Source organism: Pinus tabuliformis, chromosome 3_1 (genome assembly GCF_031772625.1).
Source record: "Pinus tabuliformis cultivar Carrire ecotype Pingquan chromosome 3_1, CPIR1, whole genome shotgun sequence".
In the NCBI taxonomy this organism is placed as follows: domain Eukaryota; kingdom Viridiplantae; phylum Streptophyta; class Pinopsida; order Pinales; family Pinaceae; genus Pinus; species Pinus tabuliformis.
This window is the reverse complement of record NC_142301.1, coordinates 35,386,325-35,458,413: the sequence shown is the minus strand read 5'-3', so window position 1 is coordinate 35,458,413 and position 72,089 is coordinate 35,386,325.

Sequence of the window (72,089 nt, the reverse complement as noted above, 5' to 3'; positions counted from 1 at the left end):
CAAGGCATGAACCTACTCGATACAAGAGCGTAGGTGTCAGGGCAAGAGACCAGCGGCTGGTGAGTCGAATCATTCACCTGCAATGGCCACCAAACAAGTCGACTTTTTGGTTCATCATGCTATTGCTCTAGGTTTGCATACAACTACATTGATCCTAGTTAAAGGTGCTTTGGATGCGCGTGGTTCCAGGTTAATGCCAGATAAAAAAGATTTTGGTTATAGTTTTCCTTGCGATGGTCCGGGACGGGGTGGTACTTGCGATATCTCAGCCTGGAATGCTTTTTATTTAGCAGTTTTCTGGATGTTGAATACTATTGGATGGGTTACTTTCTATTGGCATTGGAAGCATATAACATTATGGCAGGGTAATGTAGCACAATTTAATGAGTCTTCCACTTATTTAATGGGATGGTCAAGAGATTATCTATGGTTAAATTCTTCACAACTTATTAATGGATACAATCCTTTTGGTATGAACAATTTATCTGTTTGGGCATGGATGTTCTTATTCGGGCATCTTGTTTGGGCTACTGGATTTATGTTCCTTATTTCCTGGCGTGGATATTGGCAGGAACTGATCGAAACATAATAATCCAAGAAATAGAACCATAAAAAGAAATTGAAAACAAGGATGAGGGTTTAAGGAGAGCTCACTTACCAAAGGAGCCGAGCCCTTGCAAACAGACGAAGGAAGCCATGGACCAAGGTCACAGTTGCCAGAGCACCCACTGCTCACAAGGAGCGAGAAGAATTAGTAACAGTGGCAAACGAAGTAGAACCATAAAGCATGGAAGGAGAGATTACCTCAGTTCGAATGCCGTATGAGAGCTGAGAGTCGAACCACCCCATGACAATGGCCTGCAACAAGACGTCAAGCTTATAGTCAAACAACGAGGCGAAAGCCCTGAAGAAAAAAGTATAACCGAAACCCTCGTGGAGCAGCAACCAGAATCCAATAGTAGAGACCTCACCTTGATGGAGCAGTAGAGCACTGGAACAACAACAGAATGATAGAGGTTAGGGTTTCTTTGGCATTGTAAAGATGTGGGAGAAGCAAAGTCCGTGGACAAGACAATTGTTCTCACAACATTAACTCACCAGTACCGTGCAATAAAACCAATCAAACATAAAAATCATCCACGTAATCGCACATTAATTATATGCTGTAAGTTATCAGGGCTGGTCCCATAAATTTTGGTATCAGAGCAGGTCAGGGTTTTTATTTTTATTTTTTATTTTTACAAAATGGAAGTCGGAAGAAGAGGTCGTGGTATAGCTATTCGAAGAGTAGAAGATGAAGGATTGAGAGAAGAGATTAGGATCCTGAGTGCCCGTTTGGTAGCAGTAGAAACAGGAAGGAGAAGGGATCAAGAAGGAGGGGATGACAGTGAGGAAGAAGCTGCAGTTATGGCAGATGGATCAGATGAGGAAGGACTTGAAATCAAATTGTTAAGGTTGGTTTTATTGGCTAGCAGTAAGCCAAAGCCTGAGATTTCAAACTATGATGGTAGTTTGTCCACAGAAGTGTTGTTCGACTGGATCAATGAGTTAGACAAATACTTTGAATGTGAGGAGATCAGTGAAGATAGAAAAGTTAAATTCGTTGCCACAAAGTTGAAAGGACATGCGGCCTTATGGCGGGATAGTGTCCAAGCAGAGAGGATAAGATCAAATAAGCCACCCATTAAAAAGTGGACCAGAATGGTCGCAAAAATGAAGGGTAAGTTTTTGCCCAAAGATTATTAGATTGCTCTGTATTAGTAGGTGCAGAATTTGAAACAGAGAGGAATGACTGTGAAAGAATATACCGAAGAATTTTATTGGGTGAATCTGAGAGTAGGTTACGTTGAAGACACCCTAGAAGAAAAAACAAGGTTTGTAAATGGCCAAAGGTTGGAGATATTGGACGAGATAAGTATTATTTCTCCAAAAACCATAGAGGAAGCATACCAGAGTGCCTTGAAGGCAGAATAAAAGATAACTAGGAAGAAGAACGCCAGAAGAGGACATGGATTTGGCAGAGGGAAAGGACAATCCTTTGGCAGAGGTAGGACTGCCAAGAACAGTGAAGAAGGCAGCAGTCCAAAGACCTCAGGGACAACAGAAAAGGAAGGTAGCACTAGGGGAGGAAGGCCATACCAGCGAGGAAGGGGTAATGGCAGAGGCAAAGGAGTTGCTTAATAGTGTTACAAGTTCCACAAGTGGGAGCACAGGTCCTTTGAGTGTCCTGAAGGTGAACAGGGTGGAAAAAGAGGAGCATATGTTGCTCAAACAGAGGAAGCAGAGGCACCACCCCAAGAGGTAGAGAATGTACCGGAGACAGGGGAGGCATTAGTCTTAAATAAGGTACTCCAAAAATTGGCAAAGGAGATAGCTGACCAAACCCAGAGAAAGGTATTATTCTGGATTATGTGTAAGTCACATGGAAAATGCTGCAGACTGATTACAGATAGTGGAAGCACTGATAATCTGGTTGCTACAGAGATGGTGGAGATATTGGGTTTGAAAAGGTTAAAGCACCCAACTCCCTATAAGGTGTCTTGGTTACAGAAAGGACATCAACTGCGAGTTGACGAGTAGTGTGAGGTGGAATTCCATATTGGCAAGTATAGGGACAACATGACTTGTGATATCATGCCTATGGACGTGTGTCATATTCTGCTAGGTAGACCATGGCAGTATGACCGAAAAGTTTTTCATGATCGAAAGAGAAACTGCTACAAGTTTGTCAAGGATTGGATTAAGCATACACTAGTACCCATCAAGGAAGAAGAAACAACAGAGACTAGTGGGACAAAAGCGGTGCTGACGGGGGGAAAAGAGCTTTTAAAATAGATTGAAGATAATGAGATAAAGTATGCCGTTGTAAGGAGACAAAAAGCAATGCTGTTGCATATTGAAATTTGTGACTTACCTGAAGAAATCCAGGATCTGTTACAGGAATTCAGCTACATTGTGGTGGATGATTTACCGGATAAGTTACTACCAAAGCGAAGTATCAGTCATCACATAGATTTCATCCTCGGAGCTAGTTTACCAAAAAAAGCTGCTTACCGGATGAGTCCTAAGGACAACGAAGAGATCATGAAGTAGGTATAGGAATTGTTGGACAAAGGATTGATATGGGAAAATTTAAGTCCCTGTGCAGTTCCGAAAATTTTAGCTCCCAAGAAAGGAGGCGAGTGGCGGATGTGTACTGATTCAAGAGCAATAAATAAAACTACTATCAAGTACATGTTTCCATTGCCATGAATGGATGACATGATGGGCTGCTTGAGTGGAGCAGCGTATTTTTTGAAAATAGATCTAAAGAGCGGATACCACTAGATTAGAATAAGAGAAGGGGACGAATGGAAAACAACTTTCAAAACCAATGAAGGTCTGTATGAATAGCTGGTGATGCCATTTGGGTTGAGTAACGCCCCTAGCACTTTCATGCACCTAATGAATATAATGTTGAACGAGTTCATTGGAAAATTCATGATTGTATATCTTGACGATATACTGATTTTCAATAAGACCAAGGAAGAACATTTTCGACATGTTAGATATTTTTTGGAGAAGTTACAACAAAATAAGTTGCTGATAAATTAAAAAAATGTTCTTTCTTTCAGAAGGAATTAGTCTATTTGGGTTTTGTGATTTTAAAAAATGAGCTGAAAATAGACCCAAAAAAAGTTGCAGCTATAATCAGCTGGCCATCCCCTAAGAGTCTGTTCGAAGTTCGGAGTTTTCATGGGTTGGCAAGTTTCTATCACAAGTTTATAAAGAATTTTAGTGGAATCTGCGCACCCATGTTGGATACCATCAAAAAGGCAAGTCAACCTTTCCATTGGACTGAAGCTGCAGAGAAAAGTTTCTAGATATTGAAGAAGAAGATTACTGAAAGGCCAATTTTGAGATTGCCTGATTTTAACAAACTTTTCCAAGTTCGTTGTGATGCCAGTGGTACAGCGATTGGAGCCATACTCAGCCAGGAAGACAAACCAGTAGCTTACTTTAGTGAAAAATTAAATGAAAGCAGGCAAAAATACACGTCTTACGACAAGGAGTTTTATGCCATTGTCCAAGCATTGAAGCATTGGAGACATTATTTGTTGGGTAATGAGTTTGTCTTGTTTTATGATAATTTTTCATTACAGTATGTTATGCATCGGCATAAGCTGAATCATAAACACGTAAAATGGGTTGAGTACTTGTAGAGTTTTACATTCGTATTGAAGCATATCAGTGGTCAAGCCAACAAGGTAGCAGATACACTAAGCAGAAGAGTTTTACTCTTACAAGAGAGCACGGTACAAATGTTGGGTTTTGAACACCTGAAGAACTTGTATCAAACCAATGTAGATTTCAAGGAGGCTTATGAAGCCTGCCAAAATCCCTTGTTGAGGAATAATATTCCATGGCTGGACTATAACTTACAGGAGGAGCTGCTATTCAAAGGAGGACAACTGTGTATTCCAGAATGTTTGATGAGGGAGAACATTATTCGGGAAAAACATAGTGGAGGTCTAGCTGGACATTTCGGCATTGATAAAACCTTGGATCAGCTCAGTCATTTTTACTACTGGTTGAAGATGCGAAGATACGTGCAACGATATGTAACCAGGTGTAAAGTGTGTCAGTAGGTGAAAGGGCACAGTCAGAGCATGGGGTTGTATACACCCTTGCCTATTCCAAATAGACCGTGGGACTCAGTCAGTCTGGACTTTGTCTTGGGTCTGCCAAAAACACAGCGGGGTTTTGACTCCATCATCTCCAAGATGGCACACTTCATCCCTTGCAGGAAAACCAGTGACGCCACCCATGTAACACACTTGTTTTTCACTGAAATTGTCAGATTGCACGGCTTACCCAAGTCCATTGTTTCTGACAAGGATGTGAAATTCACAGGACATTTCTGGCGCACCTTGTGGAAAAAGCTGGACACAAGATTAAACTTCAACTCCGCTTATCACCTACAGACCGACGGGCAGACAAAGGTGGTGAACAAGAGTTTATGAAACCTGCTATGAAGTCTATTTGGGGAAAATTCATGGATGTGGGATCGTGTACTTGCCCAAGTGGAATTTGCTTACAACGATTCACCAAATCGAAGTACGGGAAGTAGTCCTTTCCGGATATTGTATGGAATGCATCCTCGAGGAGTGCATGAGTTACGAGATTTGGGACAGTTAGAAAGAAGGAGTGCTGACGGGGAAGATTTCGCAAGAGCAATTAACGACCTACATGAGTAGGTGAAGTCAAAATTACAGGACAATAGTCAAAGGTACAAACAAAAAGTAGACTTGAAAAGATGGGAGGTACAATTTAACATAGGGGATCAAGTTCTAGCGTATCTGCGCAAAGATTTGCTAAGGGCGAATACAATAAGTTAAAGTTTAAGAAAATTGGACCTTGCAAAATTTTGCGTAAGTTTTCTACAAATGCCTATGTACTGAAATTGCCTCCAGGTATAGGAATATAACCCATCTTTAATGTGGTAGATTTATTCCCATACACTTCCAGTCCTAAAGGGGACAATTCGGCGCATCAAAATCGGGATACCCAGGAAGAAAGTAGTTTGTGGATGAGACAAATGCCTTTAGCTCAGCCACTTGAGATCATAAGAATCCTTGATACACAGGTGGCCAGGCAGACTCAAACAAAGGAGTACCTACAATACCTCATCAAGTGGAAGAACCGTCCCATTGAGGACAGTTCGTGGCTTGACGCAGGTCAGATACAACGTGTAGCGTATTCTATCGAGGAGCTCATGGACCGGAGCCATGAATTTTCATCTACCCCAGAAGCCTGATGTAGGAGCATCCAACTAAGGGAGGTCATGGCTGGAGTATTTGTGTTTGCAGACCACAAGGAGTTTCAATTAGTTTTTTTAAGTTACATTTAAATTTCTAGCTAACAACGTTTAGGACTTTACACTAAGTTTAAGGTTGTCCCAGTCCACTGTTAAGTTTTATTTACTGTTCTTTTTATCTTTAATTTATTGTTTCAAATTAGCTTTAGAATACAGACAAAGATGAACAATTATCAATGAACAACTAAAATGTAACTATTGACAGTTAAATAATTCTACAGTGATCTTTAAGAACGAAGGAAAAAGCCTCTGTAATGATCCATCATAGTATTGAATAAAAAGAAGCACGCGATCATTTTGAGAAGCACGAAGATCTGAGTCCATATATTGAATCCTAAAGTTATTTTTTTCCCTCCAAACTTAATTAATTAAGTTCATCTACCCATTTCATAGCAGTGACAGAGAGTGAGAAATTATCACAGAGGCAAGAAGCAAACATGGTCAAGTTCCTTAACTCAACAGAGAGGGTTTGCAGAAGAGACGAGTACAATTACCAACAAAGAAAGAAACAAGCATCTACAGGTACCAACAAACTTGTATCATTGACATTTACTATTTTCTTTTCAAAATCTTTGTGTATATATAGATATCAATTTTTTTTTACATTCCAAGATACAAATATAAAGTCACAGACAAGTTACAGTACCGAACAATGAAACAGAGGTAATCCATAACAGTGCCGAATATAACTACGAGTTCATAAGTTAACCACAGAGCCGAGATAATTACAATTTCATAAGTTAACAGCCCGGAGGCATAAATACATAGAACCATGAAACAGTGAGGCCAAAGCCACAACCCTCAACAACAGACCAAGTAAAGACTACAAACAACAAACGCTTCTACACAGAGAGACAGAGAAACGACGAGGCACGAACCTACCCGATACAAGAGCGTAGGTGTCAGGGCAAGAGACCAACGGCTGGTGAGGCCAGTCATTCACCTGTAGTGGCCACCAAACAAGGCCATAAGAATCCAAGAAATAGAACTATAAAAAGAAATTGAAAACATGGATGAGGGTTTAAGGAGAGCTCACTTACCAAAGGAGCCGAGCCCTTGCAAACGGAGGAAGGAAGCCGCGGACCAAGGTGACAGTCACCAAAGCACCCACTACTCACAAGGAGTGAGAAGAATTAGTAACAGTAGAAAATGAAGCAAAACCATAAAGCATGGAAGGATAGCTTACCTCTGTTCGAATGCCGAGTGAGAGCTGAGAGTCGAGCCACCCCACGACCATGACTTGTAAACAAAACTTCAAGCTTACAGTCAAACAGTGAGGCGAAAGCCTTGAAGACAAAAGTATAACCGAAACCCTCGTGGAGAAGTAGCCAGAACCCAGTAGCAGAGACCTCACCTCGACAGAGCAGTAGAGCACCGAAAAAACAACAGAATGACAAAGGTTTGGCATAATAAAGAGGCAGGAGAAGCAAAGCCCATGGACAGGACAATTGTTCTCACAACATTAACTCACCAGTACCGCGCCATAAAACCAATCAACCTTAAAATAATCCACACAATCACACATTAATTATATGCCATAAGTGATCAGCGCTGGTCCCATCAATTTTGGTATCAGAGCAGGTTAAGGTTAGTTTTTTTTTATTTACAAAATGGAAGTCAGAAGAATAGGTCATGGTAGAGCTCTTAGAAGAGTAGCAGATGAAGGATTGAGAGAAGATATTAGGATCCTAAGTGCCCGTTTGGTAGTAGTAGAAACAGGAAGGAGAAGGGATCCAGAAGGAGGGGATGACAGTGAGGAAGAAGCTGCAGTTACGATAGATGGATCAGATGAAGAAGGACTTGAAATCAAATTGTTAAGGTCGGTTTTATTGGCTAGCAGTAAGCCAAAGCCTGAGATTTCAAACTATGATGGTAGTTTGTCCATAGAAGTTTTGTTGGATTGGATCAGTGAGTTAGACAAATACTTTGAATGTGAGGAGATCAGCGAAGATAGAAAAGTTAAATTCGCTGCCACCAAGTTGAAAGGACATGCGGCCTTATGGTGGGATAGTGTCCAAGCAGAGAGGATAAGATCAAATAAGCCACCCATTAAAAAGTGGACTAGAATGGTCGCCAAAATGAAGGGTAGGTTTTTGCCCAAAAATTACCAGATTGCTCTGTATCGGTAGGTGAAAAATTTGAAACACAGAGGAATGAATGTGAAAAAATATACCGAAGAATTTTATTGGGTGAATTTGAGAGCAGGTTACGTTGAAGACACCTCAAAAAAAATAGTGGGTTTGTAAATGGCCTAAGGCTGGATATATTGGACGAGATAAGTATTCTTTCTCCAAAAACCATAGAGGAAGCATACTAGAGTGCCTTGAAGGTAGAAGAAAATATCACTAGGAAGAAGAACGCCAGAAGAGGACATGGATCTGGCAGAGGGAAAGGACAATCCTTTGGCAGAGGTAGGACTACCAATAACAGTGAAGAAGGCGACAGTTCAAAACCTCAGGGACAACAGAAAAGGAAGGTAGCTCTAGGGGAGGAAGGCCATACCAGCGAGGAAGGGGTAATTGCAGATGCAGAGGAGCTACCTACCAGTTTTACAGGTTCCACAAGTGGGGGAACAGGTCCTTTAAGTGTCCTGAAGGTGAATAGGCTAGACAAAGAGGAGCATATGTTGCTCAAATAGAGGAAGCAGAGGCACCACCCCAAGAGGTAGAGAATGTACCAGAGATAGGGGAGGCTTTAGTCTTAAATAAGGTATTGCTAAAACCGGCAAAGGAGACAACGTACCAAACCCAGAGAAAGGTATTATTTTGAACTGTGTGTAAGTCACATGGAAAATGCTGCAAACTGATTATAGTGGAAGCACTGATAATCTGGTTGCTATAGAGATGGTGGAGAAATTGGGTTTGAAAAGGTTAAAGCACCCAACTCCCTATAAGGTGTCTTGGTTATAGAAAGGACATCAACTGTGAGTTGACGAGTAGTGTGAGGTGGATTTCCATATTGGCAAATATAGGGACAAGGTGACTTGTGATATCATGCCTATGGACGTGTGCCATATTCTGCTAGGTAGACCATGGCAGTATGACCAAAAATTTGTTCATGACGGAAAGAGAAACTGCTACAAGTTTGTCAAGGATGGGATTAAGCATACACTAGTACCCATCAAGGAAGAAGAAACAATAGAGACTAGTGGGACAAAAGCGGTGCTGATGGGGGGAAAATAATTTTTAAAACAGATTGAAGATAATGAGATAAAATATGCTGTTGTAAGGAGACCAAGAGTAGTGCTGTTGCATACTGAAATTTTTGACTTACCTGAAGAAATACAGGATTTGTTACAAGAATTCAATGACATTGTGGTGGATGATTTATCGGATAAGTTACCACCAAAGCGAAGTATCAGTCATCACATAAATTTCATCCCCAAAGCTAGTTTACCAAAAAAAGCTGTTTACCGGATGATTCCTAAGGACAATGAAGAGATCAAGAAGCAGGTATAGGAATTGTTGGACAAAGGATTGATACGGGAAAGTTTAAGTCCCTGTGCAGTTATGACAGTTTTAGCTCCCAAGAAAGGAGGCGAGTGGCGTATGTGTACTGATTCAAGAGCAATAAATAAAATTACTATTAGGTACATGTTTCTGTTGCCACGAATGGATGACATGATGGGCTGCTTGAGTGGAGCAACATATTTTTTGAAAATAGATCTAAAGAGCAGATACCACCAGATTAGAATAAGAGAAGGGGACGAAAGGAAAACAACTTTCAAAATCAATGAAGGTCTGTATGAATGGCTGGTGATGCCATTTGGGTTGAGTAACGCCCCTAGCACTCTCATGCGCCTAATGAACAAGATGTTGAACGAGTTCATTGGAAAATTCGTGATTGTATATCTTGACAATATATTGATTTTCAGTAAGACCAAGGAAGAACGTTTTCGACATGTTAGATGTTTTTTGGAGAAGTTACAACAAAATAAGTTGCTGATAAATTTAAAAAAATGTTCTTTCTTTCAGAAGGAATTAGTCTATTTGGGTTTTGTGATTTTAGAAAATGAGCTGAAAATGGACCAAGAAAAAGTTGCAGCTATAATCAGCTGGCCATCCCCTAAGAGTCTGTTCGAAGTTCGGAGTTTTCACGGGTTGGAAAGTTTCTATCACAAGTTTATAAATAATTTTAGTGGAATTTACACACCCATGTTGGAGACCATCAAAAAGGTAAGTCAACCTTTCCATTGGATTGAAGCTGCAGAGAAAAGTTTCCAGATATTGAAGAAGAAGATTACTGAAAGGCCAATTTTGAGATTTCCTGATTTTAACAAAATTTTCCAAGTTCGTTGTGATGCCAGTGGTACAGCCATTGGAGCCGTACTCAGCCAAGAATACAAACTAGTAGCTTACTTCAGTGAAAAATTAAATGAAAGTAGGCAAAAATACACGTTTTACGACAAGGAGTTTTATGCCATCGTCCAAGCATTGAAGCATTGGAGATATTATTTGTTGGGTAATGAGTTTGTCTTGTTTTATGATAATTCTGAATTACAATATGTTATGCATCATCATAAGCTGAATCATAAACATGAAAAATGGGTAGAGTACTTGTAGAGTTTTACATTTGTATTGAAGCATATCAGTGGTCAAGCCAACAAGGTAGCAGATACACTAAGCAGAAGAGTTTTACTCTTACAAGGAGAGCACGATACAAGTGTTGGGTTTTGAACACCTAAAGGACTTGTATCAAACTGATACAGATTTCAAGGAGGCTAATAAAGCCTACCAAAATCCCTTGTTGAGGAGTAATAGTCCATGGCTGGACTATAACTTACAGGAGGAGCTGCTATTCAATGGAGGACAACTCTGTATTCCAGAATGTTCAATGAGGGAGAACATCATCCGGGAAAACATAGCAGAGGTCTAGCTGGACATTTTGGCATTGATAAAACCTTGGATTAGCTCAGTCATTTTTACTACTGGCTGAAGATGCAAAGAGACGTGCAACGATATGTAACCAGGTGTAAAGTGTGTCAGTTGGCGAAAGGGTATAGTTAGAGCACGGGTTGTATACGCCCTTGCCTATTCCAAATAGACTGTGGGACTCAGTCAGTCTGGACTTTGTCTTGGGTCTACCAAAAACACAACGGGGTTTTGACTCCATTATGGTGGTGGTGGACCGTTTCTCCAAGATGGCACACTTCATCCCTTGCAGGAAAACCAATGAGGCCACCCATGTAGCACACTTGTTTTTCACTGAAATTATCAGATTGTACGGCTTACCCAAGTCCATTGTTTCCTACAGGGATGTGAAATTCACAAGAAATTTCTGGCGCACCTTGTGGAAAAAGTTGGACACAAAATTAAACTTCAACCCTGCTTATCACCCACAGATCGACGTGCAGACGAAGGTGGTGAACAAGAGTTTAGGAAACCTGCTACAAAGTCTATTTGGGGAAAATTCACGGATGTGGGGTCGTGTACTTTCCCAAGCTGAATTTGCTTACAACGATTCACCAAATTGAAGCACGGGAAGTACTCCTTTCCGGATCTTGTATGGAATGCATCCTCGAGGAGTGCATGAGTTACGAGATTTGGGAGAGTTAGAAAGGAGTGCTGACGGGGAAGATATCGCAAGAGCAATTAACGACCTACATGAGTAGGTGAAGTCAAAATTACAGGACAACAGTCAAAGGTTCAAACAAAAAACAGATTTGAAAAGACGGGAGGTACAATTTAATGTAGGGGATTAAGTTCTAGCGCATCTATGCAGAGAAAGATTCGCTAAGGGCGAGTACAATAAGTTAATGTTTAAGAAAATTGGACCTTGCAAAATTCTGCGTAAGTTTTCTGCAAATGCCTATGCGCTGCAATTGCCTCCAGGTATAGGAATATCACCCATTTTTAATGTGGCAAATTTATTCCCATACACTTCCAGTCCTGAAGGGGACAATTTGGCGCATCAAAATCGAGATACCCAGGAAGAAAGTAGTTCGTGGATGAGACAAATGCCTTTAGCTCAGCCACTTGAGATCAAAGGAATCCTTGATACACAGTTGGACAGGTGGACTCGAAGAAAGGAGTACCTACAATACCTGATCAAGTGGAAGTACCATCCCATTGAGGACAGTTCGTGGCTTGACGCAGGTTAGATACAACGCGCAAGGTATTCTATCGAGGAGCTCATGGATCAGAGCCATGAATTTTCATCTACCCCAGAAGCCTGATGCAGGAGCATCCAGCTAAGGGAGGTCATGGCTGGAGTATTTGTCTTTACAGACCAGAAGGAGTTTCAGTTAGTTCTTTTTAAGTTCCATTTAAATTTCTAGCAAACAGCATTTAGGACTTTAGACTAAGTTTAAGGTTGTCCCAACCCACTGTTTATTTTTATTTATTTTTCTTTTTATTTTTAATTTATTGTTTCAAATTAACTTTAGAATACAGACAAAGATGAACAGTTATCAATGAACAACTAAAATGTAACTACTGACAATTTAAATAACTGTATAGTGACCTTTAAGAACGAAGGAAAAAACCACTGTAATGATCCATGATATTATTGAATAAAAGAAGCATGCAATCATTTTGAGAAGCAAGAAAATATGAGTCCATATATTGCATCCTAAAGTTATTTTTTTTTTCCCTCCAAACTTAATTAATTAAGTTCCTATACCCATTTCACAGTAGTGACAGAGAGCGAGAAATTATCACAGAGGCAAGAAGAAAACGCGGTCGAGTTCCATAAATCAACAGAGATGGTTTGCAAAAGAGTTGAGTACAATTACCAACAAAGAAAGAAACAAGCATCTACAGGTACCAAAAAACTTGCATCATTGACATTTACTATTTTATTTTCAAAATGTATATGTATATATAGATATAAAAAAAATTTACATTTCAAGGTACAAATATAAAGTCACAGACAAGCTACAGTACCGAACAATGAAACAGAGGTCATCCATAACAGTGTCGAATATAACAACGAGTTCATAAGTTAACCACAGAGTCGACATAATTACAATTTCATAAGTTAACAGCCTAGAGGCATAAATACACAGAACCATGAAACAGTGAGGCCGAAGCCACATCCCTCGACAAAAAACCAAGTAAAGAATACAAACAACAAACACTTCGAAACATACAGATATAGAAATGACGAGGCACGACCCTACTCGATACAAGAGCGTAGGTGTTAGGGCAAGAGACCAATGGTTGGTGAGCCCAGTCATTCACTTGCAGTGGCCACCAAAGAAGGCCATAAGAATCCAAGAAATAGAACCATAAAAAGAAATTGAAAACAGGGATGAGGGTTTAAGGAGAGCTCACTTACCAAAGGAGCCGAGCCCTTGAAAACGGAGGAAGGAAGCCGCGGACCAAGGTCACAGTCGCGAGAGCGCCCACTGCCCACAATGAGCGAGAAGAATTAGTAACAGTAGCAAACGAAGCAGAACCATAAAGCATGGAAGGAGATCTTACCTCTGTTCGAATGCCAGATGAGAGCTGAGAGTCGAGCCACCCCACGACCATGACCTGCAACAAAACGTAAACTTACAGTCAAACAACAAGGTGAAAGCCTTGAAGACAAAAGTATAACCAAAACCCTCGTAGAGTAGCAGCTAGAACTCAGTAGCAGAGACCTCACCTCGACGGAGCAACAGAGCACCGTAACAACAACATAATGATAAAGGTTAGGTTTCTTTGGCATAGTGAAGAGGCGGGAGAAGCGAAGCCCATGGACAGGACAGTTGTTCTCACAACATTAACTCACCAGTACCACGCCATAAAACCAATCAACCATAAAAATCATCCATGCAATCACACATTAATTATATGTCGTAAGTGATCAGGGCTGGTCCCATCATTTATCGAATACGCTTAATCATACTTATTCAAGTTGAAATTTTTTCCATTTTCCTCAATATACGTGCCTTGCATGCTTGCCAAGTGTCACTCTAGAGGGGCGTTCTCGTTTGGTTGTTTCTTGAAGCTCTCTTGTCTTGCTTCATTTGCTAGATGCTCATCACATGTCACATAGTGAGAGAATTTTCCAATCACTTAAATCTTATTATTATTGATATATTAATAAACCTTTTGCTCCAAGTGATTATAAATATTATTTATTATTTAAATCACCATTAATAAATTAAATTTATTAAATATTTTCTCTATACATTAAATATTATTAAATATTTTTAGTGATTAGTGGAATTTACAATTAAAGTGGTTTGATATCTATGTGAAATGGGTTCAATTCCATTGATCATCATTATATTTATTAAGTGCACGCGACCTACCTTCAACATGAACATATTTTAATTAGAGAATTGAACTAAGAACTTTATCCATATATATATATATATATATATATATATTTTTTTTACCTAATATATTTACATTTTTTTTGAAGTGAACTATTTTCAAGATTTATGTATTATATGTTATTATACTAGCATAGATTTATCTTAGTCCCGCATCTATCCAAATTGGGAAGGAATCAAATCTCCAAAAATAAATATATGTTGCTTTTGAGTAACACAATATTAAAATGTTATATATATATATATAATTTTTTTTCTTAAAGAAAGATGTAATTTACATTGAAATAGTTTTTATGATTCACATTCTCCACATTAAAATGTTAATACATAACTCTTAGTATTGGAAAATATAAAACACACACCCACATATATATATTATTAATATTTTTTAAATTTTTATATATTATCTATTTTTTTTGTCTCTCTTTAATGAAAGAATTAGAAATCTTCGTCATACATTGAATTAGAAAGCACCTATAATGGAATACAATTTTCGATCCTTTTTTCACTCTACATATGTTTGATGTTAAAATCTTTACTCGATAGGCATTTTGAAAATTTGATTTATTCTAACTCCATATTAAAAATGAAATAAATTACACATTTCTCTCAGAATAGAAAGTGAATATTATAATAATAATAATAATGATAATAATTAAAATTACTTTATTTTTCTCTAAATAAAGTTTAAAGTTGATATACATTATGTTATTTAATATTGACATTAAAATGTTTTACTTGGGGGTAACATTATTTTTTTGTTATTAATATATTTTTTTCATGTAAATTAAGCATATAATGAATTACACATCATCCCATATCAATAATATTATTTCTATCAACTCCATATTAAGTAAGGAAGAAATTACATATCTCCCCCATACTAGGAAGTAATTTACTTTTTCAATTATTTTATCTCTATATAAAGTCGATGTAAAATGATGATAGAACTTGTAGTATTTTATTTAGAGACATTAATTCTTTTTTGTTATTACTTTTTTTTTTTGTAAGTAAGGTTAATCTATTAATATGATACAAAAAAGGGGAATTACAGTGAGGCTTGGCTGCAAAGTAACCAAGCCTCAATCATCACACAGTCATAATAATTGTCTTTGATTTCCCAAACAGAGGGGAAACCAGTCCAAAAAATAGGTCCAAAAAATAACCCACACAAGGGTAACGAGTTTAAACAAAGCATTACTGAGACAATGTAACCAGATCATAATTTTAACCTGAAGACACATAAAAACTAAACATAAACTGAACCAACAACATGACCAAACGTCCACCTGGCTAGCACGACACATGGCCCTTAGTCTTCCGGAGCTGGCTCCTCCACAATCGGACACGCGTACTTGTCTGGGTTGTCTTCCTCGTCCGACTCGCCACGTCCCTGCGCTTGTTGGCCTGACGTGTCACCTTGGCGACTACCAGAAGCCTGCATGTAACTGAGTTTGCCCGTCTCAACATGCTGACTGCCAACAACAACTTTGCCATGCATTCTGGTTCGACCTTCATCAGCTTCCCGTTCACCAGTGATGTTCCGGCTCCTGCTGCTCGGGCCTGCTCTGTTCGCCTCCTCAGGAGGATCATCCAGAGGAACATGGGGTTCGGTTTCTTCCGTGATGGTAATTGAGACGGTGGCTACGATAACAGGGCGGTTTAGTGAGCTACAGAAGCGGAACTGCGTGGTGTGAGGAGCAGGATGCGGAGGCAGGGGAAAGGTTGCAGTGCGAACTACTGCATCTCCATGACCTGAGCTATGGAGCCAGGCTCTGCCTCTGCCACTTCGCGTGTCTGGGTACCGGCCCGCGAAACTGTGCGGGTTGGGATTATCGACAGAGGAGGTAGGGGAGGCTGAATCAGAGCTTGGCAGAGCAGGGGAACGAGAGTTGCCGCCTCGCGTGCCCCCTCTTCGACTGCGCATACGATGGCAGACCATGGTGGGGATGGGAACAGGGAGAGTATCAGCAGGGACAGTGGAGGAATTGACAGAGGAGCTATGCAAGGAGGTTACAGAGGGATTGAGGTCATGAGCAAGATTGCAGAGGTTGGTGTGGGAATGGTGGAAGCCATTACCCAAATCAATACAGCTCAACAGCCAACATCTGCGGCCAGTGATGGTGTGCACATTCAGCTCTCCTGCCTGCGGAGGATAGACACAGTGAATCAAGGGGGGCAGAATAACAGAGAAATTCTTTGGCTCCATTGTTATGTGGGCAATGGTGCTGCCTCGGCCTGTGCAGGCATTAAATGGCTCTTGCGAGGTGCCATGAATGCCATTTAGGGTGGCATGGGGGAAGTTGTAGGGGGCCATGTGGCCACCCTATCCGCCGCCGCTCTGTCTTATCATATTAACTCATGGGATTAACACCCGCATCCGGGTTATTTTTATTATTATTATTAATGTAAGTATTATTTTATTATTTTTAATGTAAAGTTATGTGACAACATCTCCCCCATTGTGGGAGCAGTGACTCTCCATGCAATTACACATCTCCCTCAAAGTGAAAATATAAGAATTTTTTTATTTAAATTACTTTATTTTTTGTTGTATAAATTTGATATGAAATTATTTTCTTTAATATGGGCATTAAAATATTTTATTTATGATTGACATTAATTTTTTGCTATTAATATATTTTTATTTTAAATATTACACATCAACTGAACATAGAATGAATTACACATCATATAATATGAATAATATTGTTTTGACATGTATCTGTAAGTAATGAAAGAATTACATTTCAATAATTTTATCTATCTATATAAACTTGCAATTACATTTCTTCAAGACTTGCAATATGCGACGGATACGATATTTCAATAAACAGTTGTTAATAAATCCGCATACATATCGCAATATGAGGATTTCAGTGTAACAACAAGGCTTCAAGACTCGTGATGCGGTGGATGCGATATTTCAATAAACAGTTGTTAATAAATCCGTCGAGTCCACACCCTTATAGCAATCGACGGTTTGCGGGACTTCGACTGGCACATGGATTAAAAACATCCTTAACCCCCACAGTTGACCATGATCTAAGGGTTGACTATGAGATTGACGGCTAGGATTGAGTGCGAGACTTTAGCCATGATCAAGGAAGTTCATACTTTCCTACCCCCGCGCTTCCAATAGCTGTTGCTCCTGTGACTTGTTCCTTTGATGGCTTTCGATAAACTCTTCATCTTACTCTTTGGCTTCTTTCTCCTGTTGCTTTACTGGATCTACTGTGTCATTTGTTGTTCAATTGACCTCCTATGTCATTTGCTGTTCAGTTGACGCGTCATTTGCTGTTCAATTGACATTTCATTTGTTAGAAAATTATATATTACGGAGCAATGGAACACATAAAATATTGCAGAAATATAAACACAGAAAACGCACAAAACAAGAGAGACACAGATATACGTGGTTCACCCAGTTTGGGCTACGTCCACCCCGAACAGCCAGTCCTTCCTTTTTATTATCCAACAAAATGAAGAGACACAACCTACAGCAAATCCGCTGTAATATCCTCTGTTTTCTCTCACAGTCTCACCTCTCTGTTTCTCGCTCACAGAATACACATCTATCACACACCTTAAATACAATACCCTCATACAAAGAGAGGGGTTGCCTTCTAGGGAAAAAAACCCTAAACTAAACATAAGTTCTACCGTCAGATCATCCCCTGGACCCCCCTTGCAGCGAATATTTTACGGGCGGCGTTGCCTCCCCCATTTCGAACTGGGGTCCTATGTGGTGATACCTTTGAATATAGAAGATAATTAGGCTCCACACCCAACATCATTTGCTGTTCAATTGACCTCCTACTGTTCAATCCACTTGGGTTCTCCATCTCATCATATCATCATATATCAAAATTTGAGCATTATGATCATTGGGCATCCATGGGCAATCATGTATCAAAGAATTTTCCATCACAAACAATGCTATATTGACATCACTGACAACCTAGATTAACATCTTCATAGTAAAATTTGTGACTATGTCGCTAGTCTTTAGTTATAAACCCATGAACACCCTTAAAACACCTAAAAAAAATACAGTGTGTGCATAGTGCATAAGCCATGAGTTGAGATCACATATTCTTTACACTTGTTGATGCTAATACTCATTGTACCAGACCTATAACAACTCTTCAACATTGAGACAAATGATTGAAATTATGATATTGTAGCAGTCCTCTTGTAACATCCACATTTGTTGGAATATAATAGTAAGACTCTCTCCAATGTAGTTCACAAGTACCTTATGACTATGGCAAGGATATGTACTCCATTGTGGAGGCTTGTCGACAATAGAAGCATTTCATTCTAGGGAAGGTGACGATCATCCACATTGATCACAAGCCCTTGTAGTTCATGCAAATGTAAGGAAAGTTACATAATCACTGTCATCAAATATGGTTCATGCATCTATAACAATTCCATTTGAACATATTGTACAAGGAATGTAGCACAACTCATGTTGCAAATTGTCTTACCTATCCTCTGGTTGTTTTATGCACCAAAACATTAAAATATCGTAAGAAACTAGAATACACTTCATGTACACCAATTATCACTTGTGGAACATAACTCTAAGATAGATAAGAAAGATGCATTGTACAATAACCCCTTAAAGATAAGATAACCTTGTCAAAATACTCCAATATATTCATATATCCAAATCACATCTTCCCCTCAATAATGACTACATAATCTCTATATATACTTATTCACTCATTGTGTTATCACCAAAATAGGACCCTGATAGGCTGCTGATCAGACTATCTAAGTGTAACTATTTCAAACCAACGTTTGGCTGAGGCTTAGCCTCCTCAACCTGAGAGGGCTCTCTCAAAGGTTAATGATTTTGATAAAGATTAGATGGCTAACTCTATGAAACAAGTATGAAAAATATGAATGGTTGAACATGATCAGTAAAAATCCATTGGGCTTATGGAGTCAACAACACCTCAATATAACAATGAACTCAACCTTAGATGGAAGTCAGGGCATTCAACGTTTAAATATTCATAACATAAACTCATATGGGACACACAGTTTATGCATGTATACAGGAAGTCAGAGCACATTCAGTGAATTCTGAGTGATTATACATCCATACCACTGTAAGAATTAAGAAAAAGGACAACATCACATATTCTGAACATGAAAAACCCTTCATGAATCCTGAGAAGCAAAGTCAAGCATCTATTATTGAAAATGAGTCATACATATGCCAAATACAAGCTTTTCCATAAAGTTTCCAACCCTTTGTACATCAGATGTTCTTCTATATATAGAGCTCTTTACATGCTTGGATTCCTTCCTCCATCATGAGGGGAATTCGGATTTACCATCAGTGACACCTATTCTAACCATAAAACAAGACTTTAAATGCATTTGACACCTAACTAGCAATCCTAGAGACCTAATACAACTAGGAGTGTAACTCCTTATTATGATTACAACAAACTTATCTAAACATTTAAAACATTATTTGACACCTAACACTCCATGAAGTCAAATTTGATGAAGCCTCCCACGTGGTCACCCAACTGCTGATGACAAACCCTAGAAATTAGGGAACATGTTTCCCTGTTTTTAGGATTAGATACTTGAAAACTGGCACGTGGGACAGAGCCTTTATCTCTTCATCCATGACACATTTTACGAAACTGAAGGAGGTTTTTGTAGCCCATGTTGTCCAGAACAAAAACCTCTCCTGGTTTTTTAAAAAATTTCTCCAGCTGTCCAGAAACTGTCCTTGAAAAACACGTGTCAAACAGGAAACTGTCCCTTGCTCTGTTCTGGCTAAAAAATAGGTATTGGGACAGAGGTCATAACTTCTCGTAAAAAATGTATTTGGAAAAACTGAAGGAGGTTTTTGTGAACCAATCCGTGCTTAACAAAACCTCTCTTGGTTTTTTGAAACATATTTTCTACCGCCCAGAATGAGTCTTTGAAAAACAGGTGTAAAACAGGAGATGAAAAACTGCACCTACAGCAGTTTCGTAGCGCAACGTTGGTCCTTCATTTCTCCCAGATCATAATGGATTTGAATAAAGTGGAAGAGGTTTTTGTACTTTAGTATCTTAGGAGTAAAAACCTCTTTCTATTTTCAGAGATGAGTTTTCAACTGCTCAGAAAAGCTTCTGGAAGTTAACTAGTAAAACAGTTTTTTCTGCTGAAACAGGCTGCTACAGGGGTTTCGTAGCGCTATGAAAACACTGATTTCGTAGCGCAAAATAGGATTTTTACACTGTCTGCGCTACGAAAACGTGGATTCGTAGCTAGTTTCAAAATTTCTCCGAAATTATGTGAGATATGTCTTCTAAACACATGGTGAGGCTTCTAGGACATGGAATGAGGCTATCAAACTTTATTTGAAGATGGACATGAGACTCTAACCCTATGACTTAGACTCTAAAACATAAAAATGACTTCACCATGACTTGACCATGACTGATACAAGAATTGAGAAACCATGTAAGTTGTCCAAATTTTTTAAGGAAGTTTTACAGTGATAACAGTGGCTCCACTAGGGATAGTGTGCCCTTGTGGTACATTAAGAACCTGTAGCTCCAGTGCCGCTATCCATCTTCTAGAAGAAAACTTTGAACTTCAGCCCAATTTGCTCCTCAAGCCTTGAATGATTTTTTGTAAGAAGAATTCAAACTGTACCTACTGAAATAGATGCTCAGTCAACCTACCCTAAGCTTATTTGCACATTCCTACCTACCCTATCAACTGCAAGCTCCACTTGTAGCTCAAGCAACATGATATTTCCAATAAAGCCAATCAATTGTCCTTTCTGATATGGGAGGCTCTTGACTGCATTCAACCTCAAAATAACCATGATAGTGAGATGACCAAATCAACTTATAATGTACCTGATCTTCATAATGCAAATGAAAATGAAATACTGGTGTGCAAAGCTTTGCCATGTATTCACTTATAGGGTCAAAGAAGACATGGTTATTTTGATGATCATAAGAACACTCTACATCTTTAGACAACTGATTCTCAACCACACAAAATTCCTTTGATGTGCTATCCAACTGCCTTTCTACATGATTCTCATAAACAACGTAATTTTCCTCACTATTGTTATCATTCTTTGAAGTAAGCTGCTGCAAGGAATTACAAAATTGAACAACCTTTTCTTCTGCCTGAGGATTATAAGAAATTTCTTCCAGTATTTCTTCTTGGTGTTTGCAATCAATTTCATATTCTTTATGATCAAAAGACTGACAAATCTGCTGCATCTTTTCATTCATATCAAAGGATGAAACATGGTTTTCACAAATAAACCCCTGTTGATCTTCATGCTGCGTTTCATGAGATGTTATACTTTCTTCTTGGTGCTGAAATGCATTGTTTTGAAGAGCCTCTAAAATTTCTTCATCCATAAATTCATCATCATCATAACAATCCTCCAAGTACTGAATAAGACTTAAAGAATGTCTACAACAATCTTTGAGCAGCAATAAGGAAGGATAACATTCTTTATACATCTCATAGAATTCATCATGAAAACTAGCAAGCGAATATATTGAACCATTTTCCAAATTTTTATACCAAGACCATGCTTTTCCTTCTAAAGTGGTCATAAACATCTTCATGAGACAATCTTCAGGGAAATGAACCTTAAGACTGCATACATGCATATGAAACCTAACCAAATGAAGAGCAGCATTGTCCTTCTTTTCATCTTTGAATATTGGAAGATCATCTAACCAATCAACCTTTGGCATAGGATTTGGAAAACCAGGGATATGAGACCGATTCATAGGAGCATACCTGGCATTCATTCTTGCAGTGGAACTCATCTTGAAACTTCATCAAGCTACTGATCTTCTAGCAGTGGAGTCACCTTCCAATTTCTTATTCGATGTGTGGAGTCGCCAAGGTAGTTTTGCAGCCTCAAAAAGATGTCTGAGCTCCTGCTACCTTCAGAAGTTCAACCATTGATTTCGGGAATGAATAATCTTCAGACTCCCGGCAGACGCACCAAAATGTTATCTCAAAATCAAGCCCTGGAAGGCTGCAACCCAGGAAGACTTCAAGTAACTATTTCACACCAATCTTTGGCTGAGGCTTAGCCTCCTCAACCTGAGAGGGCTCTCTCAAAGGTTAATGATTTTGATAAAGATTAGATGGCTAACTCTATGAAACAAGTATGAAAAATATGAATGGTTGAACATGATCAGTAAAAATCCATTGGGCTTATGGAGTCAACAACACCTCAATATAACAATGAACTCAACCTTACATGGAAGTCAGGGCATTCAGCGTTTAAATATTCATAACATAAACTCATATGGGACACACAGTTTATGCATGTATACAGGAAGTCAGAGCACATTCAGTGAATTCTGAGTGATTATACATCCATACCACTGTAAGAATTAAGAAAAAGGACAACATCACATATTCTGAACATGAAAAACCCTTCATGAATCCTGAGAAGCAAAGTCAAGCATCTATTATTGAAAATGAGTCATACATATGCCAAATACAAGCTTTTCCATAAAGATTTCCAACCCTTTGTACATCAGATGTTCTTCTATATATAGAGCTCTTTACATGCTTGGATTCCTTCCTCCATCATGAGGGGAATTCGAATTTACCATCAGTGACACCTATTCTAACCATAAAACAAGACTTTAAATGCATTTGACACCTAACTAGCAGTCCTAGAGACCTAATACAACTAGGAGTGTAACTCCTTATTATGATTACAACAAACTTATCTAAACATTTAAAACATTATTTGACACCTAACACTCCATGAAGTCGAATTTGATGAAGCCTCCCATGTGGTCACTCAACTGCTGATGACAAACCCTAGAAATTAGGGAACATGTTTCCCTGTTTTTAGGATTAGATACTTGAAAACTGGCACGTGGGACAAAGCCTTTATCTCTTCATCCATGACACATTTTACGAAACTGAAGGAGGTTTTTGTAGCCCATGTTTTCCAAAACAAAAACCTCTCCTGGTTTTTTAAAACATTTCTCCAGCTGTCCAGAAACTGTCCTTGAAAAACACGTGTCAAACAGGAAACTGTCCCTTGCGCTGTTCTGGCTGAAAAATAGGTCTTGGGACAGAGGTCATAACTTCTCGTACAAAATGTATTTAGAAAAACTGAAGGAGGTTTTTGTGAACCAATCCGTGCTTAACAAAACCTCTCTTGGTTTTTTGAAACATATTTTCTACCGCCCAGAATGAGTCTTTGAAAAACAGGTGTAAAACAGGAGATGAAAAACTGCACCTACAGCAGTTTCGTAGCGCAACGTTGGTCCTTCATTTCTCCCAGATCATAATGGATTTGAATAAAGTGGAAGAGGTTTTTGTACTTTAGTATCTTAGGAGTAAAAACCTCTTTCTATTTTCAGAGATGAGTTTTCAACTGCTTAGAAAAGCTTCTGGAAGTTAACTAGTAAAACAGTTTTTTCTGCTGAAACAGGCTGCTACAGGGGTTTCGTAGCGCTATGAAAACACTGATTTCGTAGCGCAAAATAGGATTTTTACACTGTCTGCGCTACGAAAACGTGGATTCGTAGCTAGTTTCAAAATTTCTCCGAAATTATGTGAGATATGTCTTCTAAACACATGGTGAGGCTTCTAGGACATGGAATGAGGCTATCAAACTTTATTTGAAGATGGACATGAGACTCTAACCCTATGACTTAGACTCTAAAACATAAAAATGACTTCACCATGACTTGACGATGACTGATACAAGAATTGAGAAACCATGTAAGTTGTCCAAATTTTTTAAGGAAGTTTTACAATGATAACACATTGTACATGTGAACCCCTCATTAAATTGACCACTATTACATATATACATTTAATTCCAAATATACCTTCATTTACCTTCATTTGTATCTTATCATATACATTTAATTCCATATAAACACCTAACCCATATTATATTTTTAAATTAAAAAGAAACCAAAAAAAGCATACCTAAATTTAAATTTAGGTATAGGATGTCACTCCATCTCTCCAATTTGTTGTTATATGGATGGTACATGATGATACTATTAAGTTAAGAAAGTGTACAAAAGTAATTTAAGAACTTCAAAGAATTTAATATTATTGCTTAGTTAAGCCTCATGTTAGGATGGATTAAATGTTGAGTTTTTCACATATAAAGTGTTGGGTTAGTAGAATGTAAGTCCCTTTCACTGTTTAGTTTGGAGTAAGTGCACGTTGCAAGAGCATTTTTCCACTGCGAGGTAAGGAGCATTGTTGGGGAATTATCAAAGAAAGAGAGAAATGGATAATATGTAAATATGAAATAATTAAGAATTTAACGTAGACAATATAGTAAAGTTATAATTAATGTAAATTAATAAGAGTTATATAGTGGTATGTTATTTTTTTATATATATGGAATAAATGTATTTTATTTCGATTGTTTTTTTTTAAATCTCTTGTATTTTATTTCCATTGTGTTTTTAAATCTCTTTTAACTTTGCATATGAGACTCTAAAAATCTACAGAAGAAATCAAAGCTATATATATATGAAAATGGAAAAATCATTATTCTTCCATATAAGTTTTGATTGTATACATAAAATAAAGTATCATTTTTAATGTGTGCATATAATTAGTTTTTATTTTATTTACATATTTTTAGAAACTTAGAATATTTATTATTATTAATATGAACTTTTAAGGTTAGTTGAATTTCAAGAAAATAATAATTTGAAACTAAAGTAAATTTTTCTATACCACATACTTACTATTTTTTTTTTTTAACAATAATATTTACATAAATTACATTAATATATAAAATGTTTATTTAAAAAATGATACATACTACTTGAAATAAAAAATGTAAAGAAAATTACAAATTAAATAAAATTCAAATAAAAAAATTTAATGAATATTTTTATAAACAAAATAAATATTCTACTATGACAAAATAATCCAAGAGTTCACTTTAACAAACTACTGCTAATGAAGGACTTTGATTTATGTTATATCATCCAACTATATTTAGAAACAATAATTATTTATTAATACTACTATGAACTTGTAGGATTAGTTGAATCTCAAGAAAAACAATTAAGTTGAAACTAAACTAAAATTTTCTACATACTTACATAGAACCACATACTTACTACATCAATGTTTTAAATTTCTCTTTTGACAATGATATTGATAGAAATTAAATCAAGATCTAAAATGCTTATTTCAAAAATGACATATACTACTTGAAATAAAAATTGTAATTTTTTTTTTAAAAACAAAAATGAGTAAAATTTAGATTAAATAAGCACCTGGTCATAGCAGATACATGGGGAATACATGACTCAAATTCAGAATTGTATCAAATACCTACTAGCCATTAACCCATTACATCTTTGATACTGACTCATCGACACCCTAACTGAAAACACATTACATCTTTGATACTGATTCACTGACACCCTAATTGAAAACCCATTACATCTTTGATACTGACTCATCGACATGCTAACTGAAAACCCATTACATATAGAGACTTTCTATCAAAACTTACAAAAAACCAAGAGACCTAAAATCACATTGCATTTAGATAAGTCAAATTCAGATGTTGGCTTCTCGAGGTCTATGACCGACTTGCTTGCAGGCTCCAAAGGCTATTCTAGAATGATGGATGAACCTTTGCTAAGCTGGAGATCTAAAATGATCACCCTGAGTGCGACTACCTCATCTTCCAACCTTAAATTTTGTGTCGAAGGGCCATGATATAGTCATCCTGTTCGACCTATGTGTGGAAGATCTGACAAAATTTTACCTGTAAGTCGTAATCTGCCCTCTACAAGAAATCATGAGCATAAATGCACTGAGAGCATAGGCTGGAAGCTGAAAAGGATTTAGGATTTGAGTTGGAATTCATGGTGTTATGATGGCCAACTCATCGACCATAACAAACTCCTTGGAAGAACAAACCTGACCACCCCAATGTGACAGATGTAGTGAGTGGTTAACCAGAAAAAAAGATGGAACCAAGGTACCAATTCAAGACTTCTAATGGTAATTCCATGTTAGGTAGAAGCTCCAGATTGATCAAAGAAACAACTTTCCACATTCCCAATACAAATAAATTGCCACTGATAAAATTTAGAACTGAAATTCACTAACTTTCTCTGGACCAGAGGCTCTTGCAGGACATCATAAGGAAAATAGCTCGAATTACGTCCCAAAGCAACATAAAAGGAGCCAAATTTGGAGATGTTTCCCTATCGACTCTGAATACTAGAAGTTTCCAAACTAAACACAAAGAACTAAAAACTACCTTCAAACCAAGGAACCCTTGACAGTCTAGTACCAATTGAAGTGGAGAGTCCTGGTGCTACTAAGGTGCACTGCGAGCCAGAGATTCCGTTGCGCTAAATAATCCATGAGTTGAAGTGTTGAAACCAAAACTACACAGATGCAAGATTTAGAGCTAGGGGCCTAGAAAGGAGCTCTTCATGGAGCTTCTTGGAGGAAGCATGTCTGGATGCCACATCGAATTTTGAAGATAGAATAGTAATCCAATGCTCGGTCCATAGATACAGAGAAAAACTATATAGAATAGACACATTCATGAATGAATCCAGGGCTAGGTTTGAGACAAATGTAACACTAAATCGTCTATCTTGCAACACAATTATCATCATTATTTCCTTAATATCGCTTGTGTGACCACCAAAGAAATTCATCATGAATCTTCGCTGAGGGTGATTCCAAGATTTTGGCAAAGGATAACCATAAATGAAATCATGCGAGGAGAGGAGAACATGATCTGCATGGCAACATATTACGTTAGATTCCATGTCAAGGGAATTCCTAATGAGATCCAATAGCCAAATATGATAGCCTTCAAAAAGCTTGAAGGAAGGAAGTATACCATCGCATGGAAAAGAGAACATTACATGTGATATAAGATAGTGGGGACGAGAATGACCTGTTGGGAGCCAAGAGAATGGGGAGGAGGGAACTCGAAGGGGAGAATGAATGGGGTGAGAGGGAGGAGGGGAATGAGGGGGCAAGTGGAGGAATGGACAAAGAGGAATGAAAAAAGAATAAGTGAAAAAGGAAGAGTAAAAGGGATGAATAGAAAGGGAAGGGTATGGAAGAGGAGGAGGATGAAGAAATAATAGGGAGGGAGGAGGAATAAAGAATATTAATTCAAAACCCATGTAAAAAAGAGGAGAAGATTCGAAGAATGTTGGACATGGAATCCCCCCACAACATGTTTTGGGGCTCAAAGCCCAAGTTTTGAGTGATATTATTGTAAAGCTCTGTGAGTTGCGGGCACGAAATGTATGTTAGAGTCATAGGGTTGTCCGCCCTAAGTTTGAATGTAATGTTGGCCTATCCATGGTCCGCAGACCATGGGATTGTATAAATAGAGCGAGGCTCTGAGTTGTAAAGACATCATCAGGAGGATATAATCTGATGGATAGAATGAGATAGAAAAACATAGAAGAAGAATCTAAGTGTGTCTTGGGTTGTAGTAGTAGGAAGAGGCTCTGCAGCTGAGTGTGCAGAGGCATAGTAGAGTCTACAACTTAGTGCGCGGACCCCCGCAGTTGAGTGTGCAGGGTAGGGTTGAGTCTGTAACTGGAGAAAATATTAATAAAGAAAGGTTTTGTTACCAATTCTATGCATCTGTTCTGAGTTATTACATGTTTGATATCATTTACAATTATGCTGTTTATTTACTGCGCGCACTTATATGAATTGTGAATATTGTTAAGTATAATTGAAAGCATAAAAATAAGCTAAGTTAATGAACTAACATTGGATGATTAGTACAGACTTGGGTAATAACACTGTTCGGCCCCGAGTAGGGCTGCACGAAGGCAGTATCTCAGGCTGTGAGGTACAAAAAGGTGCGCGTAGCAACGTCTGCAACCGCGGACCACTTAAAACCATCAGACATCTCCAAGGTGCAAAAACCTGGTTCTAGCACCCTCCCATACTACTTTGGGTGAGACCTCAGTCCGCGCTCCGCGGACTGTTGCCAAAAGGGCTAGTATTATCGGGATTTGTTTGGCTAAATCACCTATGAACCTGGGTCAGACCCAAAAAATCCAACAAATGGTTCCGTTGTTGGGACCTGGATCTACATAAGGGATTTTTGATGTTGTGTCACTGGAATCAAACAAAGAAAGAAATTGAAGGGTGGTTGGACAGAAAGATTCACGAGTTCGCGGCGCAGGAAAATAGGAATCTGCGAGTATCAAAGGAATAATGGTTAGAGTGTTACTTATATACGGACATCCACGAAATTTTCTTTGCATCCTTCCCCTCTGAGTCGTATGAGTGGATCGCGAAGCTAGCAGACAGTCATGGAAGGTGTAGGCTCGACAAATCAATTGTGTTGACTCCAGAATTGGTGCGTAGACTAGAAGCATCGAAAGATAAGATCGTGCACATTGTGGACCATTGGCTCGATTGAATTATAGGAGGGTTTATCACTTCGTTCGCATTAGGCACAACTGTTAGCTATAGCGAGGCAGAACGACGCTTCCTTAAAGGACCGTGAGGTAAGTACATTAAATTGTTGAACACTTGGATTAAAATGCTATTGTGCGACAAGCGTGTTATGCAAATAAATTGATGTTTTAGGCTACGTGAAGTGGAAGGATATATAGAAACGAAGGTAGCGTAGAGGTAGAAACTAGCCCCTTGATTTCGCCTCGACAGGAAAGTGAGGAAGAGCTCGCGAAAGTTTCTCTGAGAAGCGCGATTAGTCTGATAAGGTAGCGAATTCCACACATACCACCCCCACCTACACCACCACTGGTTTCACCATCGTCACCCCTATCTCCGCCCACACCACCTCCGCCACCACCACAGTTCAATATGGTGAGTGTGATAAAATTGCCGGTATTCAGAGGAGTAGGGAATGAAGATCCGAACCAATTTTGGTTCGTAGTAAAGGATGTATGGGAAGCATAGGGAGTTGTGGATGACAATATAAAGAAGGCAACGCTGGTGAGCGCGTTGCAGGATCGCGCACTGACATGGTACATTAAGCATTCTAATGACCATCCAAATGCAGGGATTGCAGATATCCATGCCACGCTGAACAGGGAATTTAGCAAGCCAAAATCAGAGACACAATCGATTATCAGGTTTAAGGAAATCGCGATGCTTCCAGGCGAGACCCCATGGGATCTAGATCAGAGACTAAAGAGTATGATTCGCAAAGCCAACATGACCTTGACGGATGGACAACACTGCACATGGTTTGTAGCATCACTAACGCCGCATTTAAGGATGACGCTGTCACAGCAGAAGCTATCCACCTAGGCCGAAGCTTTGGAGATTGCAATGAGACTGCATGAAACCCCAATACAAGATCCTGGCCTGGGAGTCCAACAAATCCACGCGCAACTGAAAAATTTGTGTCTGGAAATGCGGAGTTTGAAATAGGATAGGACAACTTGGCCAGAGGCACGCGAGGAAGTATGGTGCATAAAATGCAAAGGCCAGGGGCATGACAAGGACCATTTTCCAGTCTTCGCGAACTACTTGGCAGGAGGAGGGCCGATGCCATTAAGACCAGAGGCACAAGAAGGACCGAGCATGGTGCCTGCATTATGGTGTGCGATTTGTCAGATAGGAGGAAAACACACTACAGATAACTGTCACCTATTACAGAAGTATACACAGACGTCCCAACAATTGTTCTGTAATTTTTGCAGGTCGGTAGGCCATGATGAGCGCACCTGCAGAAGTGACGAGCTAATGATGGATCAGATTCTTGCCTATAGAATGTAGATCGAAAGGAGAGCCCTCGATCCAAATGCAGGGATGGCGCACACTGGATTTTAGGGGCGTGGACGAGGCCTAGGTGGAATGGGACCAGGAAGGGGTCGCAGACAGCTGATTTGTTACAATTGCGGAGGGCCAGGGCATTATGACATGATTGTACAAATTCGACGAGAGCATCATGTTTATATTGTACCCAATTTGATCATGAGACAGAGCACTGCCCTACACTGATAGCGAGGTTGTGCGATAAAGGAGTACTCGAGCCTCCCCTGACTCAGAACCTACAAATGATGAGGTCTGAGCCGTGTGAAGAGGACCCGAATGTAAACATCGTGCTCTGAAGCGGTATCACGATAGGAGATGACAAAGGTAAGCAGCCTGATGTAAGTGCATGGGTTCGGAAGGCTCCTACAAAGGAACCTGAATTTAATTTGGAGTGTGAAGGAGACATTCATGGAAGCTAAGAAGAGCTTCATGGAGACCTCCACTTCAAGTAGTAAGGATAAACTAGAACCGGGAATGGATCCTTCAATGCTCACTACCTTTTTGGAGACATGCATGAAACTGCTGCGCGACAACAAAGCAGTGAAAGGACTGCAAGAAATCATCATAGGTGCACTGGGTCAAGAGAATCGCGCGTAGTTTGAAAGCTCGGAAAGCATGCATTGCAAACAGGAAGGGAAATGAGATTGACTGCGCAATTGGAGAACATGAAATGGATCAAGTGATTCTGGATTTAGGATCAGACGTGAACGTACTATCAAAGCAGACATGGGAAGACATGGGTAGGCCCGCATTGCAATGGTCTCCTATTCAATTACGAATGGCGAACCAGCAGAAGATCCTACCGATGGGAAGATTGCAAGGAATAACAATAGACATTGAAGGTGCGAGTGTGCTTGCAAATTTCGAAGTGATAGAGATTTTCGATGACAATAATCCCTATCCTGCGCTACTGGGAATAGATTGGGCCACTGATATGAACAAAGTGATAAATCTAAAGAAGCACAAAATGATTTTTGAGAACAAGTCACTACACGTAGTGGTACCGCTAGACCTTGCAGAAGGAGCGCACTACACCAGAACCGATGCGCGAAGATGATAGTGATGATAATATTGACTGTACCTACAAGATAACTGCACGAGAGTAGGATTGGGTGAATCCAACAACAAATGGTAGGATTTCATGGGAGCACGAAATCTCCTGCACTTAGGATTCAGACGAAGAAATAGAACGATGGCAGAACTGGTTACACGAGGTAACCACGCTCAATTGCAACATGATGGTAAGATCACTGTGCTGCGTGGCAACAGAGGTAAGGGATCTGCCTATGTATGATGGATTGACAATGGTGGATGAATTCCTGAACAAATTTGAAAGCAAAGTGCCAGAAAAATAGCAGTTCGATGCTCTGAAATGGGAACTGCGCGCTACGCCCATAAGGTGGTGGGGTACACACCAGCAGAGTTTCGGGAATTTGCAAGAATGCAGAAAGATGATGCGCTTATGATTTGGGAAGCCTTAGATGTGGATGGAAGCCATGCGTGATGGATGAAATAGCTTACGCGCCCACCTTTCCAGATGGGTACAGGCGTATGGTATGCAGCCTACACGAATGCACACCACTCTCACAATAGGAGACAGGAACAACAAGTAGAAGTAGGCAAGACAAGTGCGCGAACGACGAAGTATGATAAAACCTAGCATGCCAAAAACTATACACGGGGAAGCCTTTGACAGGGTGTGCAAAGTGCTGAATGGTGTCGACCATGTGAGACGCACTGATTGGGACCTGCACGTACCAACGGTTGTATGGGCTTATAGGACTATGTGCAAAACTTTGACCGCCCAAGCGCTTCTGAAGTTGAAGTATGAAGTAGGGGTTGTAATCCCCATGGGGCATGTGAAGCCAAGTCCACGCATAATAGCACCCATAGATACGACGATCCCCACAGACCAGAACAAAGAAATCACACAGCTACGAGAAACAAAACATATAATACTTGAGGAAGAAATCCGACGGGGAAACTTTAGACTTCGTGAACTTGAAAAAGATCGGGTACGACTAAGAGAGAAAAGTGCTTTAATGGACGCAAAGGTCAAGAAGATGGAAAACAAAATAAAGGAAGCATTTGTCGTCGAAAAACCGAGGATGGAAAGGTAAGGTGTGTATGATTGTACTGACAAGTTGGAGGACTATCGTCGTGAACTGGTTAGTTTGCTGCCTTGGCTTGGACCGCATATCGCCAAAAGTAGTGACCAGGGTAGCGCACTGCAAATAGTAGAGTGTGCGATATCGATCACCACAATGGAAGATGGGGATTCTCCGTGAACCATGGTGGAGGACGGGATGGAGCCCTGCACGGGTGGTGCACCCACCTGACTAGCCGTAGGAAGGAAGGTCTTATCGCTCCAGGCAGTTGAAAGGGAGCGCGATACTATAAAATATTCTACCTAGGGCCTGTGCAATATGGGAGATGCACGTAGAATCAGAGTGTCACAAGGTTTACGACCACGCACAGAGGGTTGCGGTGCCGTGCGGGTTGGCTGGGAAATGACCATTGGTGTCACTATTCACGATGGGATGTTCGAGTTGAGGCCAAATGGAGCGGGTGGCAGGATTTTAAGATGTGAGTTATGGGCAAGATTTGGGAAAATTTGCAGCTAGGAAAGCATTAATGACCCGAAATTGGGGGGAACAGCCGAATTCGAATTTGAGAGGTGATATAAAACTCAAAGGGTTGGCTAGTGAACAAAACTTAGTCATTTGAGAATTGAGCGCTTGAGCAGAGCACAGAGCACTAAGAGCCAAGCGATAATTGAGCCCCTAAGTTCGTAAGAGACAGAATACCTAGAGATGATGATGACCACTAAGGATGGGTTGGGAATTGAAGAGGTAACCGCCGACGAGGTCGCACAAACCCAAATGGTGGAGGATGTTCCAGAAGGTGCCGGGGTGGTGATAACCCCAAATCACCGTGAAGACCGAGGCTTAAGAAGGATAAACATGCAATGGGTCCAGTACGCATGTTCCCGAGAAATCCACAACACAACAAATTATCCATGGAAGAGAAGGGGAAAGTAGTCACAATAGAAATAGATGAGGAAGAAGAAGACTTGCAGGCCCTGATCGTCATAGCAGCAGAAGAAGAAGACATGGAGGAGGATATCCAACCGTTGCTCTCTGCAACAAAAATACCCGCGTATGTCCCTCAGTGGAAAGGGAATACCCAAGTACCAAAGGATTTGGACGAAACGAAGAGTTCACTCCAGACCCTACTCCTTGCTGATGGCATTGTATTTGAGGTCACACACCTAGGCCGCGTGCCAACCATGAAATTTGAAGATTGGGACCTCGCCGACTGTGAGAAGTTACCACACCTAGAGACCATGAATATGATGAAGCAGAATACTGAGGGGGTAGTGATAACATTAGAGCCACGGAAATGGCTGCGCAGTGTGGAAAAGGCCGGGTTGCTGCACTTGTTATGGATACCACATTTCCAACACGTGCCTATCACCATTTTTTTCATCAGGAAGCTACTTTTCCTAGTGCATGATGGGTATCTATGGTTGGAGGAGCCTATTCCCATCACGACAGACCTCATCCACCGTATTTCTTGGCTCCCCTGTAAAGGAAAGGACCCCGTGACTATAGCCGAAAAAGGTAGCGATTTGGCTCTTGCAGAAGCTATGAAGGAAAAATATAAGCTGGAGAAGAAGAGGAGGGGCTACACCATCTCTAACATCAAGGACAAAGGGGTGCGCGTAGCAACCCAACTCCTGGCCGGTAAAATTATGAGAAAGTGTCGCGCCGATGAGGTACCAGCGCTGTTGGTCGTGCTGGCCGAGCAATGCGCCGAGGGGGTCCAGTTCAATTTGTCCGAATTCTTTTGTGAGCAATTTTTGACAAATTGTCGTGAAGCCCAGGAGCAGGGTAAAACTTTCCACTACGCGTGGTTGCTATTATCCGTATTGCTAGTAGCGGGAGAACTGTTGGAGGACAGTCAATTCCCCAACATTGATAGAGAGTTACCAGAGGCCGTGAAGTACGCTTCACTCTGGGCCACCAAGGATGTGAAACGGATTCGCGATACCAAATTTTTTTGGGTGGTCATGGAGGTGAGCATCTAGATGTGGATCAATCAGAGGCCGCGCCTGTCTCCTACGGTGCACAATATTCTGTAGAGTTTTGAAAACTTTAAAGCTGATATGCACAACATTTATATCAGGGTGCGAAAGGATCCAGTGAAGCAATGGGCGAAGCTGCTGTTTGTAGCCACTGACGACGTGATTTTTACTGTCTTGGAGACATGGCCTCTCGAATGGCATGCCCCGGATCTGGCAGAACTAGAAAAGGTGGCAGCACAAAAGAAAAAGGACGATGCCAAGCTGCACATCACCTAGTTAGCAGAGAAAAGATGAAAGGAAAAAGTAGCAGCTGAGGTAGGGGTAGCGCAAGAAGCGACACAGAAAGCCATGGAGTAGAAGAAGGCAACAGCAACAGCGCAGGTAGCAGAGGTAGTGACGACACAGGCAGACGAGGGCCAAGCAACGTCCTCAGGGCATGAGGCAAAGGAAACGAATACAACAGAAGGGAGTGCGGACCGAGGGGCCGCTTCCACACAGTTAAAGTGCTCGCACATCGCAGAGAGATCGGGCCCAAGGAAGAAGGTCAAGGCCTCAAAGTTGGCCATTGACCCAGTCACCTTAACTGAAGGTGATCTCCATGGCATCGATGAGATGGTCCGCGATGTCACAAGTGAAGCACTTTAGGAGTTCATGCAGGAGCATCAGAATGTGTTGGGGACCCTCAGGGCGCAGCTGCAGGAGTTACAGGTGCGGTCCCCTTAGAAAGGCACCCTGTCAACACACATTGCAGTAGGAACTTCAGCAACAGAGCAGATGTTGCGCGCAAGGATGGCAAAAAAAATAATGTTTCCAGAGGGAGCTCTAGTGTCATCCAATGCGATGGATTGGTTGTCGATTAGCATGATGAAAGGCCTTGGCCTTAATTTGGCTACCCTTCCTCGGGAAGCACTGTATTAGTTATAGGATGGGATAACGACAAAGCTGTAGGACAGGGAGAGCTGCGCGATCTAGGTTCTTAGTGAGCAGAAAATAAACGTAGAATAGCTCAGCTTGCAGTGCGACAAGTTGGTGTTGCAAAATCCACATTTGGGGCACAATGTAGATGATGCTTGCCGATGCGTCCCGGAGCTGGCCATCGCAGTAGATCCATCGGTAGAAATGCGCATCCACAGTTTGGCAACGGGATTCTGTGAGGCCAGAGAAGAGACAAAAAAGGTTCAGCTGGAGCTGAATCTTCACATTGCGGAGCTGCGGTGTAGGCGCATCCTTCCACTAACCCAGAAGTCCAAGAACAACGTGCTAGCACTATCACATCAGGGTTGGAAGAAATTGGAGGTGTAGTGCGTGACTGTACCAACATGTTGGAACAGGCACTTGAGGTCCTCACGACTCTGCAGGAGGACCCCGACATGCAGCTGCTAGAGACAGAGGCACGTAAACTCCATCAACAGTACGATATTATCAGAGGAACTGCGAAAATAGTCTTCCTCACTCAGCGGATTGTGAGGATGCAGCAAGCCAAGGAATTAAAGGAGTAGGTGGATGCGGTGTGCCATAAGGAAGAAGTTCTCAAAGCGCGTGTTCAGCCATGGATTAACGAGGCCTTCAAAATCACGACGAATATTGAAGGAAAGCTTGCGTACATTCAGGGGATGCATGGCAGCACGCCAGACATAGAGCTCTCATAAGAAGGGATGGAACGAGTTCAATAAGCAGCAGCTTTGTGCGCTGCGAACATCAGGACTGTTCGAGACTAGTTGGAGGGACTCCGCGTCAAGATCGCCGCGCCGACAGAGTGACTCTAGGGCGAGTCACGATGTTTGTGTTGGGGGCCTTTTGTGCATGGTATCCCCCCACAACATGTTTTGGGGCTCAAAGTCCAAGTTTTGAGTGATATTATTGTAAAGCTCCTTGAATTGCGAGCGCGGAATGTATGTTAGAGTCATAGGGCTGTCCGCCCTAAGTTTGAATGTAATGTTGGCCTACCCATGGTTCGTGGACCATGGGATTGTATAAATAGAGTGAGGCTCTGAGTTGTAATGGAATCATTAGGAGGATAGAATCTGATGGATAGAATGAGATAGTGAAGCATAGAAGAAGAATCTAAGTGTGTCTTGGGTCATAGTTGTAGGAAGACGCTCTGTAGCTGAGTGCGCAGAGGCCTAGTAGAGTCCGCAGCTGAGTGAGCGGACCCCTGTAGTTGAGTGTGCAGGGTAGAGTTGAGTCTGTTACTGGAGAAAAGATTAATAAAGAAAGGTTTTGTTACCAATTCTATGCATCTGTTCTGAGTTATTACATGTTTGATATCATTTGCAATTATACTGTTTATTTACTGCGCGCACTTATATGAATTGTGAATATTGTTAAGTATAACTGAAAGCATACAAATAAGCTAAGTTAATCAACTAACATTGGATGATTAGTACAGACTTGGGTAATAACACTATTCGGTCCCCGAGTAGGGCTGTGCGAAGGGTGTATCTCAGGCTGCGAGGTATAGGAAGGTGCGCGTGCGCGTAGCAACGTCCGCAACCGTGGACCACTTGAAACCATCAGATATCTCTAGGGTGTGAAAACCTGGTTCTAGCACCCTCCCATACTACTTCGGGTGAGACCTTAGTCTGCGCTCCACGGACTGTTGCCGAAAGGGCCAGTAGTACCGGGATTTGTTTGGCTAAATCACCTCTGAACGTGGGTCAGGCCCCAACAAGCCAACAAAGAAGAACCTAGAGCCAAGATTCATAGAACCTTAGGGGATGGGGAAAAGAATAATTGTGTCATTGATTTCAAACTTGGAATCATCCATCAAGCAAGATTTGTTTGCGTCAAAATCAACCTCTACCTTATTAATTCTAAGAATGTGATAGAAATGTTTGGAGTGGAAGAACTTTTCTAAGCCTCTTATTCTTTGAAGAACTTGAGAAAGGGAATTGTCCTTTGGGTTCCCTTCTTTAATGAGATATATAATAATGATCAACGAGTCTCTAAGGATATTGACGTCTTTAATTCCTTTGTATTTTGCATTATGTAAGCCTTGGAGAAGGCCATACATTTATGCTTGATTGTTAGCCTTCCTTCCCAAGCCCCATGCAAATTTAATTTCTGTTATTCCATCGGGATTAAGTAAAATCTCCCCCCTCCTGCCACCCCTAATGTAAAGAAAATTACAAATAAAATAAAATTGAAATAAAATTTGTGTGCATATCATTAGTTTTATCTCATCCAAATATGTTTAGAAATTGTAATTATTTATTATTATTACTATGAACTTCTAAGGTTAGTTGAATTTTAAGAAGAAATAAATTAAGTTGAAACTAAAGTAAAATTTTCTATAGAACCGCATACTCACTGCATCAATGATTAACTTTTCTATTTTCACAATGATATTCACAGAAATTACATCAATATCTAAAATGTTTAATTCAATTTGAAATAAAAAAATGTAAAGAAAATTACAAATTAAATAAACTTCAAATAAAAAAATTTAAGGAAATTTTGTATAAACGAAATAAACATTCTACTATGACAAAATAATTCAAGAGTTCAATTTAAGAAGCTGTTGCTAATGAAGAACTTGGATGTATGTTATGTCATCCACATATATGAATTAGTTATTATTATTATTATGAACTTTTAAGGTTAGTTAAATTTCAAGAAAAAAATTAAATTGAAACTAAAGTAAAATTTTCTATAGAACCACATATCTACTACATCAATGTTTTAAATTTTTTGTTGAAATAATGATATTCCAGAAATTACATCAATATCTAAAATGTTTATTTAAAAAATGACATATACTACTTGAAATAATTTATTTTCTCACAAAAATTTAATTTATCTAGAGTTTATTATTCATTCACCAAATAATAACTGAATTACCAAAAAACAAAATCACTGGTATTTTTAACTTCTAGAATAAAAAAACATGCGATGGAAATAAATTAGAGCGATCAATCACACATTGCAAAAATTAATAAACCCACAAATAATTATTTGTCAGTTCATTATTTGGAAAATCTGGGTTCTTCGACCCACAAAGATATAAGGAAAAATACAATCTGGAACCTTCAATTCAGCTCCCTTAAATGAATTCGGCCAAGGTAAATTGGCCTTAAAGAAGTCTGCCTCTAGATGAAATCACTCTAAAGAAATAGACCTCCAACACTCAAATCTGCGCCCTCCAACAACTAGATCTACACTTTGCCAGTATTGCACACTGGAAAAACCCTAGCACTCTAGCAAATTGACATGTTTTAGACAAATTCGATCTCCTTCCAGCAACTCAGCCTTACAATCTCCTCCAACTCGACCCTCTTAGATTTGCTCAAACCCACTTGCACTTCTCCTCCTTTGTGCACTGGTCACTGCGCCACTCACTCTACAGAGAAAATCACTCTTTCTCATGATGACTCGTTCACACACTTGTGCTCTTCATTGTGTCTTCACCTCCATTGCTAGCCTCCATTTATAATCTTATAGGTTTTAGTACTGTACAAAAATTACCTACATATGAATTCTAAAACATAGAAAATAAACAATGCGAGAGCATAACACATAAAACACATATAAACAGAGATTTTCCCCTGGATCCCAAAACCAGGACTATCAGCTTGATTTTTCATTATGTTCCTTTCAATGTTACAATACATATTTATACATGCTGAAGCATCCAATACCATGGATCGAAAACAATCGTGTCCAAAACCATGTGCGAAAACCATGCACAAAACTATAGGTAGGTCCGCCCAACCTAATATAGGGTCCAATTTTTATTTTTATTTTATTTTATTTATTTATTTATTATTATTTATTTTTTTAATTAATTAATTATTTATTTGTTTATTTTTATTTATTTATTTATTTGTTTTCGGTGCGCTGCCCTGGACCTCGTAGAGGGGGGCTACCCGCCCCCGTCAAACTCCCCAGACAAGGCGAGCTACCAACCCCCTCAAACCCCCCAGACAGGGGGGGTTACCGCCCCCCTGAAACCCCTCGAACAGCAGGGGCTTTCGCCCCCCTCAAAGCCCCCCGACAAGGGGGCCTTTCGCCCCCCTCAAAGCCCCCCGACAAGGGGGCCTTTCGCCCCCCTCAAACCCCTCCAGATTTAAACAAGAACGCAACAAAATACAGAGATAACCATATACACAAAGATGCAGTAGAAATAATACTTCATTTCATTAATGTAAAATACTAACATATGCTTACAAACAAAAATGGAAATAAACCTGCTAGTGTGATGGTAGCTTATCTCTGAGAAGAGATGTGGCGGCTACATGCCTCTGAGGTGTGTTACAATGAGGATCGAAGGCCTATTTATTGTTGAGAAACAATGGAAAACCCTAAGCATCCAAAAACCTAACCCTAGAAGATGAAACACCAGAATATGGGCCCTGTTTGGGTAAATTGGTACATCAACTTCCCAGGGTCGTAACTTTGGCATACGATCTCCGTTTGACGTGCACAGTATCTCATTAGAAAGATATGTCCGAGAACTACAAATTTGCGAAGAGAAACATGGGTCCATGGGTCCATAGACCCATGTTGCTCCTAGTTTTCCCAAAAAACGTCGTTTAGGGTCTCAAAACAGCTTCAGAAGTTCAAGACTCAAAAAACTGCTAAAAACAGTACATTGTGCTACAATTAAGGAAACTGAAAAGCTGAAAGAAACAATGGTGGGGGTCCAAGTGGACTAGGCAGGTGGCCACCAATATCCACCTGGATCATTCCTCCCCCCTCAGGAAGCAATGGCGCCCATTGCATTTAGTTCCTCCATGAGATGAGGAAACTTCTGCTGAACTTGGTCCCTAGTGAGCCACTTTCCCTGGTGAAGGAGTTGGCCTGCTTTGACAACTCGATACAATTGGATATTCTGCTGGTGAGTGTGCTTGATCTGTGTGTCCATGATATGATCAATTGTAGCTTGTTCCACAGAATCTGGATTTAACTCTATGGGTGTGAGCTGTTCTGCAATGTTGGATGTGTTTAGTAATGGTGGAAAGTATGGACGGAGGCGGTCCACATTGAACACTGGGTGCAGGCCAAGGAATGGGGGAACGCTGAGCTCAAATGCATTGTCTCTCACAAACTTGGTAATGGTGTAAGGACCATATCAGAGTGGTTTAAATTTTCGATAGGCTCCGGTAAGGCGTTCCTTTTGCAAATGCAACCAGACTTTATCGCCCTCTTGAAACTTGTGTGGCACCCGATGTTGATCATGTAGTTGCTTGTACTTGGCATTTGATTTCTCTAGAATGTCATGGACCTGATCAAGAATATGTTGGATGTGCTCAATGAGGCTGTTTGCCTTATCTGTTTCGGACTGGACATGAGCCGAATCTGTGTGAGTAGCTGCAACTGGCATTGCCACATCAATGGGACATAGTGGCTGGAATCCAAAGCCCACATGAAAAGGGCTGTGGTCAGTCGAGCTGTGGAGAGCCCGGTTGTAGCTGTGTTGAACATAGGGGAGGCTCTCGTCCCATGTGCGTGGATGTTTTGAGTTGTACATGCGTAGAATGTGTACGATCATCCTGTTGACAACCTCTGTCTGGTCATCAGTTTGGCGATGGAAGGCTGTGGACTTAGTGAGTTTGGTGTTGAGGATCGACCAGAGACCAGACCAAAATGTACTGAGGAGCCTGCTGTACCGATCTGAGATGATAGACTGTGGGATCCCAAAGTGTAGCCACACTCATTTGAAGAAGAGTTTAGTAGTGGCTTCTGTTGTGATATTCTTCTTGTAGGCAACCATAATGGACATCTTTGAGAACCTGTCGACGACCACAAAAACACAATAGTTTCCATGCTTAGTGGAAGGAAGACCTGACATGTAATCCATGGATATGGATTCCCAAGGTCGACTAGGGGTAGGCAGCGGGGTATAGGGGCCTTACTTCTTGATGGTCAGTTTGGAAATGGCGCAGGCAGTGCATGATCTGATGTACTTCCCGACATCATGTCAAAGATTCGGCCAATAGAAATACTTCTGCAGTACTACCACCATTTTCTCGACCCCGAACTGTAGTGTGCTTCCCAAATCATCTTGGCACGCTCGCTTGAAGGAACACAAAGGTGACCTAGGTGGCATAACAGGGCATCCTGGAGGTGAAAATCTGGAACATGTTGACCCTCCAAGAGTGTTTGGTATTGTGGTCAAATTCTGGGTCGCTTTTATAGGTAAGTGGCCAATCAAAAGACTCGTGCCCATAAGAGTTGAGCACAGTGGTTAACGCCATGGTCAGTGGTCGACTGAGGCAATCTGCAACATTATTGGTGCTACTTGATATTCAAATGAGACTGTTGCAGGTATGTGGACCGCTTCTAATGGCGATCATTCTGCAATTTCCCTTGGGTCTGTATGAACTGCAGGGGTTGATGGTCTATGTGGATGACCGTTTCCTTCCCCAAAATGTAATGCTTCCATTATCAGCAGGCCTGCACAATGGAATACATCTCTTTTTCATAAGTGGGATACTTTCGGATTGTGTCTGAAAGTGTCTCACAATGATATACCACTAGATGCCCGTGTTGAGTAAGGACTGCTCCAATAGCATAGTCAGAGGCATCTGTCTCGACCTCAAATGGTTGTTGCAAGTCTGGTAATGCTAGCTCGGGTGTTGTGCAGAGGCGATCTTTCAACTCTGTGAATGCCCTCTGTTGAGATTCAGACCAATAGAATTTTTATTTCGCTCCTCCCTTGGTGACTTGACTCAAGGGCCAAGTGATATGAGAAAATCCCAACACGAACTTGCGGTAGAAGTTGGCAAGACCTAGAAAGCTGCGGAGCTCTGTCAGAGTGGTTGGAGATGGCCAATATCGAATGACTTGGATCTTGGATGGATCCACATACACCCCCTATTCATCAATAATGTATCCCAAATACTGAACCTAGGTCATGCCAGAAGTGCATTTCTCCAAATTGGCACATAACTTGTGTTGCCATAATGTTTGGAGAACTTGTCGGATGTGGTGGAGGTGCTCTTCCCAAATTTGGCTAAATATTAGGATGTCATCCAATTATACCACTACAAATTAGTTGGTGAATGGCCACAAGATGTCATCCATTAGCCTCATGAAGGTTGCAGGAGCATTCGTCAATCCGAAAGGAATCACCAACCATTCGAACATGCCCTCCTTGGCTTTGAAGGCAGTCTTCCACACATTGGAGGATTTGATTGGTACCTGGTGATATCTTGACTTCAAATCGATCTTGCTAAAATATTTTTCCCCCTTCAGTTGGTACAAGAGGTCATCAATCCATGGGATCGGGTACCTATTACAGACAATGATCTTGTTCAGCGCCCGATAGTCAATACAAAGTCTCCAAGTCCCATTCGTCTTCTCTACCAACACAATCGGGCTCCCACATGGTGATGAACTTGGACGGATGTGACCTTTCTGTAGCAGTTCTTGAATCTTCCTCTTGATTTCATCATTCTCCAAAACGGAGCACCGATAGATTGGTCCATTGGGCAGCGACGCACCTGGGGTCAGATCGATGGAGTGCTTGACCTGATAGTGCAGAGGAACCCCTACGGGGGAGGTGAAGATGTCCTCGTACTCCTCCATGACCTTGTCCATCTGTAGTTGTCGTGCGGAGGGGCACTGTCTGGAGGTTGTGGTCACCGTCTTCTTCTTTCCTTGAGGGCGTATCATTAGGAAATTTTTTTTCCCAGTTTTGGAAATGGGATTACTGCATTGTTTTGCAGTAATCAAAGAGATGGCAGTTGGCAGTGCTACCTATGGTATCTTGTACAACTTAGTTCCCAAAGTAATAATAAAAACACGAGGCCTTGATCATACACAACATGTCGCCTCCACAAATATGGTTGTCCTAGTAATACATCACAAACTTCAAGGGGAGCAATGTCACACAATACCTCATCTGTGAAGGGTTTGATGTTGTATGGAAGGCGACACTGCTGGCTCATGCGAAGATCCCATCCTTGGTGAAGCCACCTGATGGTGCATGGTTGTGGATGTGCTATGGTCAGTAAGCCCTGCCACTTCACGACCTCTGCTGAAATGAGGTTCTTTTGGCTCCCGCTGTCGACAATGAACTATAGTGGGGGACCCTTTACCCACATCTGGGAGTGGAAGAGACGCTCCTCCTACTCTGGATCTTCAGGTTCCTCCTTCTGGATCATCGTGGTGGCAACGGTGGCATTGGGCTCCGCATTGATAATCTGCTTCCCTTTGTCATTCCCCTTGTTGGGTTCTGACTCAGAGTCGGAACCTGCATCCGATTCTAAAACCTTTAGCTCAACCACTAGTGACTGCTTGGCCCGACACTCTTGTGTTGTGAGTGGAGCTCTTATGGAACTCACACCACTTTCTCGTGTCCTTTTTAGTGTAGGTTTTAACCCTGTACAGAAATTACCTGCATACGAATTCTTAAACAAAGAAAATAAACAATGCGAGAGCATAACCCATAAAACACATATGCACAGAGATTTTTCCCTGGATCCCAAAACCGGGACTACGAGATTGATTTTTCATTATGTTCCTTTCAATGTTACAATACATATTTATACATGCCGAAGCATCCAATACCATGGGCCGAAATCCATCGCGTCCAATACCATGGACCGAAAACCATCGCGTCCAAAAAACATGTGCGAAAATCATGCACAAAACCATAGGTGGGTCCGCCCAACCTAACATATGGTCCAAAACCAAAATTTTCCGGGGCGTTGCCCCGGACCCCATAAAGTGGGGTTACGGGTGCCCTTCAAACCCCCTATTAACTACGTGGAAAGAATATAACACAACCCAACAATCTCCCACTTGTTGTTTTCTTTCCACAGGGGGCCACAGGAGAGCTTAGTCATTTTTTTTTTCAGCCCTGAGATTCCCATTGCTTCTCTACACCAAGAGAACTTCTCAGAGCTCACAGATTTTGTCAATGTATCTGCAGTATTCTTCAAAGTGTCCACCTTTACCAGCAACACCTTTCTGTCTTCTGTCATATCCCTCACAAAGTGATACTGAACATCAATGTGCTTTGTCTTTGAATGATAAGCAGGGTTCTTTGCCAAGAAAATTGCACTTTGGCTGTCACAGTCTATTCTTATAGCTCCCTGTACTAACCCCATACTTGAACACAATCTCTGAAACCAAACTGCTTCCTTGCTTGCATGAGTGGCTGCCATGTATTCTGCCTCTGTTGTTGATAGTGCCACTACAGATTGTTTCTTACTCATCCAACTGACTGCATCTCCAAATAGGTTAAACACATACCCACTTGTAGATCTTCTCTGATCGAGATCTCCAGCCCAGTCTGCATCAACAAAGCCATGAATATCCAACACTCTATCCAATCCTGGTCTTCCTTGGTACCACAAACCATAATCACTAGTGCCACGCAAATACCTGAAAACCCGCTTCATTGCTGTCCAGTGCTCCTTCCCAGGTTTTGACATAAACCTGCTCAATACTCCCACTGCATGTGCAATGTCTGGTCTAGTACAAACCATTGCATACATCAGGCTACCCACTGCACTTGCATATGCAACACGAGACATGTCCTCTTCCTCTTCTTGTGTCTTGGGACACTGTTCAGCAGATAACCTCACACCTACAGGAATAGGAACCTTCACCGGTTTACTATCCTGCATATTAAACCTCTGCAGTATTGTCTCGACATACTTCCTCTGGTTTAACCAGAGCTTCCTCTTTGACCGATCTCTTTTAATTTCCATGCCCAAAATATAGTTTGCAGCACCAAGATCTTTCATGTCGAATTTGGAGGACAATTGGGTCTTCAAATCCTGGATAATTTCTTTGTCATTTCCAACCAGCAACATATCATCCACATACAAGACGAGATAAATAACACGGTCACCAATTAATTTAAAATACACACAATGATCTACTTTGCTTCTAGTGAAGCCAAGTCCCTGTATAAATGTATCAAATTTCTGATACCACATCCTTGGTGACTGTTTTAACCCATGCAGAGACTTCTTTAACTTGCATACCAGTTCTTTCTTACCCTTTACCACAAAGCCTTGAGGTTGCTTCATGTAGATTTCCTCTTCCAAATCCCCATGAAGAAATGCTGTCTTCACATCCATCTGTTCTACCTCAAAATCAAAAGCAACAACAACAGATAAAAGTAATCTAATAGAAGTTACCTTGGCAACAGGAGAAAAAATATCACCAAAATCAATTCCCGGCACCTGGGAATAACCTTTTGCTACCAACCGAGCTTTGTATTTCTCTACCTTTCCTTCCGCATTTGTCTTCTTCTTGAACACCCATTTGCTGCCAATGGGTTTCCTTCCAGCCGGCAACTCCACCAGATCCCAAGCCTCATTTTTGTGCAAATATGCCATTTCATCAACCATGGCCTCTTTCCAGACTTTTCCATCCTCTGAATCCACTGCTTCCTTCACAGTTCTGGGTTCATCATCAGTAACAGACAAAGCAAAAGCAGATGGACAATACCTTTCTGGTTGCCTTCTTTCTCGAACTGATCTTCTCACAGCCGGAGTTTGTGGCTCTTCATCTTCTGATTCCTCCTCTGCTGTAGAGTCTGATTCTTCCTCCTTTGGCTCAAACTCTATCTTCTCAGGTTCCTTTGGTTGGACTTCATGTTGAATAAAATCTTTTACCTCTCTAAACACCACATCTTGGCTGTACACAACCTTCCGTGTGACTGGGTTCCAAAGCTTATAACCCTTTAAACCATCCTTATACCCAATAAAGATGCACTTTTCAGATTTACTATCCAACTTGGTTCGTTTCTCCTTTGGAACATGTACATATGCATCACATCCAAATACCCTCAGATGTGAAAGAGAGGGTTTCTTACCAGTCCATACTACTTGTGGAGTCTTATCCTCCAACGCTGATGAAGGTGACCTGTTGACCAGGTTACATGCAGTATCCACCGCCTCTGCCCAGAATTCCTGTCCTAACCCAGCACCACTGAGCATGCTTCTTGCCCTTTCTATCAACGTCTTGTTCATTCTTTCTACGACTCCATTTTGCTGAGGTGTATATGGAGTAGTCTTCTGCCGTGCTATACCACACTTCTTACAGAATTCTTCAAATTCCTTGCTGCAAAATTCTCCACCATTATCTGTCCTAAACACCTTTATCTTCTTGTCTGTCTGATTTTCCACCAGAGCCTTAAATTCTTTAAACCTGTCAAAGACTTCAGATTTCTTCTTAAGGAAATATATCCATGTATTCCTTGAGAAGTCATCTATAAATGATACATAGTACACAAACTTACCCAGTGATGGAATCTTCACAGGTCCAAACACATCACTGTGCACAAGCTCTAATATCTGTTTCGTCCTCTTACCACCAGAGGGGAAACTCACCCGATTTTGCTTCCCATACACATAATTTTCACAGAAATCAAAATCCAAGAGCTATCATTCATACCTTCCACCATACCTTTACCATGAAGTATTCGAAGGCCCTTCTCTCCAATATGTCCAAGCCTTTGATGCCACAACATGGTCTTCTCTCCAGAGACCGCTAGATTTTCTACTCCATTTTCAGGAACCATAGAACTATTGCACCCATCAACAACAGTGCTACTTTGCAGCTTGTACAGAGTTCCAATCCGAACTCCCCGCATCAATATCAGTGCTCCTCAAACCATCTTGCAGGTATCTTTCTCGAACACCGTGTTTACACATGCATCATCCAACTTGCTTACAGAAATCAGATTTCTGGCCAATGCAGGAATATGTAGAACACCCGGAAGTGTTCTAACCCTTCCACCTTGCAACTTCAACTTTACTTTTCCCCGACCAATGATTCTAGCCTTCCTATCATCTCCTAAGAAGACATCACCACCATCGTATTTCTCATACTCGCAGAACCACTCTCTGTGGGGAGTGAAGTGAAAGGATGCACCTGAGTCAATCAACAATGCCTCATGATCTACATGTGTACTTGAAGAAGCCAAGTACACATCCCCACCTTCATCTGAGGTGGTTTTCGCCTCTGCAGAAGGAGCATCATCAGATCCCTTTCCTTTATCAGGAGCTTTAGATTTACAATCCCTTCTGAAGTGCCCTTCCTTTCCGCATTTCCAGCACACCACCTTTGTAGGTTTTCCTGGAGATTTAGATCTCCCTCTAGATTTAGATCTCCCACTCGGTGACTTATTTTTGTTTCTGTTCTGGGACCGTCCTCGTACAGACAAGGCATCACCATTTTGGTTGTCCATATTTTTCCGTCTCATCTCCTCCGTCAACAAGGCTGAGACTATTTCATCAAACTGCAAAGCAGTTGCATTTCTACCTATTGCAATAACCAGACTATCCCACGAATCTGGTAGAGAAAACAACAGACTGATGCACTTATCTTCATCTAAAATTTTAATATCAATAGATAATAACTGACTTACCACAGTATTAAACGCATTCAGATGCTCTGTCACCGAGTCTCCATCTTTCATCCTCAGGTTATAAAGCTTTTTCCGCAGGAATAGTTTATTCACCAGAGACTTAGATTGGTACAAAGTCCCTAACTTGACCCACAAAGCCTTTGTCGTAGCTTCCCCAGATACATTCAGCAATACTGAATCTGAGACACACAATCGTATTGTGCTCTTTGCCTTCCGATCCAACTTCTTCCATTCTTCATCGATCACTCCCGATGGTTTAGTACCCGGATCTACCGCGATCCACTGGTCTTTATCCACCAACAGATCCTCCATCTTGAGTTTCCACAACTCAAAATTTTGACCATTGAACTTCTCAATCTCTATCTTTCCACTGCTCGCCATCTTCTTTCACCACTAGAATCGATCTCGCAGATCTCCCACTGAACAGGGTCTACCACGGGCCCGTGCGAAACCCCTCAGCAACAAAGGCGTCCCCTTGAATCCAAAACAGCTCTGATACCAAATGTAGGTTTTAACCCTGTACAGAAATTACCTGCATACGAATTCTTAAACAAAGAAAATAAACAATGCGAGCACATAACCCATAAAACACATATGCACAAAGATTTTTCCCTGTATCCCAAAACCGGGACTACCAGCTTGAATTTTCATTATGTTCCTTTCAATGTTACAATACATATTTATACATGCCGAAGCATCCAATAACATGGGCCGAAATCCATCGCGTCCAATACCATGGACCGAAAACCATCGCGTCAAAAAAACATGTGCGAAAATCATGCACAAAACCATAGGTGGGTCCGCCCAACCTAACATATGGTCCAAAACCAAAATTTTCAGGGGCGCTGCCCCGGACCCCATAAAGTGGGGTTACGGGTGCCCTTCAAACCCCCTATTAACTACGTGGAAAGAATATAACACAACCCAACAATCTCCCACTTGTTGTTTTCTTTCCACAGGGGGCCACAAGAGAGCTTAGTCATTTTTTTTTTTCAGCCCTGAGATTCCCATTGCTTCTCTACACCAAGAGAACTTCTCAGAGCTCACATATTTTGTCAATGCATCTGCATTATTCTTCAAAGTGTCCACCTTTACCAACAACACCTTTCTGTCTTCTGTCATATCCCTCACAAAGTGATACTGAACATCAATGTGCTTTGTCTTTGAATGATAAGCAGGGTTCTTTGCCAAGAAAATTGCACTTTGGCTGTCACAGTCTATTCTTATAGCTCCCTGTACTAACCCCATACTTGAACACAATCTCTGCAACCAAACTGCTTTCTTGCTTGCATGAGTGGCTGCCATGTATTCTGCCTCTGTTGTTGATAGTGCCACTATAGATTGTTTCTTACTCATCCAACTAACTGCATCTCCAAATAGGTTAAACACATACCCACTTGTAGATCTTCTCTGATCGAGATCTCCAGCCCAGTCTGCATCAACAAAGCCATGAATATCCAACACTGTCCAATCCTGGTCTTCCTTGGTAGCACAAACCATTATCACTAGTGCCACGCAAATACCTGAAAACCGCTTCACTGCTGTCCAGTGCTCCTTCCCAGGTTTTGACATAAACCTGCTCAATACTCCCACTGCATGTGCAATGTCTGGTCTAGTACAAACCATTGCATACATCAGGCTACCCACTGCACTTGCATATGGAACACGAGACATGTCCTCTTCCTCTTCTTGTGTCTTGGGACACTGTTCAGCAGATAACCTCACACCTACAGGAATAGGAACCTTCACCGGTTTACTATCCTGCATATTAAACCTCTGCAGTATTGTCTCGACATACTTCCTCTGGTTTAACCAGAGCTTCCTCTTTGACCGATCTCTTTTAATTTCCATGCCCAAAATATAGTTTGCAGCACCAAGATCTTTCATGTCGAATTTGGAGGACAATTGGGTCTTCAAATCCTGGATAATTTCTTTGTCATTTCCAACTAGCAACATATCATCCACATACAAGACCAGATAAATAACACGGTCACCAATTAATTTAAAACACACACAATGATCTGCTTTGCTTGTAGTGAAGCCAAGCCCTCGTATAAATGTATCAAATTTCTGATACCACATCCTTGGTGACTGTTTTAACCCATGCAAAGAATTCTTTAACTTGCATACCAGTTCTTTCTTACCCTTTACCGCAAAGCCTTCAGGTTGCTTCATGTAGATTTCCTCTTCCAAATCCCCATGAAGAAATGTTGTCTTCACATCCATCTGTTCTATCTCAAAATCAAAAGCAACAACAACAGATAAAAGTATTCTAATAGAAGTTACCTTGGCAACAGGAGAAAAAATATCACCAAAATCAATTCCCGGCACCTGGGAATAACCTTTTGCTACCAACCGAGCTTTGTATTTCTCCACCTTTCCTTCCGCATTTGTCTTCTTCTTGAACACCCATTTGCTGCCAATGGGTTTCCTTCCAGCCGACAACTCCACCAGATCCCAAGCCTCATTTTTGTGCAAAGATGCCATTTCATAAACCATGGCCTCTTTCCAGACTTTTCCATCCTCTGAATCCACTGCTTCCTTCACAGTTCTGGGATCATCATCAGTAACAGACAAAGCAAAAGTAGATGGACTATACCTTTCTGGTTGCCTTCTTTCTCGAACTGATCTTCTCACAGCCGGAGTTTGTGGCTCTTCATCTTCTGATTCCTCCTCTGCTGTAGAGTCTGATTCTTCCTCCTTTGGCTCAAACTCTATCTTCTCAGGTTCCTTTGGTTGGACTTCATGTTGAATAACATCTTTTACCTCTCTAAACACCACATCTCGGCTGTACACAACCTTTCGTGTGACTGGGTTCCAAAGCTTATAACCCTTTAAACCATCCTTATACCCAATAAAGATGCACTTTTCAGATTTACTATCCAACTTGGTTCGTTTCTCCTTTGGAACATGTACATATGCATCACATCCAAATACCATCAGATGTGAAAGAGAGGGTTTCTTACCAGTCCATACTACTTGTGGAGTCTTATCCTCCAACGCTGATGAAGGTGACCTGTTGACCAGGTAACATGCAGTATCCACTGCCTCTGCCCAGAATTCCTGTCCTAACCCAGCACCACTGAGCATGCTTCTTGCCCTTTCCATCAACGTCTTATTCATTCTTTCTACGACTCCATTTTGCTGAGGTGTATATGGAGTAGTCTTCTGCCGTGCTATACCACACTTCTTACAGAATTCTTCAAATTCCTTGCTGCAAAATTCTCCACCATTATCTGTCCTAAACACCTTTATCTTCTTCTCTGTCTGATTTTCCACCAGAGCCTTAAATTCTTTAAACCTGTCAAAGACTTCAGATTTCTTCTTAAGGAAATATATCCATGTATTCCTTGAGAAGTCATCTATAAATGATACATAGTACATAGACTTACCCAGTGATGGAATCTTCACAGGTCCAAACACATCACTGTGCACAAGCTCTAATATCTGTTTCGTCCTCTTACCACCAGAGGGGAAACTCACCCGATTTTTCTTCCCATACACACAATTTTCACAGAAATCAAAATCCAAAGAGCTATCATTCATACCTTCTACCATACCTTTACCATGAAGTATTCGAAGGCCCTTCTCTCCAATATGTCCAAGCCTTTGATGCCACAACATGGTATTCTCTCCAGAGACCACTAGATTTTCTACTCCATTTTCAGGAACCATAGAACTATTGCACCCATCAACAACAGTGCTACCTTGTAGCTTGTACAGAGTTTCAATTCGAACTCCCCGCATCAATATCAGTGCTCCTCGAACCATCTTGCAGGTATCTTTCTCGAACACCGTCTTTACACCTGCATCATCCAACTTGCTTACAGAAATCAGATTTCTGGCCAATGCAGGAATATGTAGAACACCCGGAAGTGTTCTAACCCTTCCACCTTGCAACTTCAACTTTACTTTTCCCCGACCAATGATTCTAGCCTTTCTATCATCTCCTAAGAAGACATCACCACCATCATATTTCTCATACTCGCAGAACCACTCTCTATGGGGAGTGAAGTGAAAGGATGCACCTGAGTCAATCAACAATGCCTCATGATCTACATGTGTACTTGAAGAAGCCAAGTACACATCCCCACCTTCATCTGAGGTGGTTTTCGCCTCTGCAGAAGGAGCATCATCAGATCCCTTTCCTTTATCAGGAGCTTTAGATTTACAATCCCTTCTGAAGTGCCCTTCCTTTCCGCATTTCCAGCACACCACCTTTGTAGGTTTTCCTGGAGATTTAGATCTCCCTCTAGATTTAGATCTCCCACTCGATGACTTATTTTTGTTTCTGTTCTGGGACCGTCCTCATACAGACAAGGCATCACCATTTTGGTTGTCCATATTTTTCCGTCTCATCTCCTCCGTCAGCAAGGTTGAGACTATTTCATCAAACTGCAAAGCAGTTGCATTGCTACCTATTGCAATAACCAGACTATCCCACGAATCTGGTAGAGAACACAACAGACTGATGCACTTATCTTCATCTGAAATTTTAATATCAACATATAATAACTGACTTACCACAGTATTAAACACATTCAGATGCTCTGTCACCGAGTATCCATCTTTCATCCTCAGGTTATACAGCTTTTTCCGCAGGAATAGTTTATTCACTAGAGACTTAGATTGGTACAAGGTCCCTAACTTGACCCACAAAGCCTTTACCGTAGCTTCCCCTGATACATTCACCAATACTGAATCTGAGACACACAATCGTATTGTGCTCTTTGCCTTCCGATCCAACTTCTTCCATTCTTGATCGGTCACTCCCGATGGTTTAGTACCCAGATCTACCGCAATCCACTGGTCTTTATCCACCAACAGATCCTCCATCTTGAGTTTCCACAACTCAAAATTCTGACCATTGAACTTCTCAATCTCTATCTTTCCACTGCTCGCCATCTTCTTTCACCACTAGAATCGATTTCGCAGATCTCCCACTGAACAGGGTCTACCACAGGCCCAAGCGAAACCCCTTAGCAACAAAGGCGTCCCCTTGAAGCCAAAATAGCTCTGATAACAAATGTAGGTTTTAACCCTGTACAGAAATTACCTGCATACAAATTCTTAAACAAAGAAAATAAACAGTGCGAGAGCATAACCCATAAAACACATATGCACAAAGATTTTTCCCTGGATCCCAAAACCGGGACTACTAGCTTGATTTTTCATTATGTTCCTTTCAATGTTACAATACATATTTATACATGCCGAAGCATCCAATACCATGGGCCGAAATCCATCGCGTTTAATACCATGGACCGAAAACCATCGCGTCCAAAAAACATGTGTGAAAATCATGCACAAAACCATAGGTGGGTCCACCCAACCTAACATATGGTCCAAAACCAAAATTTTCCGGGGCGCTGCCCCGGACCCCATAAAGTGGGGTTACGGGTGCCCTTCAAACCCCCTATTAACTACGTGGAAAGAATATAACACAATCCAACAATCTCCCACTTGTTGTTTTCTTTCCATAGGGGGCCACTGGAGAGCTTAGTCATTTTTTTTTCAGCCCTGAGATTCCCATTGCTTCTCTACACCAAGAGAACTTCTCAGAGCTCACAGATTTTGTCAATGCATCTACAGTATTCTTCAAAGTGTCCACCTTTACCAGCAACACCTTTCTGTCTTCTGTCATATCCCTCACAAAGTGATACTGAACATCAATGTGCTTTGTCTTTGAATGATAAGCAGGGTTCTTTGCCAAGAAAATTGCACTTTGGCTGTCACAGTCTATTCTTATAGCTCCCTGTACTAACCCCATACTTGAACACAATCTCTGCAACCAAACTGCTTTCTTGCTTGCATGAGTGGCTGCCATGTATTCTGCCTCTGTTGTTGATAGTGCCACTACAGATTGTTTCTTACTCATCCAACTGATTGCATCTCCAAATAGGTTAAACACATACCCACTTGTAGATCTTCTCTGATCGAGATCTCCAGCCCAGTCTGCATCAACAAAGCCATGAATATCCAACACTCTGTCCAATCCTGGTCTTCCTTGGTAGCACAAACCATAATCACTAGTGCCACGCAAATACCTGAAAACCCGCTTCACTGCTGTCCAGTGCTCCTTCCCAGGTTTTGACATAAAGCTGCTCAATACTCCCACTGCATGTGCAATGTCTGGTCTAGTACAAACCATTGCATACATCAGGCTACCCACTGCACTTGCATATGGAACACGAGACATGTCCTCTTCCTCTTCTTGTGTCTTGGGACACTGTTCAGCAGATAACCTCACACCTACAAGAATAGGAACCTTCACTGGTTTACTATCCTGCATATTAAACCTCTGCAGTATTGTCTCGACATACTTCCTCTGGTTTAACCAGAGCTTCCTCTTTGACTGATCTCTTTTAATTTCCATGCCCAAAATATAGTTTGCAGCACCAAGATCTTTCATGTCGAATTTGGAGGACAATTGGGTCTTCAAATCCTGGATAATTTCTTTGTCATTTCCAACCAGCAACATATCATCCACATACAAGACGAGATAAATAACACGGTCACCAATTAATTTAAAATACACACAATGATCTACTTTGCTTCTAGTGAAGCCAAGTCCCCGTATAAATGTATTAAATTTCTGATACCACATCCTTGGTGACTGTTTTAACCCATGCAGAGACTTCTTTAACTTGCATACTAGTTCTTTCTTACCCTTTACCGCAAAGCCTTCAGGTTGCTTCATGTAGATTTCCTCTTCCAAATCCCCATGAAGAAATGCTGTCTTCACATCCATCTGTTCTACCTCAAAATCAAAAGCAACAACAACAGATAAAATTAATCTAATAGAAGTTACCTTGGCAACAGGAGAAAAAATATCACCAAAATTAATTCCCGGCACCTGGGAATAACCTTTTGCTACCAACCGAGCTTTGTATTTCTCCACCTTTCCTTCCACATTTGTCTTCTTCTTGAACACCCATTTGCTGCCAATGGGTTTCCTTCCAGCCGGCAACTCCACTAGATCCCAAGCCTCATTTTTGTGCAAAGATGCCATTTCATCAACCATGGTCTCTTTCCAGACTTTTCCATCCTCTGAATCCATTGCTTCCTTCACAGTTCTCGGATCATCATCAGTAACAGACAAAGCAAAAGTAGATGGACTATACCTTTCTGGTTGCCTTCTTTCTCGAACTGATATTCTCACAGCCGGAGTTTGTGGCTCTTCATCTTCTGATTCCTCCTCTGCTGTAGAGTCTTATTCTTCCTCCTTTGGCTCAAACTCTATCTTCTCAGGTTCCTTTGGTTGGACTTCATGTTGAATAACATCTTTTACCTCTCTAAACACCACATCTCGGCTGTACACAACCTTCCGTGTGACTGGGTTCCAAAGCTTATAACCCTTTAAACCATCCTTATACCCAATAAAGATGCACTTTTCAGATTTACTATCCAACTTGGTTCGTTTCTCCTTTGGAACATGTACATATGCATCACATCCAGATACCCTCAGATGTGAAAGAGAGGGTTTCTTACCAGTCCATACTACTTGTGGAGTCTTATCCTCCAACGCTGATGAAGGTGACCTGTTGACCAGGTAACATGCAGTATCCACCGCCTCTGCCCAGAATTCATGTCCTAACCCAACACCACTGAGCATGCTTCTTGCCCTTTCCATCAACGTCTTGTTCATTCTTTCTACGACTCCATTTTGCTGAGGTGTATATGGAGTAGTCTTCTGCCGTGCTATACCACACTTCTTACAGAATTCTTCAAATTCCTTGCTGCAAAATTCTCCACCTTTTTCTGTCCTAAACACCTTTATCTTCTTCTCTGTCTGATTTTCCACCAGAGCCTTAAATTCTTTAAACCTGTCAAAGACTTCAGATTTCTTCTTAAGGAAATATATCCATGTATTCCTTGAGAAGTCATCTATAAATGATACATAGTACACAGACTTACCCAGTGATGGAATCTTCACAGGTCCAAACACATCACTGTGCACAAGCTCTAATATCTGTTTCGTCCTCTTACCACCAGAGGGGAAACTCACCCGATTTTGCTTCCCATACACATAATTTTCACATAAATCAAAATCCAGAGAGCTATCATTCATACCTTCTACCATACCTTTACGATGAAGTATTCGAAGGCCCTTCTCTCCAATATGTCCAAGCCTTTGATGCCACAACATGGTCTTCTCTCCAGAGACCACTAGATTTTCTACTCCATTTTCAGGAACCATAGAACTATTGCACCCATCAACAACAGTGCTACCTTGCAGCTTGTACAGAGTTCCAATCCGAACTCCCCCCATCAATATTAGTGCTCCTCGAACCATCTTGCAGGTATCTTTCTCGAACACTGTCTTTACACCTGCATCATCCAACTTGCTTACAGAAATCAGATTTCTGGCCAATGCAGGAATATGTAGAATACCCGGAAGTGTTCTAACCCTTCCACCTTGCAACTTCAACTTTACTTTTCCCCGAACAATGATTCTAGCCTTCCTATCATCTCCTAAGAAGACATCACCACCATCGTATTTCTCATACTCGCAGAACCACTCTCTATGGGGAGTGAAGTGAAAGGATGCTCCCGAGTCAATCAACCATGCCTCATGATCTACATGTGTACTTGAAGAAGCCAAGTACACATCCCCACCTTCATCTGAGGTGGTTTTCGCCTCTGCAGAAGGAGCATCATCAGATCCCTTTCCTTTATCAGGAGCTTTAGATTTACAATCCCTTCTGAAGTGCCCTTCCTTTCCGCATTTCCAGCACACCACCTTTGTAGGTTTTCCTGGAGATTTAGATCTCCCTCTAGATTTAGATCTCCCACTCGATGAATTATTTTTGTTTTTGTTCTGGGACCGTCCTCGTACAGACAAGGCATCACCATTTTGGTTGTCCATATTTTTCCGTCTCATCTCCTCCGTCAGCAAGGCTGAGACTATTTCATCAAACTGCAAAGCAGTTGCATTGCTACCTATTGCAATAACTAGACTATCCCATGAATCTGGTAGAGAACACAACAGACTGATGCACTTATCTTCATCTGAAATTTTAATATCAATAGATAATAACTGAATTACCACAGTATTAAACGCATTCAGATGCTCTGTCACCGAGTCTCCATCTTTCATCCTCAGGTTATACAGCTTTTTCCGCAGGAATAGTTTATTCACTAGAGACTTATTCCTAACTTGACCCACAAAGCCTTTGCCATAGCTTCCCCTGATACATTCAGCAATACTGAATCTGAGACACACAATCGTATTGTGCTCTTTGCCTTCCGATCCAACTTCTTCCATTCTTCATCGGTCACTCCCGATGGTTTAGTACCCGGATCACTCGCGATCCTCTGGTCTTTATCCACCAATAGATCCTCCATCTTGAGTTTCCACAACTCAAAATTCTGACCATTGAACTTCTCAATCTCTATCTTTCCACTGCTCGCCATCTTCTTTCACCACCAGAATCGATCTCGCAGATCTCCCACTGAACAGGGTTTACCACAGGCCCGAGTGAAACCCCTCAGCAACAAAGGCGTCCCCTTGAAGCCAAAACATCTTTGATACCAAATGTAGGTTTTAACCCTGTACAGAAATTACCTGCATACAAATTCTTAAACAAAGAAAATAAACAGTGCGAGAGCATAACCCATAAAACACATATGCACAGAGATTTTTCCCTGGATCCCAAAACCGGGACTACCAACTTGATTTTTCACTATGTTCCTTTCAATGTTACAATACATATTTATACATGCCGAAGCATCCAATACCATGGGCCGAAATGCATCGCGTGCAATACCATGGACCGAAAACCATCGCGTCCAAAAAACATGTGCGAAAATCATGCACAAAACCATAGGTGGGTCCACCCAACCTAACATATGGTCCAAAACCAAAATTTTCCGGGGCGCTGCTCCAGACCCCATAAAGTGGGGTTACGGGTGCCCTTCAAACCCCCTATTAACTACGTGGAAAGAATATAACACAACCCAACATTTAGGCTTCGCGGCACTGTTCTTTACTTGCAGCTTTGGCGGGTTGTCTTGGCCGCCCCGCCTTGCCTTTGTCCTTTGTTCTGCGGTTTGGGGGCACCTTTCCCTTGCTTCAGATTCACATATCTAAAGTCTCGCTTCTTCTGTTTAAACTTTTGCTCGAGCCTGACGACATATCTGTATGCAGTGCCAAGTGAGGAGATGTTCAGGAATTCTATTTCTTCCTAGATGTACTTTTGTAGGCAACCGCGGTAATTGAGTACCAAATGCTGCTATGAATCCTTGATACCCAACTTTGTGCGAAGGCTATGGAAAATATTGGTGAACTTCGACACATCTTGGTCCCTTCCTTGCCACAGCGTGGTCCACTTTATGTTTTTATCCTCATAGTTTCCGACAGGGTAGTACTGCTCCTTGATGGCATCCCAAAGTGAATTCGAAGTGGGTGCGGCCAAAAATAGTGAGCCTGTACTTTCATCCTTATGATCGTAGTAGGTTTCCCACCAGTCCTTAACATGGGGGGCTGCTTTGAGAAGAGCGAAAATAATCTTTTCCCGACTAGAAAAATCATGAACAGAAAAATAACCCTCTAGCAGATTTAACCATTTATCGACGACATCTGTGTCTATCTGACCCTCGAATATGGGGATTTCAAAATTAACTTGTACCTTAAACGGTGTGGCGTTTCCAGAGTAGCTGTTGGAAGCCGATGCGTCACCCCTGGGTAGCCGCTGAAGGATCTGGGCAAAGTTGTCCATCATCGCGTTCCTTTGTCGCTCAAGGGCTTCTTCGAGCAAGATTTTGATAGGATCTCCTACCCCCTCATCTTTCTTTTCATCCGCCATGGGAGGCTGTCGGGATTTGTGAGGCTGGTCTTGCAAAGATTCGACCAGTTCAAGCCCTAACTCCTTATATCCCGACCTCGTTGGGGACATGCAAAGAAAAACAGAGAAAAAAGTAGACCGCTCTGATACCACTGATCCAGATTTAAATAGGAACGCAACAAAATACAGAGATAACCATATACACAAAGATGCAGCGGAAATAATACTTCATTTCATTAATGTAAAATATTGAAATATGGTTACAAAGAGAAATGGAAATAAACCAGCTAGGGCGATGGTAGCTTATCTCTAAGAAGAGATGTGGCGGCTACATGCCTCTGAACTGTGTTACAATGAGGCTCGAAGGCCTATTTATTATTGAGAAATAATGGAAAACCCTAAACATCCAAAAACCTAACCCTAGAAGATGAAATGCCAAACTATGGGCCCTGTGTTGGTAAATTGGTACATCAACTTCCCGGGGTCGTAACTTTGGCATACGATCTCCGTTTGACGCACACAGTATCTCGTTAGAAAGATCTATTCGAGAACTACAACTTTGGGGAGAGCAACATCGGTCCATGGACCCAAGTTGCTCCTAGTTTTCCCAAAAAACGTCGTTTAGGGCCTCAAAATGGCTCCGGAAGTTCAGGACCCGAAAAACTGCTAAAAATAGTAAACTATGCTACAATTAAGGAAACTGAAAAGTTGAAAGAAACAATGGTGGGTGTCCAAGTGGACTTGGCAGGTGGCCACCAATATCCACCTGGATCAAATTAGTGCATGCATGCAAATGTAAATTATGCAAAAAAGTAGAGAATGATAAAATAAGTTCACACACACATAAAACACATGATATGTTCTCTGGGAAACCCTTTTTGGAGAAAACTCAGCTGGAAGTTGAGGCCTCTTCGCTCTATTTCTTTGTCTGGAAATATGCATGTAGGTACAAAGAAGTAATTCCTATGGCCCATGGGATGCTACAATGCAAAAATCCTCTCTATGTTCTCTACCTCCTATCTCTCATGGCTATCTTTTCTCAACTATGGAACAAAATTCTCTCGAAAGAATGGAATGCCTCTTCCTACTAGTGACCCCGTTATAACACAATCCGATAGCCTACTAGTGGTTGAGTTTGACTACATCAAATCTTAACTAGAGTTACAAAATAGACTCTTCTAGAGTCTTTTACATCACAAACACGTGGCTAGCCCCTTTTGCATGAATAATGGGGGTTGACGCAGCATCCTCCCAAAATATAGGTGTGAAAACAGGAAGGTCAACTCCTGAGTGGTATAAATTTTGCATACGGACTTCGATTGACCCACTTCTTGCGCCGTTGGAAAGGTCTATATGTGTATAATAGCATGAAAAGGTTATACACTAAAGTGACAAAGTTGTACCCCCAAAAAACATCATTTGAAGCCTAAAAACTCTCCCTGAAGGTTTAAGACCCCGTTTCTCCAAACTGGGTCCCGCCGGTAAAAATAGTCTCGTGAGATGATTCCTCCATTTTTTCCACTCCGAATGCATCGAGATGGATGAAAAAAAATATAGTGATGAAATTCGGATCAAACATTGAAAATGTTTTTTATGAAGTGGAGTGAGTGTCTTGATCAAGTCAATGAGCTGAATCTAGATCAAATCAAGCATATTAACAGATCTTGTGGAGCTTATGAGTTCTTGGTAATTATTGAGTTGAGCACCTCAATTCATCTATATATTGGAGGAATATTAATGATAGTATGATTGATTCTTTTGATGTGTTAAGTGAGTGTGAAAGTGGGGAAAAGTGTGCAAGATGTGTGAGAGTTATGTGATGCAGATTTTCTGAAGCAGTTTGTTGGTGTTTTAGCAGTTTGCTGAAGTATGTTTCAGCTAGTATTTTGTGTAGCAATCGAGGAGGTGAATTAGGGTTTGGATGCAGGTGTATTTGGAGATTTTTTCTCCTAGTATATTGACCAGATTATTGTTTGAGTGCAACATCTAGTTATGAGCAGTTTTATTTGTTGCAGAGAGGGTTTTAGTTGATGTGTTGATCAAATTAATTTATGTAGTGTGTGGAGAGTTTGTGATGTAGTTTTTGGATATGTTTGAGTTGTAATTGTATGCCTTGATGATATGTTGTAGTTCTCGGTTCCAATCTAAAATATTTTGAAATGAGGACCACATAGAGGAGTGGAGTTGGAGGACTCCGATGAAATTAATACAAGTGAACAATTTTCTCAATCTAATGGTAGTTGGATAGTTTGGAAGAAATTGGGTGGGGCTCATTGGTTGTGGTGGATTCTAGCACATCGGAGTCTGTAGAGTCGTTTGTTAGTTCAGGAGTATCCAGGCTAGGATCGTTGATCGTGGTGGCCTTCAACGGATGGTAGTCTGTAGATCTGCATGAGAAAGAGTCTCCATTTGATAGTAGCCAACTAAATATCTATGTAAATAATTTTCTTGACATAATAAAATATTTGAACATCACAACAACAATGAGTGGTTTTTTGCCCTGGAGAGGGTTTTCCACCACAAATATCTATGTCTATTATGTTGATTTCTTTCATGGTTTCATGTCTATATTTGATGCTCTAATTTATGGTTTTGTGTTTCAGTTTATGCATTTTTAAAAGAATAATAATTTGGAGAAAAATATATAAGTGCCTTCACTACTGATTCAACCCCCCAAAATAAATAGTGATCTAGTTTCTAACAATTGGTAGCAAAGCGGGGCTCTCAATTGCAACTTGATTGTTGGAGAGTGGACCTGAGGAGTATTGGCAGAAATTTTGCAATTTTTTTTCTTTCGAAAATGGATCAAAAAGGAGTTCCCATTCTCCACAAAGGTAAATTTACAACTTGGAGAGAAAAAATGGATTCATATTTTCTATCTCTTGATGTAAATATTTTGTTGCCAGAAGAATATGGAGTTGGAGATGAATTTAATAATAAATCTAAATAGATTATTATGCATGGAATTTCAAGATCTAATAATCTGTATGTGAAGCATTGTGAGACTGCAAAATAAATGTTGGATAGGTTGCAAAGTTTGCATCTTGGAAGAAAATTGCAAATTTCAGAAATAGAGAACCATGTAAAGGATTCTACTCTTATTGCAATGACAAATAAATCCTCCTCACAAGAAGAAGATGAAATATATATTGATAGAAAAGATGACAAGCAATCCAAGATAATTGCACTAGAAGCAGAGAGTCAAAGACTCATGGCTGAAAACAAAGATCAATGGATGCTACTGCAAATTTTTGATGAAAAGTAGTGTGCATACAAAGAAGAAATTTCAGATTTGAAAATTTCGCTGGAAGATGGAATGAATATTGAAATTGGAATGAGGAAGCAATACAATGAGTTGGAGGATGAGTATAAAAATCAAAGGCTGGAGAAACTTATACAAGGAAGGAATTAGAGAGGTTCAAAATTAGTGCTCAAGCATCTACAAGCAAATTAGAAATTATTGGAGCAACTAGTAGCAGAGAGAAAAACAAGAATCAAGAGCCATGCATGAAGAAGAGGAACAAGAAAATAAGGTCAAATAAGAAGAATATAATTGGAAGATGTTATAATTGTGGAGTACATGGACATATAGCTGCAATTTGAAATAATGAAGAAATAAATCCCTCTCATATAAAGGAGCAACCAAAGGAGAAGCTACATCAAGCTTGCATGCAAAGAAGGTCTCCATCTTTCAGGTATAATAGTCATTTTATGGTTACTATTTATCATGTAATGATTTTGGCCATAGGGCTATTGATTGTAGGGCACATGCAAGGAATAAAAATCAAATCAACAGAAGATATCAAGCTATTCCTCAGTTCCTTGGTCAAATTAGATTTTTTGCGTGACAATATGGTCATAAGTACAAGGATTTCAAACTTCCCATTTGTTACGGGAGATCGAACTGGAGAGAGAAGAATATGCAAGGCCAACCACACAAGAAGAAGAAGGATCAACAAATAAATATTTGGAGGAGAAAAGAACAAGGAACCCCCATCAAAAACCGAGGCTTGCATCATCTCAGGGGGAGCATATGGTTGCATCATGAATTCCATATAGTTTCTTGGATGTGCAACCATATATGGAAGATTACATGACGATAAATCTACATATTGGGAGATGCATATGTTCAAGGGGAGTTCATGAGGTTTGAATTATTGATTTTCATTTCTGATCTATTCTTACTTTCAACTTGTCATCATTCAGATAAGCCTTGGGGTAGTTGCATATCATTTTCCTATTGATATTTTTGAACATGTGGCAGCTATATAGTTATTCTTATGTGCATTGTCTATGTGTGATGGAGGATCACACATTTGGGGGGAGCACTTGTGCTTCCAAATGGACCTACAAATTGTTGGCATCATGATAACTATGGAGGAGTTTTATTGTGTATATTTATCATGATTATGTTGCAGGAAAGGAGTTTTGTTGTTGCTGCCATATAGATGCAAAATCATATGTTTTTAATGAAATAGTTGGTACATTGATAGTGCTCATATTGCTAAATTTGTTTAATGTCATATTTTGCTATATATAGCTTCCATGGAGATCAGATGATGTGTTGGAGATAGGTCATCTTTAAATGCACTTTATTGCTCACGTTTTCTATTCTAGATGTATCATATGCTGCTCATGTGTTTTTGGATGGATGAGACATGAGGAGAATGATTGATGTTGCTCATGATATTTTGTTGCATGATGATGATGAGATATTGTGAATTTATGGAGAGGATGAAACTATGTGATGCTCACAATACTTTATTGTTGGATCTTATGTTGCTATTGATGTATATTGATGTTTCGTTGCTCACTAATTTGTTGCTAGTATTGTTGTTGCTACCTGTTGATGTATTGCTCATGATTTGAGTTGATGATATATTATGTTGATGGTTGATGAGCCTCATGATGGTGAGGATATGTATTTGCTACTGCCCCATGACATATTTCTATGTTGTTGATATCAGTTGATTTTGTTGCTGATGCACATGTGGAGTATGATGGTGGTTGTTAGTGGTAATCATGATTTTGCTGCATAATCTTCATTGTTGGGATGATGATGGCCAAGGTGTTGTGTGGCCATTCACTAGCATATGTGTTGGGTAATACTTCTATTGCTGCTACTACATATGGAGCATATATTGATGCACATTGATGCCATGTACTCATGTTAGTTCATATTTTGGGCATGTATAGAAGAGTGCACTATTGTCTGCAGATGTATAATCCATGTACCTTTATTGTTTTATCATGTTGGGATATTGCTCATGGAGAGACCCATGGTGTCTAGTATGTCTTGTCATTAGCTATGTATGGGTCAATGGAAGTCCAAGTCATGTATTATTTTGTATATCTTTGATGTAGCCCCACTACATTGGGTGCATGATGTAAACTTGGGTCCATAGAAGTCTTGGTTGATGATAGATGTAGAGGAGTCATATGCCAGTCCTATGTATTTTCTCCATGAAGCATTGTATGTATTGTACTTAATTGTCTATCCTTGCTCAAAGTCAATTAGAGTCATGGTTCATAAGGAGTAGTCTCTTGAACTTGATTAAGAGGCTTATTGCAACATGCATGTGTTTCTACAACAAAAAAAGAGTGTGTGATTGCAGATCCATTACGTGCTCAGGGGGAGCATTTTCAATTTCAGGGATTTCATGGCATTGGCTAGAGGTGTTGGCAGTAGAATTTCTTGTTTCACATGCTTCTTCGTTTGCATCTGCATGGTGTTGAGTATGACAGGGGGAACACTTCTCTCATCCAACACATTATTGGCATTGTCTTCAGTGTTGGTATGGCCCTTTTCCATTGATGTCAAAGGGGGAGAGAATTTGGATGGATAGAGATCAAACTCAAATGTTGGATTGAAGTTGACATCAATGCAAAAGGGGGATTTTGTTGGCATTGTAGCGTTGGAACTGATGTAAATAAGGTCATGGTGTTATTCATCATACTTTATGTATACCTAATGTTGTGTGACGAGTATTTGACTTGTTGGTTATGTTTGTTGGCATTAATGTCAACTTGGTTGTGGCATGACTTAGTGGAGGTGATTTGGAGGTTGAGTAGAGATGGATTCATGACATGTTGTGTTGACTGAAGATGCTTATGCTGCAGGTGGTTGGATTGCTGCGACACGTGTTGAGATGTTGTTGCATGTGTTGGAGGTTCCTCTACTAGTGTTGGAGACAGTTGAATGACTTGATGATGCTATTGCATGTGTCAGAGGTGCTGCTACATGAATTAGAGATATTGTTACAGGTTGTTATTGTTGCCTGAAGAGTTGGAGATGTTGGTCATGTTAATGATATGATACATAGGGTTTGGAAAGGGTCTACAAGTGTTGCTTGATTAGGTCGTACACGTGCTAGAGGTTTGTCATGGTGTCCCTCACAACCTCTTGAAACCGTGTTCCAAATGATGGCCAAAACAAATTGGAAATTTGGATTTTAGAGGGTATACACTAATTTCATGAAGGAAACTAGCATACATACATTGATATTGTGAAGGAAACAAATGTATACATCTTGGAAGTGTTTTTCTTTGCATTCCTTACACATAGTTGGTTAATTTATGGTTTTTACGGCTTGTCTTGTTCATAACTTTTTGTGTAAAGGTTGGAAATTAGGCCAAGGAGCTTCTAGAAAGTGATTAACATTGAAAATATATTTTATGAAGTGGAGTGAGTGGCTTGATAAAGTCAATGACTTGAATCTAGATCAAATCAAGCATATGAACATCGATTGTGGAGCTCAATAGTTCTTTGTAACACTACAACAAAACCAGCGATTAGCGTCCCTTTTTACTTCTTTTTTTGCATCTAGAGCCCATTTTTGGTGCTATTTGCATCCATTTATCAAATATGGTGCAAAACTTGACACAAAATTTGCATCAAGTTTTGCACTAAATCTTACATCAAGTTTAGCACCAGGTATTGCAATAGGTTTTGCACCACGTTTTGCACCAAATTTTATGCCAAGTTTTGTGTCATCCTTTACACCAGGTTTTGTTCCAGGTTTTGCATCAAGTTTGGCACCTAATTTTGTTTGACATACTTTTGCATCCTCATTTGCATCCACTTTTTGCACCTACACTTGCATCAACTTTTGCATCGACTTTCGCATCCTTCTTTAAATCATTTTTTGCATCCATTTTTTCATCCATTTGTGCATCCCTTTTGCGCCAAGTTTTACATCGTGTTTTGTGTCTAGTTTTGCATAAAATTTTGCATCTACTTTTGTTGCATCCACTTTGCCCTCTTGTTTGGCATCCATATTTACATCCTCTTTTGCATCTATTATTGTACCCACTATTGCATCTATTATTTTTGTGCCACAATTAGCGCCTAGTTTGGCACCTCCTTTTGCACCCACTTTTGATTATAATTTTGCATCCACGTTTGCATCCTCATTTGCGTCTAGGTTTTCATTAACTACTACATCTATTTTTGCATCCCTTTTTATATCCAATTTTGGACCGGGATTTGCATCGGGTTTTGTGTCTCGTTTTGCATCTACTTTTGCATCGACTTCTATTGCATCCACTTTTGCACACAATTTTGCATCCACTGTTGCACCCATTTTAAATTTCACTTTTTGCATCCCTTTTTACATCTTCATTTGCATCATACTTTGATTATTTTTTTGCATCTATCATTACATCCACTTTTGTTATGCCACAATTTGCACCATGTTTTGCACTCACTGTTGTATCCACGTTTGCATCCATGTTCACATCCTCTTTTGCATCAAATATTGCATCTATCTTTGCATCCACTTTTATGTCAGGTTTAGGCATTGGGTTTTGCATCTCGTTTTGTATCTACTTTTGCATCTACTTACATTATATCCATTTTTTGCATCCAATTTTGTTTTGCCTGTTGCATCAATGTTTGCTTCCACTTTTACATCCATTTTTGCATCTTATTTTGCATATTTTTTGTCTATCGTTACATCCACTTTTGTTGCACCATATCTTGTGCCTACCATTGCAACCACATTTGCTTCCACGTTTGCATCCCCTATTGCATCCACTTTTGTTTCATCCATTTTTGCATATACTTTTGTTTCCGTTGTTGCATCCACATTTGTTTCACCACAATTTGTGCCAAGTTTTACACCTACCATTGGACCCATGTTTGCTTCCACTTTTGCCTTCATGTTTGCATCCAAGTTTGCATTGACAACTGCATCTACTTTTGCATCCACTTTTGTGTCAGGTTTTTCATGTTGTTGTGCATCTACTTATGTTGTATCCACTTTTCATCCAATTTTACTTCTATTGTTGCCCCCATTTTTATGTTCGCTTTTGCATCCCTTTTCCAACACTCATCATATTTTCTGCATTGATGATATTCCTTATGGCATTGACAATTATGAACAATTGATGACAATGTCAATAATATTGACAATGATGAAAATGAAGATGATGGCGATGACATGAATTGGAATTATGATGATAAAGACGATAGTGGTTACAATGACAATGATGATGATGGCAATGATTATGATGATGACGATGCTAATGACGTTGGCGAATCTTCCCAATTTTAGATGTTGTCATTGTCATAATCATAACCATTATCTTTGGTGTCATGATCATCATTTTCATCTAGGTCATCATCAAAAACAATAATGGCATGAATAATGATGATGCATGATTACAACAATGTCGATAGAAATTACATTAATGATGATGATGGGGATGATAAAAATGACAATGACGATGATAATGGTGGTGATGATGATCATCATCGATCATCTATCAAAAATAGAGTTGTTATTTCTCTTACGTATATCAATGTGTCCTAAACAACCCTTTTCTAGCACTGATCACATTTTTTGGGTTGATGATATTTCTTACAACATCTACAATTATGAACAATTGCAAACAATGTCCATAGTGATGATGATGATGGCATGAATGGTGATTATGATGATAATGTAATGATGGCAATAAAAATGACAAGGATGATGGTGATGATGATGACAATGATTATGATAATGAGAATGACCTTACAATCTTATGGATTCGTGAACAATTACTAGTTTCAATACCATCTTCTGGATACGTATTACTATCATACTTTTTAAATTTTCTGTCTCTCTTGAGGTATCTTACTATAATGGTGTTGTCAACGCTAGAAAGATATCTTGTTGTAATGGTGGTTCTAATGTTATCACTAGCAAAGTTTAGTAGGGAGGATGCTACTACAAGAGGAATTCCTTCTAAGTGACTATGGCATTCAAAATGAGGCTTTATGGGCTGCTTGTTAACACATGTTCTCATGCTCATATAACATTAATGTGAAAAGTTGCTTTAATTGGTTCCCATGCATAATTGATATTGATAATGGGGTGGTATAAAATTGTAATGGGCATATCCGTTAGTTAGTTATGATGGGTCAACAACATTGAAACCATCCAAGTGACATTTCACCTTGGAACAATCGTCGCTCGTGCGAAAACATGAAGTTTATGTAAATGAAAGTTGTGATTGTAGTGGAATTAAAACCATCGAGAAATATCAAAGAAGAGGCTGCCTACCAGTTTTGAAAGACAACCAAGGCATTGAACAACTATTTGCGTTAGCATGTAGTGAGGGAATCGAAGGAAATTTGGCAGCCCTAAGTTGCCATTACTATTGCCAATCACACATTCAATAGTAACCATAAAAGGTAGCCACATATAAACAGAACCTCGAGGTGTTGACAGTCAGAATCTATTGTAATAGCTTTGACGTATATATAGTTTTGTGTTTAGATGAGAATGAAGTGGGCTTCATCCAGGGTTCGGCTCAATCCTTGTCCATTCCATGCAGTGGTGTTTAATTCGCCAAGCAAGAGAATATTACGTGAGTGTTCAGAGTTAAATCAACAGAAATCAAGGACGTGTGATTGTCAAATTATTGCTCCTCCCTTATGATAGAGCGCTTGATGCGATGGTCATTATCCTTGGGTGATACTTTTATTCCCCATTTTCTATTGAAAAAGTAGTGTTTTTCTGTTCGATTATGATAGGATTGGATGGACGCCGGTTTGGGTGGATGTAGACCCATGTTTTTTTGTGGTGATCTTCAAATGTCTTGAGGATAAGAAAAAAATCCTTGACCAAGGTCCATGGTTTTGGGGATGAGTTGGTCTTCTAGTGAAGCCATGGTTTCCCAACTTCAATCCTCTCACTATGTTGCGGATGACTACTCTAGTATGGGTAAGATTCCCAGTTTTCCCATTCACTTTACCCATCTAGATCTCTTAGAAAAAGTGGGCAATTTTATTGGAAGATTCGTCAAAGTAGACAGGGAAAGACTTTTGAAAGGCATTTTCACCTATGTTTGCATATGTGTTTAGGTAGATCCCAATGAAGTTTTGCGAGATAAAATTGAGCTCAAGTGGATGGGAATTGTGTATTCCCAACCCCTGGACTATGAAAATACAACTTTTCGATATAGGAATTACCAACAAGATAGACACCTTCAAACTGTCTGTCCCTTTCCAATAGGGGCTTCCTCGTTACAGTCATCTAAGAACTCTAGCTGCAGTTGGAGGGATCTTAAGGAAAGAGAGGGATCCAAAATGTAACACCCCTCCCTTGTGTGTCAAACTTTGCAAACCTAAGCTGAGAAAAGCTAGGTATGATGTGTAATATAAAAAGTAAATACATTATTAATAAATTAATCACTTGGAAAAGCGAGACACCAAGAGATGAGATTCTTGCCAAATCACATTGGTGAATGGGAAAGGATAATTCTTTCATGGTAAAGCTTCTCGATTTAATTCTAGATAAGTTGGATGGATTGGAGATAAATATCCATTGAGAAAAACATAAAAGTTGTGCGGGAGAGAAAGGAAATCTTCTATGAGGAAAATCCTCATGGGAGAGAAAGGTGAGCTTTTATGAGATAATCCTACGCAAATGGATAAAAAGATCCATAAAAGCGAGACACCGCTAATGGAAACCATATCATGAAAGAAGGTATTAAATACCCATTGCATAGATCAATTGGAGGCGGTTGATCCATGGCAAGAACCTCGACTCGGTGGTGAACTGAAGAGTCATTTCTAGGTTGGGTAGCGGTGCTCTGTTTTCCAAGTGTCGTTCTCTCTTTTGATCTAGTTTGACTCACTTGCGTGGATTGTTCTGTATGTTGGTTTCTTACCCTCTATGTTATAAATTCCTTAGCATATGAGAGAATTTGCTTGAGTTTTAAATGCACTGCATGTGGCGTTAATGAGATGATTTTATGGATGCACATAAATGAAATTCTAATTATAGTCACAGTATGTGGATCTTATGTAGACTTGGTGTTAACCTGTCTTTTGTTAAGATAGTGAATAGTCGTGCTTGAGCCGCTATGCAAATTTGTTAACTGTGGTTAAGGCTCGACTGTATAAACTATGGTACAAGTTATTTGTGCTATGCATCCAATGCTGCGCTTCTGATTAATTGTGCATAATCCCTAAGATACACATGTTAACATGTCATGCAACTGTGGAAGACAGATTATTGATTATGTATGATAAATGATTTTGTTTTGAAACGGTAGAGCCTATGGTTCGGGTTATCTAATATATGCATTATGCATTATAGGATGAATTGCATCCATTGAGGCGTTCTAATTATTTATTCGTATTGCATAAGATATATGTCGGTGGTACTTTCGGCCATGACAATAGGAATATGAACATGCTATATGGCAAAGCTAGTTATTGTAAATGGATGACCTGATCTCCATAAATGTTGGATTGAATCCTTAAAGGAGGGATACTCGAATGCGGGATATTGAATAATATTGATTGATTCCTCCTCTGTGATGTGATGTAGGCATGGGTAGAAGTGCTTGTGTTAGCTTTGTTATGAGGTAGTTGTATATGAACGCGTGTGACAACCATTACATCTAAATTTATTACAAGCTAAAATTAGTAAAGGAAACCAATATGTTGCCTTTAATACTGTGGCTAGGAGGTGTCTACTGAAAGAGGACCCAAAGTTGATCATAATTCATGGAACAAGGTACCAATCAACCTTAAGCACAATGCAAGAATAGGATGAAAACCTTAAGCATGACCACCAACTCATCGAATGGCCTTGAGGCTGCAATATGCAAGAAGAGGATGAAAAACATTGACTTTGAAAGCTTTTACAACCAGAGAACCTTAAAACCCCAACTCCCTCCTTAGGAAAAGTGTATTTGAGTTTACCAAGAGTTGGCTTCCAACACACCCAACGCTCAATGCCAAACATGACATGGTACACTAAAACACAAAGACCGTAAAACCTTTCAACATATCGACAAAGTACACATTCTTCCTTGAAATACACATTCTAAGGAAACCCACAAATGACTTCTCCTCATTTTGAGGATGGTACCTAAGTTAAATTGGATTGCATAGGGATTTCTTAACACAGGGTTCAAAATTATTACAACAATATACTCATTAATCACTAAATATGTAATTTGTAGGAATTGCAGTTAGGTGGGGAGGATAACACTCCTATCCATTTTTAAAGCTACACCCAATTAATAAGTTCTCCATGTGCCACAATAAAAACAATTTTTATGACTATAGTGATACATCCCTCGATATTTCCTTCCACACCAACACTTTTATCCATGAACTAAAGAGTGACTATTTCATTATTATATTATACATACATGTTAATATAAGCATTAAAATTTGTATTCCTTTGTAAAAAATGCTAGTCCAAGAGATACATTTGATCACCTTGTCTTGTATCCAATATCCAATGTTGACCCCTATATCCTTAGATCTAGAGTGAAGGTTTCATTTCTAATGTTGTGTTTGAGCTTAAATTCTAATTAAATATTTGGGTTAGCCAAGGTCATTACTTAACTTAATGGCTTTTCAATATACAATGTATCATATTTTTTTTTAAGTTCAATTGGTGAGATATGTCTGGGGGATTGAACTTTTGATCACTTGGATACACAAGGGCTTGCCAACATGCTTTTTTCCAATTGTGCTACTACCCTCAGAAAATATACAATGTATCATATTAACATCCACTTAAACCAAATTGACTTTTGGGACACATGTCTCTTTGATGATGAAGGGAATCCAATTATGTGATGTCAAACACATTCCCTCACAAACACTCACAAAGACCCTACACTTTTTAGGGTTCGAACCTAGGTTGTCTGTTATGAAACCAACTCACAAAAAGATAGAAAAGATAGATCAACAACTTAGAAATCAGCTTCTTCGAGGGGGCAACCTCCTTTACATTACACAAAATAACAATTATTGGATGATACAAATGACAAAGCCTCATTTCTATATATAGGAGTATAAGGGGTCACAATATAATCAAAGTCAACATAACAATAATAATATAAGGGCACAAAAATAACAATAGTGGGCTTCTATGGGGCACAATAATAACAATATGGGGACAATAAGGGCACAACAATAACAGTAAGGGCCACAATGACACTAGTAATGGGGGAATCACTAGTTTTATAGGGACCTAACATTGTCTATATGGAAACACTGTATAATTTTGAATCTATTTATTGTAGATTTGTACATAGATGGATATTCCTTTCTTTGCATTTATCTTTTAGACTTCTTGCTTTCACCAATTGATTTAGAGCTTATGGAGTCTCAAGTAGCAGCAATCCCCTTGCTTCTATTGGATTGAATAAAATGATTTCTCTTTTGAAATCCATAATATCTCATTCACATGCTTCCTATTTCTCCCATAAGACTTTAGCACAGACTCCATGATCATGTTTGTGTCCCTCTTAATAACGCACTCCTTGGAAGGGGCCATGAAATCTTTTATTAGGACTAAACTTGGATGTCTCTTCTTTCTTGCCCTTTGATTCTTCATTCAATCATACCACCCATCAACTTGTTATTTTTCCATTTTTCTTATAATGACCTTTGTTGTTGGGAAGGTGCCTTTCAAGTATTTTGT